Genomic DNA, 72,089 nt, shown 5'->3' with positions numbered 1-72,089 from the left:
CAATGGACATGAGTTTGAGCAAGGTCCTGGAGTTGGTGATGGACCGGGAAGCCTGGTGTGCTGCAGTGTATGAGGTTGCAAAGAGTTGGACATGACTGAGTGACTGACTGACAAATTTGTCTTATCAAGGCATCTACTGATGGCTTTTTTTGCTACTCTCTTGACATGATTGTCTTTGGAAATGGCTTCCATACAATATATGTTTCAATGCAGAAGAATTGTTAATGCTTCTTTTAGCAGATAATGATAGTGATATGGTCTGATATGGTCCATTGCTTTTGTTTTTGCCTTGGCTGTTTGGAAGTTCAGAGCTAATACAGAAGAAATACAAAAAGATTTATGTACCAGAGCAAAAGGCATTACTTTCATATATAGGTACATAAATAAGTACATAAAGATTTTCAAAATGTCATTAGAGGTAAATGAGCAGTACTCTGTCACTTAACCTGACTTTGATTCTTCTGTGGCCCTCTCAATTTCAGTCTTTCAGGAATTAACCTTATCTTGTTACCACCTCTAATGTGCATTTGACTTTAGTCAGCTTATTTCTTATTTCCAGAGCAGCTTGCCTCTGTTCAGCACTCTTCCAACTCAGAATATCTCTCTGAGAAAATAGTCTTTTTAGTTTCATGAGTTACCTAAAGGAGAAATGGGGAAAGATATCTACAGCAGGTCCAGGTCCTAAGAAAGAGTGCAGCTTTTAAGGCAACCTGTTACTAACGTTCACAAGACTATGTGCTAGTGTTTGGGTGAATTTATTTAATTAAATTCTTATAATCATAGTATTCAGAAGGGAAGATCTGAAGAGAAAGAATCTGCTTAACTGCATGCAACTGGTCAGGAATGGATCCAAGGGCCTACAGTACACCTTCAGTGAATTTTTCAAATATTTCATGAGGTTTGAAGATGGATTGTTAATATGTATACACACTGTGACACTAATAAGTTGTGTAATAATTTTTAAATGAAAGGAATAATTATACTTTGAAATTTAATTTTAATAAAACTAGTCTTTGAAAATATGCTGCAATAATGGGGAGATTATATCTAAATTTAAATCTACATTTTCATCAATATCAATTTTTTCTATTTATATACTTTAAAAGATCCCATATAATTAAGCACTATTATGTGAAGAATTTTCATTATAAAATGTTTCCTATGTCCTTGTGGATAGCAGATGATAACAATAATTTACATTATCCACTGCTTTTTATAGTTTCTCAAGTATACTCATTCAGTATTCACAAAGACCAAGTGAAATAAGAAAAAATTGGTTTTGCCATCATTTTGTAGCTTAGAAAACTGGCCAGAGGCTTCCCTGGTGGTCCTGTGGTTAAGAATCCACCTGCCAATCAATGCAGGGGATACAGGTTTCATCCTTGGTCAAGGAGCTAAGATCCTACATGCCCCAGGGCAACTAAGCCCAGGTGTCACAACTATTGAACCTGCGCTCTGGAGACCGTGTGCTGAAATGAGAGAAGCCAGCACAATGAGAAGCCCACACGCCACAACTAGAGAGTAGCCCCAGGTCACCGCAACTAGAGAAAGCTGGCTCAGCAACAAAGACCCAGTGCAACCAAAAAGAAATAAAAAATTAATTAAACAAAGACCTGTTGTTCTTTAAAAACAAGCAAGCAAAAACTGGTCATGGCCATAACCAGTGGCGATTAGAACCCAAGTCTTCTGATGTTGAATTTAATGCTCCTCTGACTAAATCAAGTCAACAAATGTTGCCTAACCACCTGTAAATGAACACGTTGTGTCACCATGCTTTTTGCCACTCCATTCATCAGACCTGGTGTATCTAAGGTGCAGGAGAATACAGTCCAAGATGAATGTGGACCCTAGAAGTACGGTTTGTATCTGGCAATATTTATTACTTACTCTTACTTCAATTATGGAGCAAGGTGTTATTCAAAATATAAAATATTTTTTTTCAGAAAGGATTTTATAAAAATTACATCAAACATTCAGATACTATATAGGACTATTTAATGACAGCAGGGTTTTAGCTTCTGTCATATCTATAAATTAGGTGAGAGGGCTCACCCCAAATTTCTTTGCATGAGGACCTAGAAGCTCCTGGGGTAACTCATCGAGGAAAAGGTGGAGTCTTGCACCATACACTTGGTTAAGTAAGAAAGCCTAGGTTTTCTGTTTGGGGGATGGAAGGAAGGATGGTTCTGAGTCCTACATGATGCCTATTCCTTGATTTGGTTCCTTACTCTAGCCCCACTAAATGAATGCATGCACCCTAGGGTATGTCCACCCTAGTGTCCACCCTCATGGCACTGTTATGCAAATTAGCACAACTAGAAAATGTGAAAGTGAAGTCGCTCAGTTGTGTCTGACTCTTTGCAACCCCATGGACTGTAGTCTACCAGGCTCTTTCGTCCATGGGATTTTCCAGGCAAGAATACTGGAGTGGGTTGCCATTTCCTTCTCCAACAACTAGAAAAAGCGTCTCCTTTTTCCAGGTGCACCAGGGCTTCCCTGATGGCTTGGACAATAAAGAAACTGCTTTCAATGCAGATGACCTGGGTTTGATCCCTGGGTCAGGAAGATTCCCTGGAGAAGTGAATGGCTCCCCACTGGGAATGGTTACCCACTCCAGTATTCTTGCTTGGAGAATTCCATGGACAGAGGAGCCTGGCAGACTACCGTCCATGGGGCTGCAAAGAGTCAGATACAACTAACACTTTCACCTTTTATTTTTTTGCAGATGCAGTCCTAGGAGCTCAGGGCTCAGTGGCCTAATAAGATGATGTAGTCTTTGTGGGAAGAAAAAGCCTTCTCCTCTAAGGAGGTGAAGCCCTTTACCAATGAATTGGCCCACAGTGCAAGAGCTAACAACTACTCAGTTCTTACATTTGGGCACAGATTGTAAAGTCAGGTAGTGCTGCATACCTGAGCAAGACCTGTGCTGTGCTAAGTCGTTTCAGTTCTGTCTGGCTCTGTGCAACTCTGTGGACCAGAGCCCTCCAGGCTTTTCTGTCCATGGGATTCTCCAGGCAAGAATACTGGGGTCGGTTGCCATTTCCTTCTTCAGGGGCTCTTCCCAACCCGAGGATCAAACCTGCGTCTCTTAACATCTCTTGCATTGGCAGGTAGGTTCTTTACCACTAGTGCCACCCAGGAAGTCTAATTTCATTTAAACTGTAAAATATTGACAATAACAGTAGTAGTGTATACGAGCTCTTTAATAGCATTTAACCTAAGGGGAGAATGGCATTGGCTCCTAATAAAAAAAAAAAAAATTAATAATTTTTGGTTGTGCTGGTTCTTCGTTGTTGCATGGGCTTTTCTCTAACTGTGGTGAGTGGGGGCTACTCCTCCCTGAGGTGCGCAGCCTTTTCACCGCAGTGGCTTCTTTTGTTGTGGAGCTCAGGCTCCAGGGTGTCCGGGCTTCAGTAGTACTGGCACATGAGTTCAGTCATTGTAACTCCCAGGTTCTAGAGCACAGGCTCAATAGTTGTGGCACATGGGCTCAATCACTCTGAGGCATGTGGGATTGTCCTGGACAAGGGATCAAATCCATGTTCCCTGCATTGGTGGATTCGTTACCACTGTGCCACCAGGGAAGCCCTGGCTCCTACTTTTTAAACTAAAACTATGTTGCACTGAAAATATAAAAGACTTCAATGACTCAATAGGGACAGGAGTTGATGGTGCTCATCTGACACGCCCAAATGCAGCAGATGCACAGTGGCAAATTGTGAGTGTCCACCAGACATGCTGGTGCCCAGGGGACACTAGTGGAAAGGGGCAAGGGACCAACAGATTTGGTAGCATCTAGCAGGTGCCCACTCCAGTAATCTTGCCTGGAAATTCCCATGGACGGAGGAGCCTGGTAGGCTGTGGTCCATGGGGCCGCTAAGAGTCGGACACGACTGAGCAACTTCACTTACAATTTTCACTTTCATGCCTTGGAGAAGAAAATGGCAACCCACTCCAGGGTTCTTGCCTGGAGAATCCCAGGGACAGGGGAGCCTGGTGGGCTGCCGTCTATGGGGTCACACAGAGTCGGACACGACTGAAGCGACTTAGCAGCAGCAGCAGCAGTAGCAGATGTCACCATGCTAAGGTGTTCAGTAAGGCAGTTATGAAGCTTGGCAGGAAGGACATGCATATGCCTCCAGAGTTCCCTGAGGACCTCCAGAACATTACTGAGGGCAGAGTGAGGGGAGTACCCTATGTAGCAGCTTGGAGGTCTTGTCTTAAGGTGATGGTGGTGGAAGAGGAGACATTAGTGAGATTTGGCTTTTTGCTGTTATTGTCTGTCCATCTGTTCCTACAATCTGGTAGAAAGCCTGGAGTAACTCAGGTTTCACAAGTAAAACATTAGCGATACACTGTATAATGAAGCCCATCCTTAATATCTTGCTTGAGGTCAAACATTAAAAAAAAATTTAGAAAAAAAATGTGACCTGGTGTTATTCCTATAGGAATGCTGTAACTTTTTTTGAGAAAGAAAACAGAGTTTTGCACTTTTGTACAAGCCACATCCAAATAATCCTACAATTAAATCTTAATGTAGGAAGAAATGATCCTCCACACCCCATAAATAGCCTTAATAAAAGTGTGCTAGCTGAACAGGTGCAAATTGACAAGGAAACTATAGGGGGGTCACTGTGTAAGTGATGAATAAATATAAATTAACTGGCTGATCAATTTCAGTGAAGAAGAAAATGACTTTTTTGGAGGTGAGAAAACCACTTAGAAAAGTTCTTTTGGTATTTGATTTAGTGATTAATTTTGCAGAAAGATGGCATGCCCCCATACAGAGGCAGTACTATAGCTGCATGGCCATCATCGTCTTTTTATCTGAAGGAGGCAGGATAACAAGGAATTATGGTCCAAAAATAACTGCTTAAAGTGGGCTGGCCTTGATGGGATGCAGGCAGGGAACAGCTTGACCCAGTCTCACCACTCTCCTTTGGAGAGTCTCTCTGTTGAATATCTTCCCTCCTGGATCAAATCTTCCATCATTTACAAAATGAAATTTCCAGTCACTCTGAGGTAGTAAAACCATTCCTATTACTTTAATGCCTATTAAAGCATTTCTTAAAAGCATATACAACATTCTTCCCCAGAAAATTTTTACTCAATATAGTTTTCTCCATCTCATTACATAAAACATGAGTAGTAGAGTTAAATAGACATGAAACTGGAAGGAAATTATGAAAAACGATCCTTTCTTTTGTTGACTTTGTCCCTTGTCTGATGGAATACGCCTTGGATTAGAGGAGTCTTCCTGACAGAGAACATCTCCAGTTATTAAGTGATTTAATGGCTGTCCTGTTCCAAAATAGCACTATTAAAGGGAACCACCAGGACATTTGCTTTACATAATTAGAGCTTGCAAGGTGAGATAATAAGGGTCAGTAATTAAGTAAATTGGGGCCTTTTTTCTTGGAGGAGCACTTTTATTCTACTTCTGGAAGCACGTAATTCCTTGTTCACTCCCCACTTCAAAGGCTTGGGTCATTGCAATGACATTCTCAGATCTGCTGCAGTCTCCTGCACATTCAGCTCTGCTTTCTTGCTGTACTACGGGGAGTCTCTAGAGACCAATTCGAATTTCTCCTTTCAGGCAGGCCATTTTTTATGACATTCGAGGTATTTGTTAAGAGGCCAATTCTTATATTTTCCTTTCTAAAATTATTTTAGACCTGTCAATAAAGTGACATGCATCTTTAGGATGACAGACAACCAAATAAAAGCTCAGGTAAAGCCATGATCATTCACTCCCTACTATCTTTTATATTGAAAGAAATTTTCAAAGAACTCACCACAAATATTTAAAGAAAAGTTAAGTGAAGAAATCAAAGATATTTGCTGTGATACACACACACACTTACACACATATATAAGAGCTTATGTTAATTATTGACAATTATTTGATATATACGTTCAGTTCTGTTAAGTTGCTCAGTTGTGTCCGACTCTTTGCGACCCTATGAACTGCAGCATGCCAGGCCTCCCTGTCCATCACCAACTCCCGGAGTTTACCCAAACTCATGTCCATTGAGTCGGTGATGCCATCTAACTATCTCATCCTCTGTCGTCCCCTTCTCCACCTGCCTTCAATCTTTCCCAACATCAGGGTCTTTTCAAATGAGTCATCTCTTCACATCAGGTGGCCAAAATATTAGGGTTTCAGCTTCAACATAAATCCTTCCAATGAACACCTAGGACTGGTTTCCTTTAGGATGGACTGGTTGGATCTCCTCGCAGTCCAAGGGACTCTCAAGAGTCTTCTCCAACACCACAGTTCAAAAGCATCAAGTTTTCAGTGCTCAGCTTTCTTTATACTCCAACTCTCACATCCATACATGACCACTGGGAAAACAGTAGCATTGACTAGATGGACGTCTGTTGACAAAGTGATGTCTCTGCTTTTTAATATGCTGTCTAGGTTGGTCATAACTTTCCTTCCAAAAAGTAGGTGTCTTTTAATTTCATGGCTGCAATCACCATCTGCAGTGATTTTGGAGCCCCCAAAGTAAAGTCAGCCATGGTTCCACTGTTTCCCCATCTATTTGCCATGAAGTGATGGGACCATATGCCATGATCTTAGTTTTCTGAATGTTGAGCTTTAAGCCAACTTTTTCACTCTCCTCTTTCACTTTCATCAAGAGGCTTTTTAGTTCCTCTTCACTTTCTTCCATAAGGGTGGTGTCATCTGCATATCTGAGGTTATTGATACTTCTCCTGGCAATCTTCATTCCAGCTTGTGCTTCTTCTAGCCCAGCGTTTCTCATGATGTACTCTGCATATAAGTTAAATAAGCAGGGTGACAATATACAGCCTTGAGGTACTCCTTTTCCTATTTGGAACCAGGCTGTTGGTCCATGTCCAGTTCTAACTGTTGTTTCCTGACCTGCATACAGGTTTCTCAAGAGGCAGGTCAGGTGGTCTGGTATTCCCTTCTCTTTCAGAATTTTCCACAGTTTATTGTGATCCATACAGTCAAAGGCTTTGTCATAGTCAATAAAGCAGAAAGAGATATTTTTCTGGAACTCTCTTGCTTTTTCAATGATCCAGCAAATGTTGGCAATTTGATTTCTGGTTCCTCTGCCTTTTCTAAAACCAGCTTGAATATCTGGAAGTTCATGATTCATGTATTGCTGAAGCCTGGCTTCGAGAATTTTGAGCATTACTTTACTAGTGTGTGAGATGAGTGCAATTGTGTGGTAGTTTGAGCATTTTTTGGCATTGCCTTTCTTCGGGATTGGAATGAAAACTGACCTTTCCCAGTGCTGTGGCCACTGCTGAGTTTTCCAAATTTGCTGGCCTATTGAGTGCAGCACTTTCACAGCATCATCTTTTAGGATTTGAAATAGCTCAACTGGAATTCCATCACCTCCACTAGCTTTGTTTGTAGTGAGGCTTCCTAAGGCCCACTTGACTTCACATTCCAGGATGTCTGGCTCTGGGCGAGTTATCCCATCATCATGATTATCTGGGTATGAAGGTCTTTTTTGTATAGTTCTCTGTGTTATTGCCACCTCTGCTTCTGTTAGGTCCATACTATTTCTTTCCTTTATTGAGCCCATCTTTGTATGAAATGTTCCCTTGGTATGTCTAATTTTCTTGAAGAGCTCTCTAGTCTTTCCTGTTCTATTGTTTTCCTCTATTTCTTTGCACTGATCACTGAGGAAGGCCTTCTTATCTCTCCTGGCTATTCTTTGGAACTCTGCATTCAAATGGGAATATCTTTCCCTTTCTCCTTTGCTTTTGGCATCTCTTCTTTTCACAGCTATTTGTAAGGCCTTCTCAGACAGGCATTTTGCTTTTTTGCATTTCTTTTTCTTTGGGATGGTGTTGATCCCTGTCTCCTGTACAATGTCATGAACCTCTGTCCATAGTTCATCAGGCATTCTGTCCATCAGATCTAGTCCCTTAAATCTATTTCTCACTTCCACTGTATAATCGTTAGGGATTTGATTTAGGTCCTACCTGAATGGTCTCATGGTTTTCCCGACTTTCTTCAATTTAAGTCTGAATTTGGCAATAAGGAGTTCATGATCTGAGCCACAGTCAACTCCTGGTCTTGTTTATGCTGACTGTATAGAGCTTCTCCATCTTTGGCCGCAAAGAATATAATCAATCTGATTTCAGTGTTGACCATCTGGTGATGTCCATGTGTAGAATCTTCTCTTGTGTTGCTGGAAGAGGGTATTTGCTATGACCAGTGTGTTCTCTTGGCAAAACTCTATTAGCCTTTGCCCTGATTCATTTTGTACTCTAAGGCCAAATTTGCCTGTTACTCCAGGAAAATATATATGTTACATAGTTAGAATAGGAAAAAGGAGTCCAAAATGGTGGTGGCTAAAAGACAAAGAAAGGGAAAAGGCCATGAAAATGGAGGAAAAGAAAATCTGTGGACTGGAGTGCAAAGTTCAGGTGAAACAATATGGCCCCTTCTTGGCTAGCCCCTTGGAAGGGAAATACTGTATAATATCCAATCCCTTTAGAGATTCAGGCCTTCATCTTCCATGTTCCCTACGACATGTGGTCAACAGCATCTCTCAGTGGACCCACTAAGGCAGAAGACAGGCACACAATGCCTGCTAGAAGTCCACCTGTTGGTGGCATCCCTTCAAGGGCAATTGGGCTTCCAGGGATAATGTTTGTTACCTTGGGAGTCAGCCCTGAAGGCTGTTTGGGCCCAAACCTTTACTACCACCCTTCTCCTAAAGTTACAAACATACTCCTGGATCAAATCTCCACTCCACTTTTATGGAACATCTGGTCTGTTGCCTCTTATCAATTTGTTCTTAAGCCACTTACTAACGCCTACAACCAGGACCATGCCCCTTGTAAGCAACATTGCTCCACCTCACTTATTATTAAAATACTCTTAATGCCCCTAACAGGACCAGATAACCCACTCCTTTGTCATTACTTCTGTTATTACCTAAAGTGGGTCTATGACAATGAAATGTTTACCATTGGAAACACCTTAAACTGCTCTTATGGAGGACAAGGGGAGGAAATCAGTGACTTATATTCCTCAGAGCAGTAGGAGGATAAGGCTTATGGCTGCTTCACCAGGTTCCCAATCTCAGGGCACAGGCTTGGATTGCTTTACATTATGATATCTATTCCCATCCATGGTGAACAGACCAGCAATGAGTTAAGATTACAACTCCTTAATCCTACCCAGCACTGGTCATGCTGGAGAACTTGGGGACTCCCAACTCCAGTATGGAGTTCCAAGGAAGTCGACCTGCCTTGACCTACCTAGGGATCTGGTCCCTGGGAAGTGGTCATGCCTCATCCTGCCTGAGGATACACAAGTTCGGGGGTCCCAGGTGGTCAACATGCCTCGACCTGCCCAGGGATTTAATCTCCAGGAGGTTGTCACACCTCAACCTTCCTGGGGATCTGCACCCTGACCCTGGGATGCAGGGCTCTCAGGCTGCAACAGTACTGGGTAGGATAATCTTCAGAGAGACTCATCCCTAAGGAAGTCCACCCATGGAAACAGGAGAAGGCCTATTAGTGGTGGGACTGTGCCTAGGCTCAGCAGTAACTCAGGAGCCCAACGAGAACCCTACTGCCTTTCTGGAAAGGCCCTCCAAAAGTTTACTAATCTGGACTTAGACTCTTATGAGGGACAGGTGATTTTAAAGGACAGATTCCTCTCCCAGTGTGCATCAGACATCAGGATAAAGTTACAACAGCTATAATATCAGGACCCTACTGCCTCTTTAGATGAGATGGTCCAGACAGCCACCAATACCTTTTATAACAGAGAATGGGAGAGGGGGGCCAAGGCCCAGGAAAGAGAGAGAAGAAAAGAGACAAGGTATGCCCAGATGCTGGTGGCCTTCCAGGGAAGCCATATGGCACAACCTAAGTCCTTGAAGGACAAGGCATGAGGCAAATGCCTAATCTGTAGACAGGCGGGACACTGAGGCAAAGAATATCCAAATCATAAGTCTCCTAAAACTGCTTGCTACAAATGCCATCAATTGGGATATTGGGCGGCAGTCTGCCCTTGGTCCCCAAGAGCCTCAAGGTCAAGCACCAAGCCTTCCCTCACGGTGGTTCAACAGGACTGAAACAGCCTGCTCCAGTCAGCCTGCCTGTCACAGATAACCATCACGGGGCTCGAGCCAAGGGTGCAGCTGGATATGGCAGGTAGGTTCGATAATTTCTTGGTTCACACAGGGGCTACCTACTCTGTCCTGACCTCCTACTCCAGAGCCTTCTCCTCCAAAACCTGTACCAGTTTGGGTGCTACAGGAAAACAATTACAAAAAGATTTACCTGAGCACTTCTTTGTTGCTGGGATGGACAAATATTTTCCCACCAGTTTCTAGTGGTCCCTGAGTGTTCTACTCCTTTATTGGAAAGACATCTCTCCCTGCCTTCAAAACCTTGCAGCTATTACGGTACTGATAGAGGATGCTTTAAAACTGTTTCTTGCAGGCAAATTTTTACCAGCCACCAAGTGAAACAACTCTTGAATCGGAGAGGCCATTTATGGAAGTCTGATCAAAGGATCCTCAGATATCAAGTAGTGTTCTCTCCCTTTTCATTCTTACCTAGAATCTTTGGATCACTGGGGAAAAAAAAAAAAAAAAAACCCTGAGACGGATTGTCAGAAGATCCTCTGACCATTCCTGAGGAAATCTGGTACACTGATGGAAGCAGCTTTGTCTTGCATGGAAAAAGAAGAGCTGGATATGCAGTAATCTCCAATCTGAGACCATAGAGGCTAAACCTTTGCCACAAGGTACTTCAACCCAATTAGTTGATCTCATAGCCCTGACTAGAGCTCTAGAGCTGGGAAAAGGAAAGAGTAGCCATTTACACTGACTCCAAGTATACCTTTCTGGTGCTACATGCACATGCTGCTACTTGGAAAGAAAGAGGTCACTTGACCACCCGAGGGTCCCCAGTCAAATAGGTGATCAAATCCTTAGGCTCTTGGAGGTAGTCCATCTGCCCACTGAGGTTTCAGCCTCCCTTTGTAAAGGGCCCCCAAAAGAGAGCAGCATTACAGAACAATGACCTAAAAGGGGTTGCCACCTTAGTTCCACAGACTAATGAGACAGAAACTTCTTCATATGCTGAAGGTGAGACTCTCAAAGTTAAGAGTGAGGGCTTTCAAGAAGATCATATGGGGTGGTTCCAAAAGGAGGGACTCCTTTTTCTGCCTGGGAACCTTCAATGGAAGTTGGTTAACTCCTTACATGCCATCACTCATTTAGGAGAGAAGGCCCTCCAAAGATTATTAGAAATGTCCTTCAGAGGAACAGGCCTCCAAATGACTATAAGGCAAGTGGTCTCCTCTTGTCCCACTTGCCAATTAAACAACCCCCAAGGAGCTCGAAGACCCCAGCTGGTTCAGACCATCCACCTGCATGGGACCTAGCCAGGAGAGGATTAGAAGATAGACTTCACTCAGATGCCTGTTTCTCAAGGGTATAAATACCTATCAGTCATGACAGATACACTCATAGGATGGATTGAAGGCTTTCCCATCCAGACTGAGAAGGCTAAGGAGGTGGTAAAAAAATTGCCCCATGAAATCATTCTAAGATTTGGTCTGCCCAGGTCATTACAAATTGGCAATGGGACATAATTTACTTCTAAGGTCACCCAAGGGGTCTCCAAAGCATTGGGTATTACTTATTACTTCCATTGTGCCTGGAGGCCTCAGGAAAAGTAGAAAGAGCCAACCAATTCTTAAAACCAGGATTTAAAAAGATAACCCAGGAGATCTCCCTTGGTTGGAAGGAGGCTTTACCAATAGCTCTCCTCTGCATCTGTATTGCCCCAAGGGACAGCTTGGTTTTAGTCCTTATGAGATGCTATATGGGAGGCCTTTTGTTTATGTCAATGACCTCTTCCTAGATGTAGAAGCTCAGACCCTCTGGTCCTATACCATGGCCATTGGGCAATTCCAACAAGAAATTGTGGGGTGTCAACCAGGACCCAAAAGATTCTAAAGAGCCAGCCACCACTATATGCCTCAGGGACTCAAGTCTTGATTAAAATCTAAAAAGCTGGGTTCCCAAAGGCTGAACTCCAGCCCACATGGAAGGGCCCCTACCCTGTAATACTTTCTACCCCCACAGCAGTCAAGGTGCCAGGACATGATTCCTGGATTCAGTATTCATGAGTCAAGCCATGAAAGAAAACAGAAGAGGACATTCAATACACCTGTGAACCCCTGGGAGATCTCAGATGCCTATTTAGGACTAGAAATGAGTGCCATTAAAAGAAACACCCCCCAAATTAAGTTTCTAGGGATAAGTTTTCTTGGGATAGCTCTAAAGATCCAACATAACTTGGCAGGGGTTGTATTCCAAAATAGATAGGAGATAGATCTCCTGATCCCTGAACAAGGAGGGTCTTGAGCCATCTTAAATGAGATGTGTTCTTTCTGGGTAAATGCCTCCTGCTAAGTTAAAGAAAGTCTCACAGTCCTCAAGATAAACATTCAGATCCTATGGAATATCAAAGAATGAGCTGGAGAACTCTCAGGGTGGCTACAATATCTTTTTTGGGGGATCCTTCCCCTGGCAAGGAGGGATTTGGAGTTGGCTAATTTCCCTACTAATCCCTGTTATCATCATATTGATGCTGCTTATGATTGCTCCACATATTATCAACTGTTTAGCCCATTTGTCTCTCCCCAGGTCAATAAGCTACAAAATGCAGTTCTAGTTCAATAAGGATGTATAAAACTTCACCCAACCACAGAAAATATTCCTCACCCTGAGATGCACACTGCTATAAGGACTCTGAGGCTTGAGACTAGCAAGAGGAGGAAGCCCAATGCCCCTCACCCTCCCAGTTCAGCAGAAAGTAGCCAGAGACACAGTGATGCCCGTACTCCCAAAGATTTGGGCCTCCCATCTCTTGAGGGGGGAATGTCAGGTAGTTAGAATAGGAAAAAGGAGTCCAAATTGGCGGTGGCTAAAAGAAAAAGAAATGGAAAAGTCTAGGAAAACAGAACAAAAGAAAATCCATGGACTGGAGTGAGAACTTCAAGTGAAACAAACACGCCCCCTTCTTGGCTAGCCCAATTTGCATAGGGCAGGCTCAAGGAGGGAGCAGACAAACATATAAAAAGAGGAAGCCAAGACAGATTGAGGCTTCTCCTTTGGGGTCATCTTGCCCTGACGCCTTGAGGGTATACTATCATTTATTTGCTAAATAAAACTGAGCTGTTAACGAGCTGTAACACTGGTCTATCATTTCAAATCTTTGCTGTGGTGAGACAGAACTGAGGAAATTACACACTTCCCCGACATACATAATTACTGACAACTATGTATTTCATGAATCAATGCAAATTGGAAGTGGTCAAACAGGAGATGGCAAGAGTGAATGTTGACATTCTAGGAATCAGTGAACTAAAATGGACTGGAATGGATGAATTTAACTCAGATGACCATTACATCTAATACTGTGGACAAGAATCCCTTAGAAGAAATGGAGTAGCCATCATAGTGAACAAAAGAGTCTGAAATACAGTACTTGGATGCAATCTCAAAAATGACGGAATGAAAAAAAAAAAAAATGACGGAATGATCTCTGTTCATTTCCAAAGGAAACCATTCAATATCACGGTAATCCAAGCCTATGCCCTAACCTGAAACACCAAAGAAGCTGAAGCTGAACAGTGCTATGAAGACCTACAAGACCTTTTAGAACTAACACCCAAAAAAGATGTCCTTTTGATTATAGGGGACTGGAATCCAAAAGTAGGAAGTCAAGAAACACCTGGAGTAACAGGCAAATTTGGCCTTGGAGTACAGAATGAAGCAGAGCAAAGGCTAATAGAGTTCTGCCAGGAGAATGCACTGGTCATAGCAAACACCCTCTTCCAACAACACAAGAGAAGACTCTACACAAGGACACCACCAGATGGTCAATACTGAAATCAGATTGATTATATTCTTTGCGGCCAAAGATAGAGAAGCTCTATACAGTCAGCAAAAACAAGACTGGGAGCTGACTGTGACTCAGATCATGAACTCCTTATTGCCAAATTCAGACTTACATTGAAGAAAGTAGGGAAAACCACTAGACTATTCAGGTATGACCTAAATCAAATCCCTTATGACTATACAGTGGAAGTGAGAAATAGATTTAAGGGACTAGATCTGATACACAGAGTGCCTGATGAAATATGGACGGAGGTTTGTGACATTGTACAGGAGACAGGGATCAAGACCATCCCCATGGAAAAGAAAGGTAAAAAGGCAAAATGGTTGTCTGAGGAGGCCTTACAAATAGCTGTGAAAAGAAGAGAAGCCAAAAGCAAAGGAGAAAAGGAAAGATATTCCCATTTGAATGCAGAGTTCCAAAGAATAGCCAGGAGAGATAAGAAAGCCTTCCTCAGTGATCAATACAAAGAAATAGAGGAAAACAACAGAATGGGAAAGACTAGAGATCTCTTCAAGAAAATTAGAGATACCAAGGGAACATTTCATGCAAAGATGGGCTGAATAAAGGAAAGAAATGGTATGGACCTAACAGAAGCAGAAAATATTAAGAATAGGTGGCAAGAATACACAGAATTGTACAAAAAAGATCTTCATGACCCAGATCATCATGATGGTGTGATTGCTCACCTAGAGCCAGACATCCTTGAATGGGAAGTCAAGTGGGCCTTGGAAAGCATCACTATGAAAAAAGCTAGTGGAGGTGATGGAATTCCAGTTGAGCTATTTCAAATCCTAAAAGATGATGCTGTGAAAGTGCTGCACTCAATAGGCCAGCAAATTTGGAAAACTCAGCAGTGGCCACAGGACTGGAAAAGGTCAGTTTTCATTCCAATCCCAAAGAAAGGCAATCCCAAAGAATGCTCAAACTACTGCACAATTGCACTCATCTCACACACTAGTAAAGTAATGCTCAAAATTCTCCAAGCCAGGCTTCAGCAATACGTGAACCATGAGCTTCCAGGTGTTCAAGCTGGATTCAGAAAAGGCAGAGGAACCAGAGATTAGATTGCCAACATCTGCTGGATCATTGAAAAAGCAAGAGAGTTCCAGAAAAACATCTATTTCTGCTTTATTGACTATGACAAAGCCTTTGACTGTGTAGATCACAATAAACTGTGGAAAATTTTGAAAGAGATGGGAATACCAGACCACCTGACCCACCTCTTGAGAAACCTGTATGCAGGTCAGGAAACAACAGTTAGAACTGGACATGGACCACCAGCCTGGTTCCAAATAGGAAAAGGAGTACCTCAAGGCTGTATATTGTCACCCTGCTTATTTAACTTATATGCAGAGTACATCATGAGAAACGCTGGGCTGGAAGAAGCACAAGCTGGAATGAAGATTGCCAGGAGAAATATCAATAACCTCAGATATGCAGATGACACCACCTTTATGGCAGAAAGTGAAGAGGTACTAAAGAGCCTCTTGATGAAAGTGAAAGAGGAGAGTGAAAATGTTGGCTTAAAGCTCAACATTCAGAAAACTAAGATCATGGCATATGGTCCCATCACTTCATGGGAAATAGATGGGGAATCAATGGAAGCAGTGTCAGACTTTATTTTTTGGGGCTCCAAAATCACTGCAGATGGTGATTGCAGCCATGAAATGAAAAGATGCTTACTCCTTGGAAGGAAGGTTATGACCAACCTAGATAGCATATTAAAAAGCAGAGACATTACGTTGCCAACAAAGGTCCGTCTGGTCATGGCTATGGTTTTTCCAGTGGTCATGTATGGATGTGAGAGTTGGACTGTAAAGAAAGCTGAGTGCCGAAATATTGATGCTTTTGAACTGTGGTGTTGGAAAAGATTCTTGAGAGTCCCTTGGACTGCAAGGCGATCCAACCAGTCCATCCTAAAGGAAATCAGTCCTGGGTATTCATTGGAAAGACTGATGCTGAAGCTGAAACTCCAATACTTTGGCCAACTCACGCAAAGAGTTGACTCATTGGAAAAGACCCTGATGCTGGGAGGGATTGGGGGCAGGGGGAGAAGAGGACGACAGAGGATGAGATGGCAGGATGGCATCACTGACTCAATGGACATGAGTTTGAGTAAACTCCGGGAATTGGTGATGGACAGGGAGGCCTGGCGTGCTGGGATTCACTGGGTCGCAAAGAGTTGGACACGACTGAGCGACTGAACTGAACTGAATTGAACTGATATAGCCTACGTTTAATAGAAAAGAATGTTGTTGATTAGAACTGGAAAAAAGTGTATGAATGTTATGGCATCTGCTGTAAGATAGGAGGGGGAAATAGTGACATGCACGCAATGAATTTGCTGCTCCTAAGAGCCTAGGGAGTTTTCTTCATCAAATGAATCTATTTCAATAACAATAAATATTATAAAGACACTATTGGACTGATCACTTTTTAAAAATCATTCATTTGGGTTCTGCTATATTTAGACACATCAGTGAACAAAATATTTTTAAAAGAAGTGTTCTTCATGGATTTATACTCTGTTGATGGAGAGAAAAAATAATGAAATATACAAGTAAATAGCATAGGAATTTAGAAAGTGATAATACTAGAAAGAAACATATATTTGGAGTAATAGAATAGGGTGCCCCAAGGGAAAGGAATGCAGGGACAGGAAAAGTAAGGAAGGCCAAAGAAAGTTGAGGAAAAAGCTGAGAGTAAGTTAACCCAGTGACTGAATGTCTTTTAATTGCAAAAAGAGTTTATTCTCTATGGTAATCTAAGTCATTCCGTTATTCCCCCTTACCAACATGAGTTCAGAGTTCATCTATAAAATTCGTTAAGTTGTAGTCCTTGAACATCACATGGCAAATAAAATCTACCAATATTAATCCAGTAAAATTAAGGCATCTCTGAAGTTGATTTTTGTCTCAATATTCCAAATTCAAGTTCCATTTGTTTTAACAAATAAAACACAACACAATACAACTTGAGAGATTCCCTGGTGGGTTAGATAGTAAAGAGTCTGCCTGCAATGAGGAAGACCTGGATTCAGGAAGATCCCCTGGAGAAGGAAATGGCAACCCACTCCAGTATTCTTGCCTGGAAAATACTATAGATGGAGGAGCCTGGCAGGCTACATACAGTTCATGGGGTTGCAAAGAGTCAGACAGGACTGAGTGACTTCACTTTTAATACAACCTTATGCTATAAAGTGTATACATATACTCAAAGAGTTGAAAAGATCCCAAGGTGTTATTCTTTTTATATCCTTTCTCTTCCTTTTTTTAAAAAAACATTTAATGGGAGGATAATTGCTTTACTATGAAATTTTCATTGTTTTCAGGTTTTCTTTATGTAGGCATTCTTGACTGCTTAGTAGGGAATATATTGCTTTTGTAATTAGCAATTAGAAACAAAATAAAAATTTCTTTTTATTTTTAAATCACATAAACATTGTAGAACTAATACCAAAATGAAGTCTCAGTAACAAAAACTTTTTTAAAAGACAATACTTTGTTTGGGAAAAAAAAAAAAAAGATCGAAAGGCAGTTTAGGATTTAAAAGAAACTGGTGTCCAAATAAAAATTAAATATTTTGTGATAATTTCCATGCCATTACCAAATAACCCAGTTTTCTATCAGTTTGTTTACAGTGAAAAAAACAATTTTCATCCATGATTTCAAAAGACAGAAATTAAACTATTTCTGCTAAGAAGTACTTTATAAGAAGGTTCAAGTTTTCATTTATTTTGGAAACTATTGCTAAGCAAGGTAGTCCTGGTTTGTTTGTTTCTTTGCTTTTTGTTAGCTTTTGCTCTCACAATATGATGCATGTACTATCTATCCAAGATGAAGATAAAGCCAAGTGTCAGACATCTTCCAAGTAAAATCATTTGATTTGACTTTTGCATTGGTGGTCAGAATAAAGCTACTGGATGTGATGGAATTCCAGTTGAGCTATTTCAAACCCTAAAAGATGATGCTGTGAAAGTGCTGCTCTCAATATGCTAGCAAATTTGGAACACTCAGCAGTGGCCACAGAACTGGAAAAGGTCAGTTTTCATTCCAGTCACAAAGAAAGGCAATGTCAAAGAATGCCCAAATGACCGCACAATTGCACTCATCTCACATGCTAGCAAAGTAATGCTCAAAATTCTCCAAGACAGGCTTCAACAGCACGTGAACTGTGAATTTCCAGATATTCAAGCTGGATTTAGAAAAGGCAGAGGAACCAGCGATCAAATTGCCAACATCCATTGGATCATTGAAAAAGCAAGAGAGTTCCAGAAAAACATCTACTCTTGCTGTATTGACTATGCCAAAGCCTTTGACTATGTGGATCACAACAAACTGTGGAAAATTTTTCAAGAGATAGGATTACCAGACCACCTGATCTGTCTCCTGAGAAATCTGTATGCAGGTCAGGAAGCAACTGTTAGAACTGGACATGGACCAACAGACTGGTTCCAAATCGTGAAAGGAGTACATCAAGGCTTTATATTGACACCCTAATTATTTAACTTATATGCAAAGTACATCATGCGAAATGCTGGGCTGGATGAAGCACAAGCTGGAATCAAGATTGCTGGGAGAAATATCAATAATCTCAGATACAGATGACACCACCCTTATGGCAGAAGGTGAAGAAAACCTTAAAGAGCCTGTTGATGAAAGTGAAAGAGGAGAGTGAAAAAGTTGGCTTAAAGTTCAATATTCAGAAAATGAAGATCATGGCATCCAGTCCCATCACTTCATGGGAAATAGATGGGGAAACACTGGAAACAGTGGCTGACTTTATTTTTCTGGGCTCCAAAATCACTGCAGATGGTGATTGCAGCCATGAAATTAAAAGACGCTTGCTCTTTGGAAGAAAAGCTATTACCAACCTAGACAGCATATTAAAAAGCAGAGACATTACTTTGCCAACAAAAGTCCATCTAGCCAAAGCTACGGTCATGTATGGATGTGGAAGTTGGACTAAAAAGAAAGTTGAGAGCTGAAGAATTGATGCTTTTGAACTGTGGTATTGGAGAAGACTCTTGAGAGCCCCTTGGACTGCAAGGAGATCCAACCAGTCCATCCTAAAGGAAATCAGCCCTGAATATTCATTGAAAGGACTGATGCTGAAGCTGAAACTCCTGATGCAAAGAACTGACTCATTGGAAAAAACCCTGATGCCGGGAAAGATTGAGGGCGGAAGGAGAAGGGGACGACAGAGGATGAGGTGGTGGGATGGCCTCGCTGAAGTGATGGACATGAGTTTGAGTAGCCGCGGCGAGCTGGTGATGGACAGGGAAGCCTGGCGTGCTGCAGTCCATGGGGTCGCAAAGAGTCGGACACGACTGAGTGACTGAACTGACTTAGTGGTCAGAAAGCTCAGAATAAGTTTAATACATTTATAACTCTCCACATATAATTATTTTTTCTGTAAATCTTTTACCTCAATTTTTACCTTTATTTTTAACTGCCCTATAGAAAGCACTTTTATTGTGAGCATATCAAGTCTGTTTGGAAACAACTGATGATATAAACTATAATAACCATATTGAGAGACTTTGTGATTTCAGCTTTCCAGATATAAACTTTATTTACTACCCATGAAAATCAACTTGCTGAATCAAATTTTTAAAAGATGATAAAATGGTTCATAAGATTTCTGGACATCAAGCATTTTCTAACAAATAATATTTCAATATTTCTGATTTATGACTAAATCAGAAAGATTTAATGCCCCTTGAAATTCACATTGTTTTAGAGTGAGTTTAACATATTATTTGCTGAGCTTGCTAAACCCAGATGAAAGGAGAATTAAAGTTTTGTAAACAATAAAAATTTTCATTTTTTTCCTGTTCCAACTGAAAAAGAAAAGATCAAAAGCGAAAAGTGACACAAGAAAATAATGTAAAGTGTGAAGACCCTCAAGGGAGTAAGAATGATAAGATAAACTCTCTTACTGTGTGCTTCCTTCCTTCAGAGATCAAACTGGCATTTGAAAGGTCTTTCATAATAACCTATATGTAACTGGAATTAAAATTAAAATCCCATGACATTTCTTTCCTTGATTGTGGCACCATCACTTCCTCATGAAGGTTGTTTTTCTTTTGAACTTCTCTAAGTTTGAATACAAACAGAAAATCTGCAGCTAACATAATCTTTATTCCAAAATCTTGGATAGGCTTAAAGGTCCGTCTTGTCACCTGATGAATTTCTGAGCTGTATGAGAATGGTTGTGGAGAACAAAATTCAATTACAGACGTTAAAGACATTTTTTCCAAATGGAAAACTCTTGGTTCTTAGAGGGAGAGAAATTAGGTATTCATGTCACATAGGTTTGCTCCTCGAACAAAAGCACTCTCCAAACCAGGAAAATTTGTCTAGGACAAAGGATATGTTTTTCCAGTTTACTGTAAGATCTGTAATGAATGTTCTTTACTCTTTGCTGTGATCTTTTAGACACAGTTGCAGCCTAACTCTAGCATCTGCCTAGGTAGGATTCTATGACATGGATGTCTGTATGAGTTTTTGAGTTTCCCCTTTTGTATGTCTTATTCTTTTGGACACTATTTAGTAACATTCTTATCACTTCTCATGTACTAAATACTGTTGTTTTTCTTTTTTTTTTGCCTCCAGTTAAATCACTGATTCCAACTCTTTTTGTGCCATTTCTTACCAGCTAACAGTTCCCCTTTGTCCAGCCAAACTATCTGGGTTTGTGCAGTGGATTGCCCCTGTCTTTCTGAAATTATTTGAATATGTATTGCATTTTGTACATATTCTATAAAAATGAATTCAAAACTGAAAGTGTTTATGATATTGATAAGAAGCATAGTTTCCATAAATCCAAAACAAATCAACAGGGATGGAAATCATTAAGTACATCAAAGCAGCAAATCAGCCTCAATTCCTTATTCATGTGTTGCTTGACTAGCTATTCAATTACAGTAAAAGAACCAAATTAAAGAACTTTTATGAAATACTGGGAATGTATAATTTAACACTGTGACTAAAAGGTAAGGAGAATTCCCCTTATTTTGTAAGTCTTTAGGTCCACACTTGCAATAGAGCTTTTCTGCATACCTTTTAGTAATTTTTTTCTCCTTTGACTTACCTATTTTTGCCTTTATTTTCTCTGTACTTTGTTTTCTCTTTTATAGCCTATTGACTTTATTGCTTTAATAAGCTTCTTCATTCTTTCTGGAATGAGGTAGAACATACAATTATAAATTAAATATTTATTGAATAAATGATGGCTTGCTTAACATTTTATAAAGTACTGAGGAAAGTTCTTTGCATTTGTTTTGCTCTTTGAGCAGACTGTTGTGATAGAAGGTTATGTGCTAAAAAGTCAGAAAAATTTAGATATGAGACTATAGGCAAGCCACTTAATCCTGCTGAATTTCTTTTCCTTTTCTTTAAAAACAGGGATTAAAAACACCTCCCCAGCTATGGTAGAGATTAGACAGTCTTTCCAGTAGGTGTCCTTGTCTGAATTTGGCATGTGTAGCAGTTATTCTCTGTATATAGGTATGGATAGATAGGGGTATATATAGATATATGAAATACATCAGTTCAGTTCAGTTCAGTCGCTCAGTCGTGTCCAACTCTTTGCGACCCAGTGAATCCCAGCACGCCAGGCCTCCCTGTCCATCACCAATTCCCGGAGTTTACTCAAACTCATATCCATCGAGTCAGTGATGCCATCCTGCCATCTCATCCTCTGTCGTCCTCTTCTCCTCCTGCCCCCAATCCCTCCCAGCATCAGGGTCTTTTCCAATGAGTCAACTCTTTGCGTGAGTTGGCCAAAGTATTGGAGTTTCAGCTTCAGCATCAGTCTTTCCAATGAACACCCAGGACTGATTTCCTTTAGGATGGACTGGTTGGATCTCCTTGCAGTCCAAGGGACTCTCAAGAGTCTTCTCCAACACCACAGTTCAAAAGCATCAATATTTCAGCACTCAGCTTTCTTCACAGTCCAACTCTCACATCCATACATGACCACTGGAAAAACCATAGCCATGACCAGACGGACCTTTGTTGGCAACGTAATGTCTCTGCTTTTTAATATGCTATCTAGGTTGGTCATAACTTTCCTTCCAAGGAGTAAGCATCTTTTCATTTCATGGCTGCAATCACCATCTGCAGTGATTTTGGAGCCCCAAAAAATAAAGTCTGACACTGCTTCCATTGTTTCCCCATCTATTTCCCATGAAGTGATGGGACCAGATGCCATGATCTTAGTTTTCTGAATGTTGAGCTTTAAGCCAACATTTTCACTCTCCTCTTTCACTTTCATCAAGAGGCTCTTTAGTACCTCTTCACTTTCTGCCATAAAGGTGGTGTCATCTGCATATCTGAGGTTATTGATATTTCTCCTGGCAATCTTGATTCCAGCTTGTGCTTCCTCCAGCCCAGCGTTTCTCATGATGTACTCTACATATATGTTAAATAAGCAGGGTGACAATATACAGCCTTGACCTACTCCTTTTCCTATTTGGAACCAGGCTGTTGGTCCATGTCCAGTTCTAACTGTTGTTTCCTGACCTGCATATAGGTTTCTCAAGAGGTGGGTCAGGTGGTCTGGTATTCCCATCTCTTTCAGAATTTTCCAGTTTATTGTGATCCACAGTCAAGGCTTTGGCATAGTCAATAAAGCAGAAATAGATGTTTTTCTGGAACTCTCTTGCTTTTTCAATGATCCAGCAGATGTTGGCAATCTGATCTCTGGTTCCTCTGCCTTTTCTGAATCCAGCTTGAACATCTGGAAGTTCATGGTTCATGTATTGCTGAAGCCTGGCTTGGAGAATTTTGAGCATTACTTTACTAGTGTGTGAGATGAGTGCAATTGTGCAGTAGTTTGAGCATTCTTTGGGATTGCCTTTCTTTGGGATTGGAATGAAAACTGACCTTTTCCAGTCCTGTGGCCACTGCTGAGTTTTCCAAATTTGCTGGCATATTGAGTGCAGCACTTTCACAGCATCATCTTTTAGGATTTGAAATAGCTCAACTGGAATTCCATCACCTCCACTAGCTTTGTTCGTAGTGATGCTTTCTAAGGACCTCCTGACTTCACATTCCAAGATGTCTGTTTCTAAGTGAGTGATCACACCATCGCGATTGTCTGGGTCGTGAAGATCTTTTTTGTACAGTTCTTCTGTGTATTCTTGCCACCTCTTCTATATATAACAGTCACTTAAAAAAAAAAAGTGTTTCAGACAAACACTACCAATTGAAAAGAGTTTGTACCCATTTGCCATTTGGTTCTGAAGGAAGAGACATACTTCAAGGTTATCTTACCTGTAACCGTGGCAGTTTTCCTTTTATTAATACATTCCTATATTTGTTAGTTTATTAACACATTTAAAATTTTTTTTTGGTTACCTATTGTTTTTTATTACTCACTTAAACATTCAGGATACAAGTGTTAATATTTATTTAGTGCCAACTACGTATTAGGGACTGTTCTAGGTCCTGAAGATACAGCTCTGCTGTGATACAAACAAATATTTTATAGAATATTATAACTATAATAGGAACAAGGTGCTATAGGCACACTGGTGAATGTTTGTGGGTAGGTGAAGTGAGGAAAAGTCAGTAGAAGAAATAAGACTTGAATAAAGTCTTGAAGGTGTAAAATGATTTCTCTGATTAAGCAATTTATAACAATTTCAAGAGGTGATAATTATAGTAAAAACCATGAGTTCGTTTACTTAGTCCTTACAATAAGTAAGCCTTACATAGGCACTTTATATGTTGTCTAATTTAATTCTTACAGCAGGGCTCCCTATTCTATTTTATATATAGTATTAATATAATCAAAGTTACCCATGTAGGATGTGACAGAACAAGTCTGTGCCACTACATCTTTACATCACTTACCCACTACATCCTTCAGCAGAAGAATAATTAAAATAGCAGGAGACAAAAACTGAAAATTTTCCTAGAAGATCTTGTGTATCTTGATAATCTTTGAACTTTATCTTTTAGGCAGTGGGGAGTTATTACAGATTTAATCCAATACTTCCTAAAACACTCAGAGGCTAGTAGTAAAGAAAAGGAGAAGGAAAATATTTGAATGCTTGCTACATGCAAAATAATTCACATTCTTAATTTATTTTAATTTACAAAACAGCCTTAGTAAATGTCATTTATATAAAACAAACTCTGAGACTCACAAAGGTCAAATAATTGCACCATAGTCACACAGTTCAAAAGTGATAGCAGTAGGATTCTAACCTAAGCCTGACTTCAAAGCACCTGCCTGCCATTTAAGGTATTCTTCCTAAGAAAGCCTAACTGATGACAGTGTAAAGTAAGGAAGAGTGAGTATATGTTTACCATTTGGCCACTTTTGCTGAATTGTATTAACAATTAAGCTTTCCCAGTTGGAATTAAATGATTTACCACTAAGTATGCTTTTATAGATGAGCTATCATTAGCAAACTTTGAAAAAGTATAAAAATATTTCCCCAAATACATTTTCACTTATCACTTTTAAGTTCATATAATTTAAAAATTGTACCACCGGGCATTATTGATTATATACTACTATTCTTAGAACAGTACATTTTTTCTCACCCTACAGGATGAGTTGATATTCTCCTTCACAGGTTGGAGAAATAAACTAGGAAAAGACGATCTTTTTTGTCTTTTCAAGGATAGGAAGAAAAGCCTAACCTATTTGTTACTTGAATTCTTCTTTGCCACTTATATGATTATTGATGAAGGTATTTAACTATTATAAATTTAACTTTTCTTTATTGAAATACAGTTGATATAACAAGATTATGTAGTTTCAGGTGTTCTACACAGTGACTTCACATTTACATCCATCATGAAATTATCATCACTATAAATCTAGTAACCATCTGTCGACATAAAAAGTTATTACAATATTATTGACCATATACCTTATGCCATATTTATTTTGTAACTGGAAATTTGTGCCTCTTAATCCCTTTACCTATTAAGGGGGGAACCCCACCCCCACCCCTCACAGCTCTGGCAACCATTTGTTTGTTCTCTGTATCTTTGAGTCTCTTTGTTACTGAACTTTCAGTGGGACCCCAACAAGGTTTCTCCTACCTGGTGTTGTGGGTATCAATACATGGAGACTGAGTTCCATTCAGAAGCAACTGGAAAGCCTTATTCTTTCATGGGAGAATGGAGAGGTGTGAGTTCATGCTCTAACAGGGGTTGGGGATCTAATGCCTGATGATCTGAGGTGGAGCTGATATAATAATAATAGAAATAAAGTGTGCAATAAATGCAATACACTTGAATCATACTGAAACCACCTCCTGCCCCCAAGGAAAAGTGTTCTTCCATGGAATTGGTCCCTGGTGCCAAAAGTTTGGGGACTGCTGCTCTAGGGCACTGGCTGTCCCCAACAGGCTGTGCGGGGGGGCGGGCGCTGCTTTTATGGGTCTCGTCAGCGGGGTCCTTACAGGGCGGGTGCAGTACTGCTTACCTTCCAGGTCACAGCGCCCCACACACTTCCCCCTCCGCCATCTTGAGTAGCAGTGTCCATGTAAGCGCGCTGAGCTGAAGTATCCAGAGCAGTGGTCCTGGGCTGGGAGCTCTAATCCAACGTGTAAGGTGCAAGGCCTCTGAACACCAACCCCTGCAAGCAAGTGAAACCCGACCAAGCACAAAACAACAGGTTAGACCTTATCATCTAGACTCCAACTTACGTTTCCCGGGAGTCATTAACGAGCTTTGGGTTGGTGTCAAAATTCCTTCTCTGCCTTTCGTCCTGATTCTTATTCTTGAGGGGCACTGAGGGCTCAGATTCGCCTTCTGTAACTCCTCACTGCCGAGTGTGGGCATGGTTATAACCCCAGGGAGACGAGCAGAGCATCTCCCTAGGTGTGTGTAGACATGTTTGCGTGTCCCCAGGTCTGAACCCTGATAGTTTCTCTCCATGAGTGATTAGAAGTTTTATAGATTCTAACCCTTTGGTTAGAATGGTGGATAGTTCTGACAAAATGTGGTCCACTGGAGAAGGGCATGGCAAACCACTTCAGTATTCCTGCCTCGAGAACCCCATGAACAGTATGAAAAGGCAGAAAGATGGGACACTGAAAGATGAACTCCCCAGGTCAGTAGGTGCCCAATATGCTACTGGAGATCACTGGAGAAATCACTCCAGAAAGAATGAAGAGATGGAACCAAAGCAAAAACAATACCAAGTTGTGGATGTGACTGGTGATGCAAGCAGGTCAGATGCTGTAGGGAGCAATATTGCATAGGAACCTGGAATGTTAGGTCCACGAATCAAGGCAAATTGGAAGTGGTCAAACAGGAGATGGCAAGAGTGAACGTTGACATTCTAGGAATTAGTGAACTAAAATGGACTGTAATGGGTGAATCTAACTCAGATGACCATTATATTTACTACTGTGGGCAAGAATCCCTTAGAAGAAAAGGAATAGCCATCATAGTAAAAAAAAAAAAAAAAAAGAGTCTGAAATGCAGTACTTGGATGCAGTCTCAAAAATGACAAAATGATCTTGTTCGTTTCCAAGGCAAACCATTCAATATCACAGTAATCCAAGGCTATGACCCAACCAGTAATGCTGAAGAAACTGAAGTTGAACCATTCTATGAGGACCTACAAGAGCTTCTAGAATTAACACCCCAAAAAGATGTCCTTTTGATTATAGGGGACTGGAATCCAAAAGTAGGAAGTCAAGAAACACCTGGAGTAACAGGCAAATTTGGCCTTGGAGTACAGAATGAAGCAGGGCAAAGGCTAACAGAGTTCTGCCAGGAGAATGCACTGGTCATAGCAAACACCCTCTTCCAACAACACAAGAGAAGACCCTACACATGGACATCACCAGATGGTCAACACTGAAATCAGATTGATTATATTCTTTGCAGTCAAAGATGGAGAAACTCTATACAGTCAGCAAAAATATGGCTGGGAGCTGACTGTGACTCAGATCATGAACTCCTTATTGCCAAATTCAGACTTAAATTGAAGTGGGGAAGACCAAGAAACCATTCAGGTATGACCTAAATCAAATTCCTAACAATTACACAGTGGAAGTGAGAAATAGATTTAAGGGACTAGACATGCTAGACAGAGTGCCTGATGAACTATGGACAGAGGTTCATGACATTGTACAGGAGACGGGGATCAAGACCATCCCCAAGGAAAAGAAATGCAAAAAAGCAAAATGGCTGTCTGAGGAGGCCTTACAAATAGCTTTGAAAAGAAGAGAAGCTAAAAGCAAAGGAGAAAAGGAAAGATATTCCCATTTGAATGCAGAGTTCCAAAGAAGAACAAGGAAAGATAAGAAAGCCTTCCTCAGTGATCAATGCAAAGAAATAGAGGAAAACAATAGAATAAGAAAGACTAGAAATCTCTTCAAGAAAATTAGAGATACCAAGGGAATATTTCATGCAAAGATGGGCTCAATAAAGGACAGAAATTATATGGACGTAATAGAAGAAAAAGATATTCAGAAGAGGTGGCAAGAATACACAGAAGAACTGTACAAAAAAGATCTTCACAACCCAGATAATCATGATGATGTGATCACTCACCTAGAGTCAGACATCCTGGAATGTGAAGTCAAGTGGGCCTTAGGAAGCATCACGATGAACAAAGCTAGTGGAGCTGATGAAATTCCCGTTGAGCTATTTCAAATCCTAAAAGATGATGCTGTGAAAGTGCTGCACTCAATAGGCCAGCAAATTTGGAAAGCTCAGCAGTGGCCACAGGACTGGAAAAGGTCAGTTTTCATTTCAATCCTTAAGAAAGGCAATATCAAAAAATGCTTAAACTACTACACAATTGCACTCATCTCACACGCTAGTAAAGTAATGATCAAAATTCTCCAATCCAGGCTTGAACAATATGTGAACCGTGAACTTCCATATGTTAAAGATGGTTTTAGAAAAGGCAGAGGAACCAGAGATCAAATTGCCAACATCCGATGGATCATTGAAAAAGCAAGAGAGTTCTAGAAAAACATTTATTTCTGCTTTATTGACTATGCCAAAGCCTTTGACTGTGTGGGTCACAATAAACTGTGGAAAATTCTTCAAGAGGTGGGAATACCAGACCACTTGACATGCCTCTTGAGAAATCTGTATGCAGGTCAGGAAGCAACAGTTAGAACTGGTCATGGAACAACAGAATGATTCCAAATTGGGAAAGAAGTACATCAGGGCTGTATATTGTCACCCTGCTTATTTAGCTTATATGCAGAGTACATCTTGAGAAACATTGGGCTGGATGAAGCACAAGCTGGAATCAAGATCACCAGGAGAAGTATCAATAACCTCAGATATGCAGATGACACCACCTTTATGGCAGAAGGTGAAGAAAAACTTAAAGAGCCTCTTGAAAGTGAAAGAGGAGAGTGAAAAAGTTGGCTTAAAGCTCAACATTCAGAAAACAAAGATCATGGCACCCAGTCCCATCACTTCATGGCAAATAGATGGGGAAACAAGGGAAACAGTGGAACCAGTGGCTGACTTTATTTTTGGGGGCTCCAACATCACTGCAGATGGTGATAGTAGCCATGAAATTAAAAGATGCTTACTCCTTGGGAGGAAAGTTATTACCAACCTAGACAGCATATTAAAAAGCAGAGTCATTACTTTGCCAGCAAAGGTCCATGTAGTCAAGGCCATGGTTTTTCCAGTGGTCATGTATGGATGTGAGAGTTGGTATAAAGAAAGCTGAGTGACAAAGAATTGATGCTTTTAAACTATGGTGTGTTGTAGAAGACTCTTGAGAGTCCCTTGGACTGCAAGGAGATCCAACCAGTCCATCCTAAAGGAGATCAGTCCTGAACATTCATTGGAAGGACTGATGTTGAAGCTGAAACTCCAATACTTTGGCCACCTGATGGGAGGAGCTGACTCATTTGAAAAGACCCTGATTCTGGGAAAGATTGAAGGTGGAGGAGAAGGGGATGACAGAAGATGAGGTGGTTGGATGGCATCACCGACTCAATGGACATGAGTTTGAGTAACCTCCGGGAGTGGTGATGGATAGGGAGGGCTGGCGTGCTGCAGTCCATGGGGTCGCAAAAAGTCACTCACAACTGAGCAACTGAACTTAACCTTTTGGAGACAAAGGACACCAGACAATATCAGGTACATGGGCCAATATACCTGTAAGAGAACAATGGTTATTAAGCAGCCCACGGAAGGTAGAAACCAAGTGACCCCAGGAAGAGCTTACATTACCCTGCTTCCTGGTTGTTCCATTGGGTTCTGGTAGTCAAATTGCATTTTTCAGAAGCCTGTCTGCATTTACTCTAATCAGGCCACTTGCTTTGAGGATAAAGCAACCTGATGTGTTTTTGGCCAGTGCACAGACCCTCCCTGGTCAGCTAACATCATTTAGGGCAAATCAATTATCTCCAAATCTCTACTGCTTGGCAAGGCATACAGTTACTTATCTTTTGCTAGTTTCTGGGAAAAGAGATTTAGATCCGAGAGATTCACAAGAATAATGGTCGAGGGGAGGGGTGTGAGGGGAGTTGTTCACTGTCTTGGATTGTCTTTCCAGGGGTTAGGGCCTGGATGCCTTCCTTACTCAAGTGTAATGTACCCATGGAGCAGTCCCCTGAAACTTCAGGGAAACATGGGTGGTTCAGTTCAGTTCAGCCACTCAGTTGTGTCTGACTCTTTGCCACCCCATGGACTGCAGCATGCCAGGCTTTCCTGCCCGTCACCAACTCCAGAACCTTGCTCAAACTCATGACCATCGAGTTGGAGATGCCAATCTCATCCTCTGTCGTCCCCTTTTCCTCTTGCCTTCAATCTTTCCCTGCATCAGGGTCTTTTCCAGTGAGTCGGCTCTTTGCATATGGTGGCCAAAGTATTGGAGTTTCAGTGTCAGCATCAGTCCTTTCAGTGGATATTCAGGGTTGTTTTCCTTTAGGATGGACTGGTTGGATCTCCTTGCAGTCCAAGGGACTCTCAAGAGTCTTCTCTAATACCACAGTTCAAAAACATCAATTCTTTGGTGCTTAAATTTCTTTATGGGTGGTTAGGATCTCCAAGTGGGGTCTGTTCCTGTTACGAGTGAGCTGATCTTGCAGGCTGTTGGTTTTCCCAGTTTTTTGGTGCACCCAGTCTCCCATATGACCTGAGAGGGGCATGGAGCTGGTGCTGGCTCGCTGGTGGGTAATGTTCAGCACATGACTGTCTACATGGCCTGGAATGTGCTGGGCTAGTGCCTACTTTCTGGTAGGGTGGGTAACCTCCTGGCACTGATTAGGCTAGAGGGAGGACTCCAAAATGGTTCTTGCCTGTGCCAGTATTACTGCTGTCCAGTGTGCTGCTCAAATTGACTGCTGCCAGCATCTCTATCCTCAGGGGGAGTCCCAAGGTTCTTCTTCTCTCTTTGGGAGGATTTTCAAGGTGAACAAATGGGTCCAACTAAGGCTCCTTTCAAACTACTGCCTGAGCACTGTAATTCAAAACGTGAAATTTTGTGCACACCCTTTGAGAGCAGTCTTTGTTTTCTGTAGCTTTCTAGTTTCTTCTGAACATAAGTCTCACTATGTTCTGGGGGCTTGTTTTCATGGTGAAGGACACTTAGGCTGGAAATCCCGATATGCAGCTTGGAGTTCCTGCCTTTTAGGGAGGACTTTACAATTGTGCATGCATGCATGCTCAGTCTTGTCCCCCATGGACTGTAGCCCACCAGTCTCCTCTGTCTGTGGGATTATCCGGGCAGGAATACTGGAGTGGGTTGCCATTTCCTGCTCCAGGGGATCTTCCTGACCTGGGGATCGAACCCGTGTCTCCTGCATTGGCAGATGGATTCTTTACCACTGAGTCAGTGATATCCCTTCTATTTGTGGGTTGCTGATTAGAGTCCCGACTATGTCATGTCTCTGCCCCTCCTATCATCTCACTGTGATTCTTTCTTTATGTATTTAGCAGTGGAAAATCTTTTCTGTTAGTTTTCAGGTTGTTTTCATAGTTGCTCTGTAGGTAGTTGTCACTTTGGTGTGTGTGAAGAGTTGAATTCAGGATCTTCCTACTCTGCCATCTTGACTGCCCTAACCTCTATTATTTTTTTAGCAGTTCAAGTGTACTAGAAGTATTTCTTGTGTTTATTGGAGTATTTATGGACAACCTAAAGATCTGCCCCCAGAAAATCTGAACTTATCTTTCCTCAGCAGGTCCACCCCTATTTTTGCAGGCCTGGGACAAGAGTTCAAATTGAGGTCCACTTCTCATAAATTTAAATAAATTTAAATTGATTAAAAGTTATCAGTCAAATTAACAAACTGTTACATAATGTATACTCTGGTGCTCCCTTGACAAATAAAGCTTCATAATAGCTTGGAAGGCCAAGTTATACTTCTTGGACTCCTTGGTGATATGGTGGCCTGCCCTCCTTCAGTTCCCACCTCCAGTTCCATTCTGCAATGCAGGGACCTTGACGTTAATTCTATCCTCACTTTAAGCAAAACAAAACAAAAACAGCTGACTTTGGCCATCTCTTGGTGTTTGTTTTGTAGTCTTCCTTTAGGAGGGTAGACCTAGGAAGAATCCCACCTATTCTTGGAAGAAAGTTTGGGGCCATTTGGGCTAGGAAGTCTGGGGTCATGGGTATGCAGAGTGTGTAGGAGTGGGGGCGTTGTTTCCAGAAGTGGCATGCTCTATTTTTGTGTAGATTCCTTGACTCTGGAGGAGAACCAGACTGTGAGGTCTACAGTGTGAGGTACAGGACATGGGCAACATTGGCCCTAACCAAAGAGTGTTTCCGCCTCTCAGTGTCGTGGTAAAAGCAGACTCTGGCCCGTCACAACGTAGGAGCTGGCAAGTGAAGGACAAAGTAGGGTAGAGCTAGTACTTTTTCCTACCATAAATTAATGAATAAATAAAAAAAATGTATCTTGATATGAAGTTTCTGGAAAAATTCTCAACAGGTGTTTTAAACCCAGCCTCCTTCCTTTTGCACTGCCTCTTCTTAGCCTGAGGCTCCCTCATCAAACTGTAAAATTGAGATCATTGCTTGAATTATTCCATTGTTTTGCTCTTCCTTGGTTTCAAGAGAGTATAACTCTTTAGTCTGGATTCCAGATCCTTGCTGTTTAATCTCTTTGTTTTTTGGACTTGGTTTGTTAACTAAATCTTTGGATTCATAATTTTTCTCTCGACTTAGAATTTAAAGGAAGATATTTTTCCTTTACTCTTTTAAGTTTCAAGGTATATTTGCCACTGTGGAAAAAAAAATGTAAATCCAGTCAGAGAAAAAGATGGCAAGAGTTATTTTGGATATAATGTTGCTTGAGAAAAATAAAATTTTATTTCCCTAATTTGACAATAATTGTTTATTTCATTCATAAAGGAGAAAAATTAAGTTCTTGTGCACTGTTTTAAATATACTTTAAGGAGAAAAATTAACACATAATATTATATTACATTAATATATGTCAGGAAGGTAACTTGAACATAGTTAAAAAACAAACTTGAAAATATTTGCTTTGCTGTGCAGGCTTTTCAACAGTTATTTTTAAAGACTGAGGAATTAAGCACCTGTCACTTTTGCCAGCTGGTGTGGATGTTAAAAATTACTGTCACTCTCTTGCCTGCTACTCTATTTTGCACCTGCTACAACTTGAGTCATGGGCATCTCACACATGGTAATTTAATAAGGCTAGGTCCCATGACAGTATATTTGATATTATCCCATGGGGAGTTAAAGCAGTTTTATAAGGTCTTGAGGGAAATATATTAAATATCAAGCTTGAGAACTAAACATTCAATGCCTTGTAGACATCACATTTTTCTAACTGAAAAATATTAAAGGAGTGTCCAAGATGAGAAATTTAGCCACATGTTCCAAAACAAAAATGAGCCTTTTAGGATTGGATTATTTGTACCAATTGACATCTCTACATGCTGACTTCTGTAATTTTTAAAAACACATTTTATTTCCTGATGTAACAACCAAATATGAGTGTGTACTGAGAGCTTATCCATTCAGTATGTATTCATGAGTCACATAGGGCTAGTTTAATTAATTAAAATGAGATACAATTAAAGATTCAGTTCTGCAGTCACACTTGCCACATTTCAAGGTCTCAGTCACCAGATGCGGCTAGCGGTTACCATACAAGACAATACAGATACAGATTTCCATTTTTACTGAAGTTTCTATGGGATAGTGCTGTGTTAAATTTCCAATTCCTGGTCTGAGGCTAGCTTGACCTTAGAGATCTTGAGACCATAGTAAATTCTCCTTAGAAAAATGATTGCAATGTGCCAACCTTATCTTGGCTACAGAAACGTAGGTCAAGTTTAAAGCTGAGGGCTACTGAAATCTGAGTGACATTTGCTAAATAAAGGAGCATGATGACCTGAAGTGCCCGACGTCAGGACAAAGCTGTTCCAGCTTCCAAAAATGTATAGGCAGGCAGGTACTTTTCAGAGATTTTAAAATCCCATATATTTTAGAGATATCTCTTTAAAGAGTGGGAGAAGTATTTATCATTTCATCTTTTCTAAATATCCAACTACTAACTTGCAAATTCTGCTTCTATTCTTAAAATAAATAAAGTGATGGGATGTGATAGGATGAATAAGTTTACACTGTGAACTTATCTATCAATTGATCTTACAATTCAGAGCATGTGTTAAAAGATGGAACCAAGATTTGGGGACACGGACATACAAAGTAGGAGAGAGGATATTAATAGATAGAGTCTTGAGTAAGAGTGTCATTCTTAGAGAGGTTTTTTTAAGTAACAGCTGAAAGGTCACTTTAAAATTTATCCTTGAAGACATTCAGTGAGATAGATCAAGAGCTTATTAGAATTTTCCAATAGGCCAGATCGTCACTAGAAGTGAAATAGTTCAAGCTATGTATACAATGATTTACACAAAGCTGAAGAAACATACTTTCACTTAAATTGCCTGGATGTTATTGTTTAGTTGCCAAGTTGTGTCTGATTCTTTTGAGACCCCATAGATTGTAGCCCACCAGGCTCCTCTGTCTGTGGGATTTGCTAGGCAAGAATACTGAAGTGAGTTGCTATTTCCTTCTCCAGGGTACCTTCCCAACCCAGGGATTGAATCCACATCTACTGCTTGCCACAGGGATTCTTTACCACTGAGCCGCCTGGGAAGGCCAAATTGCCTGTATAATTTATATTAAACTATCTTTATCTGAATTTCCTCAGTTTTCTATTTGCTTTTTCAATAATATATGATTATCATTATTATTTAGTTTGTCATTGCTCTATAGACTGTGATTATTCTCTTAAAATTTTAAAGTTCATCAACATTAAGAAAAGAACTGGGATTTTGAAAAATTAGTTTCTCTAAGTAGGAAGATAAAAATGTGATGCAACTTGAACATTCCAGACTGACCAAAATTATTTATTGATTTATTATTTTAAGGATGTTCTTTGACCCATGGTAGAAAATAAAGAGTAGGGCTTGGATCTGAGATTGTCAGTATTTCACCATTCTTGTCTAGATCAGCAGACAGTTGGTTTGTGTGGTATGAATATAATTCAGAGAGAAACATAAAATGTACAAAAATTCAGGGAGTCCTTCAGTTCAGAATAGTACAAATTGTTTTGTTTTTCTAAATGATGGCAAACAGATTTGGACAGTTAGTCATGGGTGTTCTTAAAATAAGGTTCAGCCAGTCTTCATAAACAATGCTTGATCTATAAAGGAAAAGGGAAAAAGAGTTAGATGTTGATTGCATCTTTTCAGAAAGAAAATGGGAAATAATGGGAAGGAAATAATGTAAAGTGAAAAAGAAGAAAAAAGCACAAAATGAACCATCAATTCCAAGGGATGGCATTTCCTTGCTGCACAAACCTGGTTTCAAGTGCTGCACTTTGGACTGTGATATGCTTTTCTAGAGGAGTAATTATTAAAAATGACTTTAATACAGTTTAGAGTTATTCAAAGAACCTAGGATAATGCTTTTATTATTCTTATGTTATGATTAAATCAATTAACTACTCTCTGGTTTCTTGACTCTCCACTGCATAATTATAGTACAGATGAAGATATGGTCTATTTGTTGTTGTTTAGTTTCTAAGTCGTTTCTGACTCCTTTGTGACTCCATGGATTATAACCCGCCTGGCTCCTGTGTCCATGGTATTTTCCAGGTAAGAATTCTGGAGCATGTTGTCATTTCATTTTCTACAGGATCTTCCTGACTCAGGGACTGAACCCACATCTCCTGCATTGGCAGATGGGGTATTTACCACTGAGCCACCAGGGAAGCCTTGATATGGTCTATAAATTGAAGCTAAAACCTCAAAAGTTTTTGCTTGTACACTTATACAAAAATAATCTATTTCTAAATAACCCATCTCAAGGAGTTATAATAATATAATGCATTAATATTAATATAATATCAATTATATTAAAGTGTTCTGGTTAATATGAATAATTCTTTATTCTTTCTATTAATAACTAATATGAATAACTCTTTACATTAAATACAATATTGAGAAAGCCTTATATATTAAACAGGGAACAGATAGATACCTTGAGAGCTCCGTTTAGTTAGACATGATGTGCTTGACAAAAGCTGTAGGGATAATACAGTTTAGAGTTAGAAAAGAGTCAAATTTAATAAAAGAGCAGCATGGTAAGTTAACTTAATTCTAATTATTCTAAGCTGTAACTCTAGAGTTTATTTATTTAAACTCTGTATATCCCACTCTTCTTAATACTAGATTTATGGCTTTCCCCCTGATTTTGTAAGTTTAGCTTTTTAAGTGTTACATTCGCATGGTTGAATGTTTTTCTTGAAAGTATGAAAGAGTTTATAACAAAAAATGTTCCTCACCACTGTTTCCTAGTTCCTCTTTATAGCTAAGTGGGTGCAGTTATTATGCTTGCTTAGCAAGCATACAGGAGTGGGTAGCCTTTCCTCTCTTTAGGGGGTCTTCACAACCCAGGGAATGAACCCGGGGCTCCCACATTGCGTCTAAACCACAAGGGAAGCCTCCCCCCCAATACAAATATATGTTATATAATTTTTTTTTTACACAGATGGTGGCAGTTCTACAAACCCTTTTGCTCTTATTTTTCTCACTGCATAACATACTGTCTTAGAAATACTACCATAACCATAAGTAAGGGCGTCCTTGTTCTTTTTAGAGCTGTGGGGAATTTCATTGTGTAGATGTACCAAAATCTATATGATGCATTCTATATTGTTGGACATTGTTCTTTGTTGTCGTTGTTTAATTGCTAATTGTGTCTGATTCCTTGTGACCCTATGGACAGTTGCCTGCCAGGCTCCTCTGTCCATGGAATGCTCCAGGCAAGAAAACTAGAGTGGGTTGCTATTTCCTTCTCCAGGTGACCTTCCCGCTTATGGCAGTAACTGAATGTAAAATGTTGTTTATAGGAAAAAGTAAAGTTTAACCATGATTGTCAGTGCAAGTATGCTTGGCTGAGTATTTTCTTTTTCTCCTATCCTTTCCTGTCCTCTTCTCTTCTCTCCTTTCCATTTCTTTTCTCTCCCTTCTTCTCCCCTCTGTGTTTCTTTTCTTACTTTATCCAAGTTATCAGACTTTGTAAGTCCATATTGCCATCAAAGCTATCAACATAGTTTATTGAGATGTGGTGAGATTAGTCTTTTTGGGAGGGTGGATAAGGTTCTCAGTTATATTGCAACATTTCAAATTTACAAGTTATATCATGCAGTTTTATCTTGTATCTTTATTTTAGGTGTTGCATTGCTTTTCAGACCCTCTGGGTGAAGCTGCCGTAAACTGGTGGCAGGAAATAGATAACTGGATACTATGAGATCAATTTCATTTAAGCAAAAACACTAGATAAGGAGAACTAAATTTTAGCACCAGCTTTGCTAATAATGATGTGACCTTCACTAAGTAGTTAAGCATCTTCGGCACTCAGATTCCTCATTTTTATCACTGCTTGCTGTAAAGGATGTTGTGATATCTCCAACTGTAATATTCAATAATTAATATTAACTTTAATATTAAAATTTATTCTGACACAAATGCTGCCTTACAGAGGTGTTTTGAAGCTCTAATAAGATGCCTGATTTGTGTTGATATATGGCAGAAACCAATACAATCTTGTAAAGCAATTTTCCTCCAATTAAAAATTTTTGAAAGATCTAATAAAAAAGTAAAAACACAATTTAATCTGTATAACAATGCACGAAAATGTTAAAACCCACTGAAATCAATGTATATAGTCAGATCCTTACAAGATATCTTTTTAGGGTTATTGTGTAATTGGTTGATAATAAATAATGTGTGTATATTCAATAAGAAAGTAGAGAAAAATAAGTTGTTTTAAACTCAAAAGGCATCCGCCATCAACCCAGTCAGTTCAGAGTTGCTGTAACCACCAGATCACGTGAAATGATACCTTCGTAGTTGATGCAGCCGTTGGAGTCTTCTTGACCTGCCATCAGGGCTTCCACTTCTTCTTCCTTCATCTTTTCACCTGATGAAACAAAACTCTTTGTTCAAGAAGAAAGCCAGAGAATATTCTCAAAATTCCACCCTAAGTGATAAGATTTGGACTCCTGGAGACCTCTTGTAGGATAGACACCAAGACTTTCCTGTTGCTTTGGCAGGAAGTTTGCCTATAAGTTGTTTTTGAATAAATGAATTAAATTCACATTATACCTGATCATCCACACTCTATCCTGTAAGAACTACAATGCATTATGTTACTTATTCATAACCAATAATTCAAGTTATTAAGACCATTTCTCCCAAATAAACTCACTGACATTGAGGCTAATTGAAATGGTCATTAACTTTTGACTATTCCTTTTCATTTTCCCTTTGTAGTCTTTCCCCCTACTTATTTTGGTTATAACATGATTCCCCTAAGTCATGCTCCTTCCTACATACTCTGTCCTATTAAGTCCACTGAAATGAATTTTTCTTACCTAGTGTGGCTAGAACATGACGAAGTTCAGCACCCATGACAGTGCCATTGCCTTCCTTGTCGAAGACACGCAGACCCTCAACAAAGTCTTCATAAGTGCCCTGGTCCTTGTTGTTGGAAATAGCTTGCAACATGGGCAGAAATTGTTCAAACTCAATTTTCTTGGCATTCATCTCTGAAAGAAATTGCCATTTGGAGAGTTATCAGCTATCATAAAATGCCACCACTGAGTTACAAATTGAATGTTCATTCTGGATCATCAGAAAGATCTTCATACAGCTTAAATTTCAGTTGGTAAATGGCTGCTGACAGAAAGTTTGTAATAGAGAATAGCAGGACCTCTGGAGTCCTGGTGCTTGAGCTGTTATCCTTAATTCACCATTTACAAATATGTGATTATGGGCAAGTTTCTTAACCTCTTTGTGCCTCAACTTTTTAATCTTTCAAAAGAGATTCTTTGTAGTGCTTTGTGAATACTAAATGAGGTAATAATGCACAGTCTATTACAGTACCTGGGACAAACTGAGTGCTTGATCAGTGTTAGCTGCTATTTTATTAGTATTGTTAATTAATAAATACTGATAAATACTTGGGAAGCAATATAGAAATATACTGATAACAAACCTATTGGCATATAAATATAGCAAAAGCTAGCTGAACTTTAATATGTATTCCACCATTGTTTGAGCTTTTGCAGAACTTTCAATTTCTTTAAATTTTAATTTAAAAATAAGAAGCCTATGAGAAGAATGTGTGTGTGTTAAATACTTTGTGATCTCCTGACTTTGTGGTTTTAGAAGTCTGGAGATGATGAGAATTTCTTTAGTAACCTTCTGACATGGTAAATGGTATTTATAGCAAAAGTATAAAACAGACTAATCAGATGTACACAAATGGATAAAGTTATGTACCCATAAATCAAAATTCCATTTACCAGTCTTTCCTCATAGTGTAGAAATCTGGTATATTGAGTAATATAGAGAAAATTAAATTTGAATGCTGAATAAATGAACATTTATCTAATAAGTCTATTAAATACAGAAGTTTGATAAGTTAGAAAATGACATTTAAGAATGAATTTGGCTAACTGAGCACTTACTTTACCTGATGCTCTCAGGTACTTTTTGAATGTATTATGTGGACATATTTCCAAAGGAAATAATAATTTGAGGAAAATTCCGGCAGGCTGATTTAGAGGTAGGTTTTTTTTTTTTTCCTAATCAAATATTTTTTCTTTTGTAACAAAGGAACATAGTCTTTTCTAGAAAAAAAGAGATTGCCTTTCCAGCCTTATTTTCCATATGGTAAAGATAAACTGAGATATCTACTTGAAAAAAACTTCAGTTTTGTATCTTCTGTTTTGTTCAGAGTGGTACTTTCCAACAGACTATTATACTTTGCCATGAACCATGGGATTAGAAAAAATTTCCTTGTTCTTGACTAAGGACTAGATTACTCTACCCAGCAATGACCTCTGCAGTTTTGCCACTTATATATTTCACTAGCTTTTGCCTTCGGATTTTCCTTGGGCAACTGAATGCAGGCTTTGGCTTAAGATTTTTAATTCTTTTTAGAATTTTTTATTAAGGTATCATTTATCTATTCTAAATTAAGATAGCCAAGTTTCCTTTAAGATGGTCACAGAAGCAGGGTTATATTTAGATAGCATGATGATGATGATATTAGCATTAGGTATTATTTCCTTTCATTAATATGAAATTATGCTTATGAATTCTCAAAGGAAGGTTAATTTATCTTATGGAGGAAAAAACTGAGACTAAATAGCCAAGAAATACAGTTACTGTCAGAAATAAATTAAATCCTATTCTATGGAACTTGCTTCTCAACAACTCTCTCTCTATTATACACACACCCACTCCCACACATGCACACACACACTTCCAGCTTCTTGGAAAAACATGTGGTTACCTTCATTGCTGGGGTTTCCCAGCACCTTCTTGACCTCTGCATTGGTGGGATTTGTGCCCAGAGCCCGAAGGACATCACCAACCTGGTTTAAGGTGATCTTGCATTCACCTGTTCTGTCAAACAGGAGAAACGCCTCCTTGAATTCTGCAAGAAGCAAGAAACATTTGGTTGTTTTTTTCTGCCTCAAACTTATAAAGGAACCCAAACTTCATCAAGGATCCAGTTCAAACTCTCCTCTATTTTATAACTTTTGCCAGTCTCTTCAGTTGCTATCTTTGGAATTTCCCTTTTCTGAGCTCAATGTCAACCCTCTTTTGACAGTTCTTTTTGGGACTGTTTTAAAGCAGCATTTCAAATTTTAAGTCATATGTTATTATTTATTAGATATGGAAGTTGAGAATCCTCATAATATTTGTTCATATCTCCTTCATCTACCTTGGAAACAGGACTGGGTTAAGAAATTCTGATGCCTGGCAAAATCTTAAGAATTCTTCATAAAATCCCTCATATAATTAACAAAGTTAATAAAATTTCAAGAAAACAAACATTTAACTGGGATTGTGTCATGTGAGGTTAACCCAAATTTCTCAAGTTATATAGAAAAATTTCTGTTGAGGTACAAACTCCCTAGACTCTCTTCTTAACTAATTTCCTTCAGGAGTAACTTTATTTTTCAGGGAAATTTTAGAAAGATGACACAAATCTCTAAGTTCTCTGATATCCTTTAACCACTGATGCATGACTTTAATAGGCTCCTAGTGTAACAGAGTCAGAAGGAAGCATATTTATTTGAATCTATTGCTATAGTGATTGCTTTAAACTTTATTTTTTTCAGGTACTACATATGATAACATGTTGCTATGTTAGTTTTATTATGCAGATACATATTTTAATTTAAAATTTTATGGAGATAATTGCAGATTCATGTGTCATTTTATGAAATACAAGGAGATCTCTTAAATACTCTGTCTGGGGGAAAATACTATTTCCCCAATGGTAGCATTTTTCAAAATTATAGTATATGATATATATACACTATATATATGTGTATATGATCATAACCAGAATATTCACATAACCAGAATATTCACATGGATAGAGTCCACCTATTTTACTCAGATTGCCCTAGTTTTACTTGTATTCATGTGTGTATGTAAGTACACATTTTAAAAGTGTTGTCTGTTTTTATAACAGTCTCTCTGTTGGTTGTGTGTGTGTATGCTAAGTCACTTCAGTCTTGTCCAACTCTTTGTGACCCTATGGACTATAACCCATCAGGCTCCTCTGTCCGTGGGATTCTCTAAGCAAGAATACAGGAGTGGGTTGCCTTGCCCTCCTCCAGGGGATCTTCCCCACACAGGGATCAAACCCACATCCCTTATGTCTCCTGCACTAGCAGGCGAGTTTTTTTTTTTTTCTTTTACCACTAGTGCCACCTGGGAAGCCCCACTCTATGACTTACTTGCCCTAAATTTGGTCACTTTCCTTTGATATAATTGGTTTTGCCTTTCAGGATTACATTAACCCAAAATTAAGAAGTGCACACCAAAAAGGCAGAAAGAGGTGCTACTATGGATTTAGGAGCAATTAAAGACATTTTAATTGAAACAACAAAGCTAAATTAAATCAATTTTTCTGGCAAACCTAAAAGTACTGATGGTGATCTGTTGGAGTTTAATACCAACACTCGAAAACTCATTTGTGAGTGAGCTGGTAGAGGTGAAAGCATTCTTTTTAGGCCATTAGTGGCCTCGGATCAAGAAATACTATCTAGGTAGATGACTCAGAAAAATATCTTAACTATCCCTTCATCCTCTAATCCAAGACTACTAGACATTAAATTCACAATCAACTATAGATCATGTTACCACTCTTTGCTGAAACGTCCCCCTCAAATTTTATGCAAATTGACCTCACAGATCATTTCCCTTACCTAAAAGACGTGCAGTAGGTCCTGTGGGGTCATCAGTCAAATATAATTTTTCATCTTTCTAAGGGAATTGTGAAACTGAACTGCTCTTATTACTGGCTCCAGCCTTTCAAGCAGATTGCTCAGAAGGCTCCCTATTATCCTGGTCAGATGCTGATATAGAAATAGGGTTTTATGGGCTGTAATAGAATCTCTTTGACATTAACTCTTTTGTTGATTTAAAGGCCAAGAACAGAAAGATATTGCTCTTCTTACTTCAGATTTTTAAAGCTTAGTTATTCCCTTGAAGAGTCTAAAACATGGGTTAGCCAATGACTGTCTACAGGCTGGCCACCTCTTTTTGTAAATAAAGTTTGACTGGAATATAGCCATGCCCATTCATTTATGTATTGTCCATGGCTGTTTTCATACCTCAGGGACACAACTGAGTTGTTTCCACAGAGACTGCGGTGCCAACAAAGGCTTAGGTATTTACTATTTTGCCCTCTAGGAAAAAATTTGCCAGCCCTTAGTCTAGAACAACACTGTTCTAGGATTTTTTGTGATGATTGAAAATGTTCTGCATCCAGGCTTCCCAAAAGGGTAGTAGCTACCAGCTGCCCATGGCTCTTGAGCATTAAAATATGACTAGTGGAAAGCAGAAAGTAGACTTTTAAATGCATTTATGTTTACTTAATTACAGGTTAAATTTTAAAAGCCACATGTGGCTAGCGGCAACTTTTCTGGATGGCACAGGACTTACACCTTTAGAGTACTATAATTTCCTGGTGTTCTTGTCTTTATTCTGAACTTGTGATACATTCAAATAGAGCAGCTGTGAGAAAAGCTAATCATTGAAGGAGGAAACAAACAAAGTATGCTTTTATTTATTTCTTAAAATATAAGATTTCCTTTTAATTTAAAAGTCTCTCAAAGGGTTTTTAAGTCTTCTATTGCTTGCTTCTACCATAGTTTGGCAGTCATAATGACACTGTAAGTTAGATATTTGAGAGGACTGGGATATAGGAGCAGATATTGTAGCAGCATCATTAGTTAAAATAGATTAAAAATCAAGCAAACCATAGCAGAATTGCCAACTGTTTTCAAAGAAAAACTAGTCCTTTTAGTACAATGTCAAATGATCTTGAGCTGAGTCATCAAATCATCTAATGTGTCTACATGAAGGCATTGACCATGAAATATATATATATATGTTTGTACTATAGCAAATATCCTTTGATTTTCTTTCCTTTTATGAAATATTTTAACTGATGTCCAAATGGGAGATATTTTTGACACTCAAGAAGAAGCTGAAAAATGTTGATACTTTTAGGTATAGAACGGAGTATAATTATAATTTTATACGTAAGAGTATTTTCACAATTTTTATATTATATATTATAAAATACATAATATACACATACTTATTTTTATGGCCAATATTTCTATGATATTATATAACTAAAATTTTATCATTTTATTCCATTCTTTCTATAGACGTATTTTTGTCTCAATTTATTTAAGTATGTGACTCTTTTCCATAAAACATTCTGTCCTACACTTTCCAGTAAAGAAACAAGATTCATAGGCCATGGGATCGCTTCGATCTAAAGAGCAGAAGAAGAAACAGTGAAAGTGTTAATGAAACTATTCAGATTCTTTTGAATCTCCAGAGCTTAAAGTATTGTAATTAGAAACTGTTTCTATGAAATAAATTCCTAATTAATTCAGCCAGTTATGATTTTGATGCTATCACTAATTCTTTGGATCTTTGAGTCAGTCTCAACATCTCTCTGGGTGCCTGTCCTGCATCTCTAAAGATGGACTAGGAAATGTCTAAGGTTCCTTCCACGTTTTTTTTTTTTTTTATAAATCATCTTCCTCTCTATCTCTGAATGTACTTTCCCCCTAAATCCACTTCACCTCTATTTCTCTCAGCTCACTGTGGTGCCCATTGAAATCATGTGTATTTGGTAACTGGGCAGTTTTATAATCAATTTTATTTTCTAAAGTGAACAATTTAGACCTGCCAAATTTCTATGTAGGCATTTGATTAACAAATCAGCCATCCAAAATCCATATCCTTTTTGGGGGTATGTGTATGATATTACCTACTGTATCAAATTAGTTCTATTTAGAAATCAGTGAATACAAGGAATTATTTCATGGTGTTTAGCTTTTGTTTGCTTAAACCTTTGATTACTGATTATAGACGAAGGGTTCATGTTGAGAGAATTTATGTTTAGAGGGATTGAGAGCATTTATATTTAGAGTGACAGCACCAGTGGGGATAATTAGAAAGAACTAATCTCATCTCAAGGGAGTTGGTTTTCTCACATGCCATCTTTATGAGTGTGCACATATTAACAACTACATCGTTTAAACTTACCATCCTGCTGTTGCTTAGAGAACTCGATCTGTTAGAAAGAAAGTAACCACAAAGAATATTTTAACCAAACAAAAATGTCCTGATTTTTTAAATGTATCCAAGCTCATTCCCTGAGTAATCTTCAAAGTAAGCTCAAAAAGTATGCCTACTTTTCAGAGTTCAGGCATAGCTTGGATACTCACAGTTCGAGCCACACAGTAACATGCCTTGGAGGTGAGTATTATTTCAGAAACTGAGCAGTGCTCTGCCTGCCTCTGAAGTAGAGAAGCTCATTTCACTTACCAGCAATCTGCTCAGCACTGAAGGACTGCAATGGCGAGAGAGAGGAAGAAAGAAAGAAACAACTAGTACTCTTTCAAATGCATTGACAGAAGGGAGCGCTCTCTGCTCTGAGGTTTTTAGGAAGCCATGTAGGTGTCAGAGAATAAGAAGTTTGCCTTAGGATACTTTTGAATCTAGGAAAAATAAAAAGCTATTGCAAAACATAGTTAGGGAATATCTCTCTGTATCTTAACCCATGAGTCAATAATTTAACAAATGTTAAATCAAATTCTTCCTGGAACAATATCATAATCTATGGTGCATTTAAGATATGTCTAGTATAGATACACTGTATTAAGAACTACAGACACACTGCATTAAAAAGATCACTTTAAGTCTTTCTTCTATTTAACCAGTATGTTTTACCCAATGCATCAAAAGTAGTTTATTTAATTTTAGTTATCAGCGTCATTGGACTGTTTTTTTAAGGTGCAATATTTTGCTATAATTGCAGGTTCCCCCCCTCAAATTTAGATATAATAAACCTTATGAGATATAGAAAGTTGGTGAAGCATAAAGTACTTCTTTTGCAAGTAAGATGTATTTCTCTAGCTGACATAATAGCTTGAATTAATCTCGTCTATCCTCAACACACCTCGATAAAAACCCAAAGTAGATTCTACAGACTCACACTGAGTATGTTCTCTCTTCAATTTCATTCCTATCTCCTATCATATCTGCCTATAAATTACAAATAGTTTTCTTGTAGGACCCACCATGATGGAGCTGCTGGGCTGCAGACAGTGGCGAAGCTGAAGAGTGAGTTGAGGGCCGCTCCAGTCCCTGAGTGGGTCCTCCCTTGCTGAGGCTGCCTTTTATTTCTGGAGAAGCCGTGACCTCAAAACTAGCATCAGGTTCCAAAGAGAAGTAGCCACTCCTCTTGGAGGGTTTTTTAACTTTCTTAGGGCAAAGGGAAGGAGAGATCTGTACCCTGAGGTCTATTTTTAGGAAATCAGAACCTAAGAGTGGATGGCCATGATGAGACCAATGCCTATCAGTACTTTTATGGTCGTTAACCCTGAGATAGTCTCTTGGAGTGTCTTCCTTGAAGAAGATTCTCATTTGTTCAGTGGCAGAGGGGCTCAGAATTTCTCGAAAGACTCCGGCTGATCTCTTCTCTTAGTGAATTATGGACTTTGTAAGCTTTAAGTCAGCAGTTTGGGTATAAATGGAACTTACTGGATGGGACTGGTTTGGGGTTTCAAATGGCAACTGCTATAGAAGGAAGAGCCTCTGGAGCTCTGTCCCCTTTGGTAAAGTTCAGAGGACTTGAAAGGGACACACACATGCCATGTGCTTCTTAAAGCCTTACCAAGTGAAAATCTGGTCAGTTCTTTTTTTGTGAAATCTCCAACTAAAGACCATTCTTTTGCACACTGTACTCTCAGAAGTATAGAATTCATTTAAGCCAGGGATGGTTTTAATCTCCATTTTTAGTATTCTTCCTTAGTGTTCTTACCTTAGGGGTAGGTATTAGATTCCTTCCTTGTTTCTCTTTAGGAGAAGGAAATGGCAACCCACTCCAGTATTCTTGCCTGGAAAATTCCATGGACAGAGGAGCCTGGCAGGCCACAGTCCATGGGGTCACAAAGAGTCGGACACAACTGAGTGACTGAGCATTCACTGTTCTCTTTATGGTGGCTGACTAGTCATATTTCTTGAATTTATGAAATTCTTCTAGGAGGGAAAGCTGATGGGCCATTTTGTGTTCTTTTCCCCTCTCATTCTATACATATTCTTTTAAAATTTATAAACGTTGCTTACTTTCTTACTAGAACTTGCTGTTTCCCTTTCTGTCATGTCAAATATTTTGTGACTCAGTCACCAGACTGAGAACCAAAAGAAGCCAAAGTAAAGACTGTGAAATGCAAAGTTTTAATTAGAATTTTAAAGGTGTCCATGGGATTGGTATTAAGTTTTCATGGCAGCTTATGAGAAAATAGGTAATTTTCTATTTCCTACGCTTCCTAGGACGATATTGGAAAAAGATCAGTCTAGATGTCCACTAAAGCTCGGACATGTTTGTCAGTTTTCTATATATTTAAAACAGCTCAAAGGCATGACAAATGTTAGAGATAAATTCCAATTTAAGTACTGTTTTAGAAACTATTTTTAAGAGAATGATCACGAAAAGCATAGTCTCCCTCTGCTAGACAGATGTATACTTTGCAACTTTCCTCCAAGCCATTTGGAAAGAAATCAACATTTAAGTGTATGTCTTTTTTTTTCTGTCCAAAGTCTGCAAGTAGTGAAGAAAATCTCATAGAATCTGAGTCCCAAAATGAGATTGAAAGTATAACTTAAACAGTATTAGAAGCCATACAAACATATTTTCATGAATAGATTGACATTTTGAAAGGTTGTTGGGAAATAGAAGTTAATAGAAACATTGAAATCCTTTGAATCCTTAGGGGAAAAGGAAGAGAGGGACCAAGGTGGAAATTTGTCCCCTTCGATAACTAATTTGGAGTCTCATGACTTTTGATGCACAAATTAAAGCCATTGCAGCAGACCATCTTTCTTTGCTTTAGATTTAGGTACTGTGTCATTAAATCTGAATTGCCCTATGATCAGTATTGAGAACTATCATATTCTTTAGTAAATCACCAAAGGTACCCTATATAATGCCCATCATATACCCTACATAATGCTCATTTTCTTTTTTTCAGATAGAAAAATGAGTCCTTGAATACATATAAAATACAAAGTGTGTAAAATCTGTCATGTAAACTGCAAAGGCATTTTGCTGTATAATAGCTGTATTTATGTTATAAACAAGTTATTCATGGCCACTTGCATACTATGTAAAGGTTTATTATTTATTAAAATACAATGGAGGCAGTTATCACACTACTTCACTCTAGTTTTTAGTCCATATATTTATCACATAGAGAATGAGAGTTTGATTTTTTTAATGCTTATTGAGGAAGGTAAACATTTAAAAAAGCTATTGACAATGGTGGAGAAGGCTACAGTCTAGTCTAGTCTAGTCTAGAGAATAAACTGTAGTTTAAAAGTCAAAAGACCTAGACACTGGCCTCGTACAATAAATGGAAGATGATATTTATTCTCTGGTACACTTTTACACTTTGATAAATGGTTAAAACTTTCACTTATATATCTTCCTAGGTGTTATAATGATGAAGTAATCAATCCTTTGCACAAAGGCATGATATGAATACAAAATGTCAGCTGATTTTGGACTCAGTTTGCTATGGCATCATTTTATTATGAAAGTTAGATTTAAGTCTCTTCTACCTGGAATGTTCTGTCATCTCTGCTTCTTGGAAATTAATTATCCTTCAAAACCCTTGAAAGAACCTTTTCTATTTGTCTAACTCCTTTCTCCCACTTCAGTATGTTTAACCTTCCTGATTGTAAACTTCTGGGAAGCACAGGCTGCTACTGGAGACCAGATCCCTTGGTCCATGTTGTGAACCTGACTGTGAGCCAACCTCTCCCTCCTGGAGTGCTGCCCCTGCCTTATTCTTAGATTGTGTCCCCCATAATCCTATTCAATACCTTGTCTACATTAGATACTTAACAGAATGTTCATTAAATTAAAATCTTTAGAACAGGGACTTTCCAGGTGGGGTTAGTGGTAAAGAATCTGCCTGCCAATGCAGGAGGCCTGGGTTTGATCCCTGGGTCAGGAAGACCCCTGGAGAAGGAAACAGCAACCCTCTCCAATATTCTTGCCTGGAGAATCCCAGCGACGGAGGAGCCTGGTGGGCTACAGTCCATGGAGTCACAAAGAGTCAGACAGGACTGAAGAGACTTAGCACATAACACAACAGGTGTACAGTAAGTTCCTCCTTCAAACATGTTTCCTCCTCTAGGATATTATCTTCCTGGAGGGGAGAGGCCTTGTCAGTTCCTTAAAGAGCTTACATTCTAGAGGAGGGGGCACTCATGGACTCATTCTCCTTTGGTACTGCATCTCCAGCACCTGGAACTGCCAGGCACATAGCTAGTAGGCATGCTTATTTAAAATTATTGATGTCATGTCCATGTGTGCACGCTAAATCACTTCAATCGTCTTTGACTCTTTGCAACTCTACGGACTGTAAGCCGGCCAGGCTCCTCTGTCCATAGATTCTCCGGGCAAGAATATTGGAGTGGGTTGCCATGCCCTTCTCCAGGGGATCTTCCTGACCCAGGGAATGAACCTGCATCTCCTGCGTATCCTGCACTGCAGGCAGATTCTTTCCTGCTGAGCCAAAGGGAAGCCCTTATTGATGTATATGCCTTTATATTTCTGGAACATTTCTTTAGATTTTATATAAATGTTATGATCAGGACTTCTAATTGACCATTCCCTATTTTTTTAAAGTGGTTTTTTTTTTCTTTTCATTTTAGTCTACATACTAAAATGACTGTTGGTAAGATAACTACATTCCACATTTTTATGATTCATGTAGTAAACAGTATTGGATTTAGATATGTAGTAGACAAGATACTGGTACTAAAAAAGATTTTTATTGCAATGTTTTCAGATTGTTTCTCACTTTGAGAAATATTTTTCTGATAGTAATCATGAGGTTTGGTTAACTGATTAAAGACAAGACAAAGATGCTGGTATATAGAAAGAGTTGATTTATAGGAAAAATATTAACATGCATTTACTCAAACAGGCTGTCAGACTGATGCATGTTAATCTTTAGTTTAATACAAAGAGCTATAATTAAAGATGATCTGGGAGATGTTGAGTTGCTGAGGGCTAATGCCCTAAGAAGGAACGTAGACTGCAGTTTTTAAAGAGCTTAATCATCACTGCTAGATACAAAGGAGAATGACTGGTGAGGTTAAGTAAAGACTTTACTTTAACCACTTTTCAATCTAGAAAACATTGCATGTTCATTGATTTAATGCCTGGGAGGGAGAACAAAGACCTGGATGTAAGCAAAACCTAACAAAAACTTAATTATTTTTACTCCAACCTCAGAGTTATGAGGAATTATTGTAAAAGGCAGGCAGAAGTACCATTTTGGAACTCTTCAGAGTTTTGTGCTTCAGAACAGTTCACTTAATTTAATTTATTTTATTGCACTTTTTATTTCAACAAAGGATATATTTAGCCTGGTGACTCTAATATGGTGTAAAAAGGAGAAATTAAGAGCAATGAGACTACAGTACCACCCTGAGTTGTCTAATATGAGAGAAGAGATGGCTATATTGGATAAATTGATCTGAATAGAAGGAGAAATGAGTAATTCTATGCTTAGGGTGCCTAGACTAGTCACCTGAATTCACTCACATTAGAGCAAAGTCTGGATTACTAAAACAATACATTTTAGACCTACAGGAGTTAACAGAGAAGAATTTTAATAAAAGTTTTAAAATGTGACCTAAGCCTGTACTTCTTTGGATTTCTCATCAGCTTTCTCATTGTCAATGGTTGATAAAGAAATCTAAGATTTCTTGAGTTGCTCCTGTTCTACTTTGTGCATTTGTGTTTAGTTTAATTATAAATCCAAGTTGTGTTTATGTTCTTTCCTTCCTCTTTTTATTTTTAAAATGAGAGCATTAGAGTAAAAGTCTTTGTGCTTGTATTTTAAGGAATTATAAGTATCTCCTTTTTTCTACTTTTCTGGAGTAGAGCTTCTTTTTGTGACAACAGGGATATATGAATACTGACATTATTATTTTGGAGATTTCAGGTCTTTCGATAGGGTGGAAAAAGACCTAGCTGGGGCTTGAGGTATTCAAAATTTTGTTCTGGTGCTTCTGTAATGAATCATGTCTTTTGATTATCTTCTCTTATCTGGGTTATCAGTTCAGTTCAGTCACTCAGTTGTGTCCACTCTTTGGTACCCCACGGACTGCAGCACGCCAGGCCTCCGTGTCCATCGCCAGCTCCCGGAGCCTCCTCAAACTCATGTCCATCGCATTGGTGATGCCGTCTAACCATCTCATCCTCTGTCATCCCCTTCTCCTCCTGCCTTCAATCTTTTCCAGCATCAGGGTCTTTTCCAATGAGTCAATTCTTCACATCAGGTGGCCAAAGTATTGGGGCTTCAGCTTCAGCATCAGTCCTTCCAATGAACACTCAGGACTGATCTCCTTTATGATGGACTGGCTGGATCTCCTTGCAGCCCAAGGGACTCTCAAGAGTCTTCTCCAACACCACAGTTCAAAAGCGTCAATTCTTTGGTGCTCAGCTTTCTTTATAGTCCAACTCTCACATCCATACATGACTACTAGAAAAACCGTAGCTTTGACTAGACAGACCTTTGTTGGCAAAGTAATGTTTCTGGGTTATAGCTTCCTCAAATAAGAAATCTTATTCTGCATGGTTTCTAGGATTGCTTGTGGTTCTATAATGTTTTGAGTTTTTCATCCTTTTCTCAGTAGCATCTACAGCAAGTCGCTGTAGAACTACATGGATAAAAGTTGCCTAAAAATTTGATATATTACTTTGAACCAGTTTAGATAAAGAGGAGTTGAGCAAAACAAAATTTCACAACACTGTTCTAATGAGTGTTTTATATCTTACTTATATCAGAAGATGGTATATAGTTGGGTACTTAACTAGGTACAAAGAACCATACTTGCCACAGTGAAAGAAAGAAGGTCAAGTTGAATAAGATGTAGTTTTATCTTAAGGAAAAAATTTTCTGCTCTGGCTTCAATTCACTGTTATTGATTTATGATCAAGAGGACAAGAGTTTATCATCTATATAATTCACATTTTCACCAGTATCATTGAAGCCATTACTACTTATATACTGCAACTTTTGCCTTCCAGATTCTGATTTGGGAGGAGAAACAAATTGTAGAACTTGATGGAGGAACAAATTATAGAAGATCTCCTTTTCATAAAAAAGTATTCTAGGATGAAGAGAAGAAGAAAAAAATGTGTAGTATCAGCAGACTAAATATAATCCTTGCCACAATTTCCATGAGTCAGATGGTGCTTAATGCTGGGTAATTATGGAAAGGCTTCTAAAGACAACTTGCCAGGGGGCTCATTCGCAGCACTGAAATGTCGAGAGGCTAAATTTGGCTCTGTCACTCTGTGGCCTTCTTGTCTTGCAAAAATTTCATTATCTTTAAAATTAAAAGTGCTATTCACTAATTATTGGTGAACTTTCCTATTCTTTTCCAAAACCGCCTTTACTTTGCAAAGACATAATCCAGTTAAATATTATTTAAAATATAATTTCAGACAGAGTTACAGAATGCCCTTTAATATTTTCTCACTCCACTCCACCTGCTCTCTTCTTTTACAGGGTAGCTGTTTCAAAGTGGAAACTTGATACCAATGCTTAGTGATAGTCTCAAATAATGTTTGATTGTTTCTGAAGTTATAATCATGCCCCAAATGGATGAATATTGCAACTGGTTGACATTCTAGTTGTATTAAAAGGCCAGGGTAAAATAAGACAGATTCTTAAAATTATATGAAGAAAACTTAAATAACTTACATCTTCACATATTCCTTCTAATTAGAAATTGACTATATGTCTTCTTTCCCTCTTTCTTTTCCTTAGACTAGTTACTATTTAATCATTATACATGTGGCATTATGTTTCTTTATATCACCCCAAAGAATATTTGGTTGAGATTTCTAGTTATTTGTAAACAAAACATAAACCCATACTGTTCTTAGACTATTAGTCTGATGGCAAATTTTGCATGTCAGGTTTGACATAAGTGCATGTTTAATTAAACAAAAGCAAAATTATTTTAAAATTCAATAAGTTTGCCTACTTTTAACAACATTTAAATATACTTTGGTATATTTTTTTCCAGCTTTATTGAAATATGATTGACATATAATATTGTATAAGTTTAAAGTGTACAACATGATGATTTAACACATAATGATTTTGATGACTACCACATAAGTTTAGTTGGTTAACATAACCATCATATTACATAGCTATCTTTGTGGTGAAAGCCACAAAATTTGTTCTCTTAGCAATTTTCAAGTATACAATATAATACTGTTAACCATAGCCGTTATATTGTATTTTAGATCCTCAGAACTCAGTAATCTTTTAACTGCATGTTTGTACCCTCTGATACTATTCACTCTTTTCTCCCATCCCCACCCCACCCTGGCAATTACCAGTCTACTCTCAACAACATTGTTAGTACCCATGTTCCATTTACAACTATTTACAGGAAGCTGGACCAAAGTGACTAGGGTGCCTTTCTCGGATCCTAATATCTCACCTTTCATCTGTAAATGAGAACACCCAACCTGTCAGCAACAGGTGCTTAGATAAGGGAAAGCTGAGGAAAACAGAACAGTAATGAATTGCCAAGATGAAAAGTCTTGATTGAACTAGCTCTGATGGCTGCCTGTAACCCCCTCCCTTGGCTGCAGAGGGCTGTGCTGGGCAACATGAGTCACTCTTAACACTGATCACTCTTACCCTCATCCTTAAGAGCAAAAAAGTCTCCTTTTCACTTTCTTGGAAATAGCAACTTACCCTTTATAACAGGAGGTAGTTTAGGAAGTGGTTAATACAGTTGATTCTGGATTTATCCTGGTAGGTTATATCCTAGATCTATCGCATACTTGTTATTTGAACATGGGCTTGACACTGAACCTCATTTAGGCTCTGTTTCTTGCAAAATGTAGCTAAAAACAACCTGAGTGTAATGTTTTGACTATGAAATATTATAATTAGGCATAGAATAAATTCATAATAAATATTGATTATTAAAAGAGCTTTATAATATTCAAACCTTTTCACAAGCTATGAGCTAATTTATTTTTCCAACAATTCTAAGTGGGGCTGGGTTTGTATTAGCTTTGTTAGTGAAAGTTGCTCAGTCGTGTCCGACTCTTTGCGACCCTATGGACTATAGTCCATGGAATTCTCCAGGCCAGAATACTGGAGTGGGTAGCCTTTCCCTTCTCCAGGGGATCTTCCCAACCCAGGGATTGAACCTGGGTCTCCCACATTGCAGGTGGATTCTTTACCAGCTGAGCCACAAGGGAAGTCCTAGCTTTGTTAGGGAAGAGAAAAAATAACTTATAGATTAACACCAACAATCCTATACCTGGACCAGAATAAGTCAGATGTTGCAATGAATACATAATATTTGCCTCCACTGAATACTCATCAGTAAATAGATACATTTATTGGGAATGCTATATTTCCACCTTGTCCGTTAAATTAAAAGTTTGTCTTCCCAAACACATGGTCAGTTGTTGCTGTGAGATTTGCAATTGATGAGTTTCTGTCAATGCATTCTGTACCTCTGCACCTTTTTTTTTTAATGTCGCCCGCAGTATATTGTCAGGGATGACCTGACTGAGTGAAGACTACAACAAGAATTAAAATTTAAGTAGCACAATGACACATATTCAAAGTCTCATCACCTCAGAGCAATCCCAACATACCAGCTAAGGCGTGCATCATGCAAAAAATTTGCTTAAAGTGAAGATCTTTTAAAAGTTAGGCAAATGATCATCTCATTGCTTATCTACTTCTGTTATTTCATTTGGTTGTAGTTTTGGGCAACAGGTGTTAAATATTATTTATATTTGCAGTTAAACTCATGGTGGGTTTCACTTCCTACACTTCCAATTCTGTCAGGCGATGTTCTAAAGTATCACTCTCTGAAAGCAAAGAATGCTTAGAACCACCCAGGACAATAGCTTTAATGCTCAGTTGTCAGCATAGCTGTGTGTTTGAAAAGGATACTCATAGAAAATCCATGGGGCAAGGGCATATCAGGCAAGCCATCCCTCAGAAAATATCAAAGGTTTACTGTCAGAGCAACCAAAGAAATGTCCTAAACAAATAGCCAATAAAATGGGAAATCAGGTTGGAAAACACATTTAAGAAATTGATAAAACAAATTCATATTGTTCACAGTTTATGGAGAGTCAAATATATGGCTAGTAACATAACTGGGATAGTATTGAGGGATTAAATAGTATGATTGCTATGATTATATTACACAAAGATAGTTCCACTTAAACTTCAGCCCTACTCAAAGTATAAAGAACAGCTAGATTTCTAATCTTATATGATTTATGAAAGACAGTGTAAAATCCAATTAAGTTTTTTTCCTTTATCAAGTTTTCAGAAAGTTAATGAATGCATATAATAGCTCTATTAATTTTTTTAAAGTTCATTTTCTCTGCTTGAAAAAAGTTTATAACTTATATGAGGTTATATATCTAGAAATATCATTGAATGATTAAAAGCATCATAATATGAAATGTTTTAGTGCACATCTTAATTACTCTTTTTACCTATTGGGATGAAATTATATTTTATAAATTTCTCAAGTTGTATCATATTCTTTGGCTATGTTATCATATGTATAAATATGCTCTGATTTCATATTGTTGAATACATATCATTAAAGCCATTTAAATTCTTTTACAAAAATATGTTTCAATTCTGTTTTTTTCTTTTTTCTCTTTCTATGAAGAATGAACTCTCTGAATGAAAGATAATGTTTTTTCATTTTTTCATTTAATGTCCCTTTTTGGTTTATGTCCCTTATTAAAATCCATCACCTCTCTCATTCTACAAAGAAATAGTGAAGATGGAGTATATCCTATATCCTATCCTTACAGAGACTCTCTAGGAGAATTTCTTTTCTTTTTTTTTCTGTGTACTAGCTCACAGTAGCATTAATTCAAGATACAGATGAAAAGATAAACCAGCTTTCAAGATACAGAAAAGCATCACTTCTTGGCTATGAAGAAGCAATCAGTTTAATTTTTGGATTTAAAAAGTGATTCCTTACTTGTCTTTTCTTGGAGACTTTTACCTGACAAACTAAAATTTTATTTATTTACTTATTCTTACACAGTTCCTTGGGGAAGAAAATTAGTGCCTGTTTTCATTACTGGGATACTTCATTTTCTCTTTAAGAAGGCACATTTTTTTCCTTTCCAAATGCTTGTAGTCCCAGATACAAAAGGGTGATATTGTCTTATAAATCACAATAAATATAAAGAGGAATTGCTTTGACAGTGGTTCATATCTTTAGTGTTAAAATAAAATGGAGAGTCAAAGAATAGTGTCTGTAATCTTGCTTATTGTATAATGCAGTCAGTGTGCATGTATAAGATACATTAACTAGTATTGCTAGAGATGAAAAATTTGATTTTCTCCTAATGAACTGTATGCATACAGTCCTCAAGATAGAAAAACATATACTGGAAGACATAACATTCATTTCTTCTCCTAAGTGGATATTCATTAAGAATAGTTCCTAACCAATATTAGATTCTAAGATGAACTTTTTTCAAATGTGACTTCAGTGACTTACAAACTCAAGATAAAATATCTATGATGAACTACTTCTACTTTGAAATATAAAATTTCATGTTTAACTGGACTACTGTAAAAATTTTAAATATATTTACTTAATATTTTCACATATATTTAAGGGTAATCTAATTCAATATTTATGCCAAAATATTTTAAATATCTACAATTATACTAAAGTAGTCAATGAATTATTTATTTATAGGTTAGCTTGACTGTTGCAGGTAAGCAACATATTAAATACTAACAAGGATTAAGTTAGCAAAATTCAGATTTATTAAGCATAGAGCTTTTGGCTTCAGTGAAATGATCACCTCCTAGGCACTTTCAGCTACTAGTTTTCCATATAAGGCAGGGTTCCCTTGATGAAGATTTTCAAACTGTCATTTGGACCAATCAGAGCCCAGTGAATGAAGAGACAGCGCACATTTGATAGGTCACATCACTGAGAAGTAGCAGGCATATCCATAGCATCATTTTTCCAAAAGCAGATAACCTTTCAGCAGTTGAGAACTTTGATCACAGCAAAGTGTTGACACAAAAATCAATCACATTCTCCTTAGTTCAAGATCAGTATGCAAGGAAGAGCTCAAAGACATAAGCTCAAAGCCATATAACTAACAAGTTTTACAACATTGGTGGTAGGGGGGTTAGTTTCATTTAGAAACAACTCACATTCTGCATTAAATGCTGTATATAAATAAGCAAGATGGCAGTTATAGTCACTGAAACACTTGAGTGCATAGTTGTCTGCACTGAGATCTCATTTAGTGTTGTATCAAATTTTATTAAGCAAAGCTGAAGGGGGAATTAACCCGAGTTGCAAAAATCTCTTTTTCAGATGAAATAAAGCAGCTGTCAAGCAGCTAGGACAACTGGGTCATCAGCTGTTTTTAAACTTTTGGAAACAAGTAAGGACTAAAACTTTCTTTTTAATGTAGCTTTAAGGAAGAGTTCCAGTTTCCAGAGATTTTATTTAAAAAAAGAAACCATTGGTTTAAATGTTTGTAAAACATAGACTTTGACAATTGAGGGGAAAAAAGAAACAGAAAACAGAGAGTACAGCAAATACAGGTTTCAAATATAATGCCATACTCATGATAATTTTACTGAAATTATCTGCTACAGTTTTGTTCTAAATTTTTTAAAATCAGGATTCTCCTCTATCCAGATCTATCAGTTTGCTTAGTAATTCTATTCCTCTCAATGAAAAACATGCCCCTCTTCAAGTCCCTAGTGTTCCCCACTCTTAAGAGATGTTTCAGTGACCAAACAGTTCACCCTTTTTGTTACCTTGATGGCAGAGAGGTCAATCTTTTCTTCTTTGGGTGGAGCAGGTGCAGGTGCTGGGGCAGGGGCAGGGGCCGGGGCGGGGGCAGCAGCAGCAGCAGGTTTCTTTACATCCTTCTTTGGTGCCATTTTGTTTAAAAGGATGGGTTCAAAAAAAAAGAGGGAGAAGGAGCACCTCCAAAAGAACCTGTCAAAGTGATTCTTGGATGAAGAGTGGTGGTTCGGTTGATCCACAGCCCAGTGTCTTGAAGGTGGACCCACAGTGTTAAACGGTATAAGGGCATGCATATATATTTCACTTAGTGCCTAACAGAATCTTGACACTTGGGGCTGGATTGGACAGTTCCCTAGTCCAGGGGGATGGCATTCCGGCTCAGACTATAAATGGAATCAAAAGGGTCAGGGCTTCATCAATTTTTTTTTAACTCCTCTTGCTTTCCACCCCACCCCCGCCACCTCCATATATAAAGGAGACAGAAGTATGACAAAGCCAGCCAGCTTTAGATCCTTTGGTGACAGTAAAGTAGATTGACTGATACTTTCTCTTCATAGAATTACAGTTCTGCTGAAGTTGTAAATCATTTTTTTTTTTTCCTATGCCTAAGAAACTTTAGTGAAGGATTTGGTTTCAACTTGGAATTCTGGCAGAGAGTATCACCAACTTTCACCCAGCTTCTTTGCGCATGCTCCTCCTCCCTTGCCATAGTTTGCAAGAAAATGTTTGTCAGCAAAGAGGTAGTGGTGTTTAAAAATAAAAAGAAGACGTATAAGGAAAGCCTGTTAAGTCTTAAAGTGACTTCCCTTCTAGGGAGCACACACTCTGACTCCCTTTCTCTTAAACTGTGGTGGACAGTATGCTAAAAAGAATAATTCACAGCTCCCTCTTTTTTCTATAATCAAAAACATCAAATGCGGTGGAAATAACAGGAAGATTTACCCTCTTGCCAAACACTTTTTGTAAGAGTAAAGTAACTTTCAATCACAGTAGATGCTTAATCCATTTTACTTCCTAAACCAAGGAAGCATTGGTTTAGAATTTAGAATTCCTAAACCAATTAGAACCAAGTCTAATTATTTATCATCTAATATTTTCATCCTTTCTAGGGAGATAAGATAAAATTTTAAATTTACTTAAATGACCAGAGAGATAAAGAGAGAAAAGGACTTTATCATTAAGTGGAAATTTTGGTGAGTAACTTGTAAGTTTTTCCTTTTCTGTCTTTGACTTTCTCAGTTTGCAAGATTAGACTCTCGTATTAAGAAACATGATTAGCCAATGTACCATCCTCACTCCTGTTAATCTGTGAGATATCTAATTACTGAGTAGTTATTAATTAGTCAAAAGAAATCCAGTAGCAAGTCTGAGATTTTGGAAGGCATATTTACACATTGTTGTTCTGTTGCTCAGTCACGTCAGACTCGAACTGCAGCATGCCACGCTTCCCTGTCCTTCACTATCTCGCAGAGTTTGCTCAAGCTCAGGTCCACTGAGTCAGTGATGCCATCCAACCATCTTATCCTCCGTCACCCCTTCTCTCCCTACCCTTCATCTTTCCCAGCATCAGAGTATTTTCCAATGAGTCGGCTCTTTGCATCAGGTGGCCAAAGTAATGAAGTTTTTTACACATTATATATATTTACACATTAGATACATAAGATTATATATATTCATATGTATATATATATATATACTCATATATATGCATACATATATATATATAAAACATGTAAACAGACGATATATATTCTAATTGTTGAATATAATTGTGCTTATAGATTTTGGCCATTTTCTTTTGGTCTGATTAAAAGCATTCCCCAACTTGGTCACTGGTCCTCTCCATAGCTAAGAAAGATTGAGACTCATATTAGCAATAATTCATTAAGTCATAGCTGACCCACAGTTATTCTGATTTCACATGGTGGCCGGATCCACTGGATTATATTATCCACATAGGTTCAAGAGAAGCTTTTTTATTACTCCCTCCTCCTTGCTGCCGCACATCAAGGGTTCAGTCATTATCTAAATTATGCTACTCATTTCTTACAGACAAGAGAGTCATGAGAATCTGAATATATTTTACCTAAGAATATTGCTTGTCTCAAATTAAAATGATTAGAATTCAAAAAATAATGCTATATTTATAATAGAAACTATTTTTGTAAATAGCAGAAATTTTGTCTATCAGTTTGTTTTCGTTTGGATTATCAAAGAAAGTGCTGAGTGATGGATATGTTCTTCCTTTAACTCATAGCCTGTATTAATACTTTGTTTCATGTGCAGAAATCCCTTAAAATCTGTGACAGGTAAAAGAGCTTTATGGGCTCTGAGCGAATCAATTTGAAGTTGGAATACTTTATTTCATGTTAAGGGGGAAATGGCTTGATCTCCCTATATGTCTAAATCCTTTTTTGTTATCAAATAAATATCATGGTATATGAATTCACAGAGGAAAAATATATTGGTGTAGAATTTTCTGCTTGGAAAGTGGAAATCACAAAGGTATAATGTCTTTCATATCTTATCAAGGATACATGGTGTCAAAACATGACATTACTCATGGTATTAATGTTGACTAAGAGGTTAAGATGGTGTTTGACAGGCTGTTCCTCAAAACCCATAACCTAGTCTAACCATGTGAAAAATTAAAGCCCCAATTGAGGGATACTGTACAAAATTCCTGAAGAGCACTTTAAAAAAACAGTCAAGATTATTAAAATAAAGGAAAGTCTGAGAAACTTTCACAACCTAGAGGAGACTAAGGAAACATGATGAGTAAATGTAATGTGGTATCCAAAATGGAATCCTAGAATAAAAAAGGGACATTGGGTATAAACTAAGGAAATCTGAATAAAGCAAAGACTTTAGCTAATACTAGTATATCAGAATTGGTTCATTAATTGTGACAAATGTACCATACTAAACTACAATGCTAACAATAGAGGAACCTGGGTGTGGAGCACATGGGATCTCCCCTCAACTTTTCTATAAATCTACAACTATCCTAAAATAAATACTTGATTTAAAAAATCCCAAGAATGAAAAACCCTAAAACTAATTCACCCTGAAACTTCAAAGAAAGGAATGGTAAGATCTCATTCCTACTTAATCAACAATCATTGTGTTTCACTCAGGCATATTAGAGAAATGAAGTCCAAACATGAACACAATTTACAGAACTGAGGTCTTTTCTGAAATGGTTAGTCTATTGGACATGATGTATATGTTACTTTGATAGATGTTACTAACCAGACAGAGAAAGTATCTGTGGAGAAAGAAGAGTTTAGAGCCTTCCTGCAACTATGATCTTGAGAAATTTAATATAGTAATTAAATTCAAAGTGAAATTTCTCTCTTGACTCTTCCTTTTTAGAGGCCATGTGACAAGGTTTACTTGTAAGGAGAAAGAAGGGCAACAGCTGAGGAGTCATGTTCTCAGTGACAGCTGATTTGCCTGTGAGCAGATCTCCAGGTGTTCTTCATGCTTAACTGTATCATTTGCTGTATAAGTTTTTTTGAGGCTTACCAAAGTTCAGGGGAATGGTAGAGAAGGGATAAATTCACTACTAAAGATGGATCGTCACATCTGACCTTCTAAACCCTTTGTATTTTTTTTTTTTTAACTACATGGTCAAGATTTGATACACGTCAATCTTTTTCTTATGTAATGGTGTATGTTTTTAGGTTCTTTTGGACTAAGGTAAAGTATTTGTTTTCTATTTGGAAATTTAGAGCCTGGGAAATGAGAGGAAGCAGTATTTCCCCTTCTCTGCCCTGGTCCTTATAATAGCTTAACAAGCTCACCTACTGGCCAGGCGACCACAGGGATTTATTTATCACACATACTGATCACTTATAATATGCTAGGCACTTTTATAATAGCATTCATTAGGGCTTACTGGGTGAACAAGATGGATTTGGTTCCTGTTCTCTTGGAGTTTTGCTGGAGAAGGGGGCTGTGAAAAACAGTAATCAAGTAAACGAAAGGATGGCAAATTTTCACAAGTGATGAAGAAAACCAAGTGCTGTGAAAATAATTATTTGAAGTGGAGTGGACACCCACTTTTATATCTGAGGAGATGCCGTTTTAGCTTAAAAGGAGACCATTTTCTTGTACTTGATTTATACTTTTAGATTTTCTGAAACTTAGAGCAGAAGAAGTAATGATATTATAAAATTTGCAATTATGTGGAATTTAACCACTTACAAAATGAGTCCAAAGTGTAAAATGTGTATATCCTTCAAATCTGCAATGCTAATTCTTCACAGTTAGTAATGACTCTCCACCCTGGTTGGATATTGAAATTGATTGTGGAGATTTTATTAAATTCCCATGCCTGGGTTCAAGAAATTCTTTCTTGAATTTGATCTAATGGATCTGGTGTGGGGAAGGGGCAGCAGAGCATGGGCAGCAGTATTTTTTTAAAAGCTCCACAGATGATTCTGTGTAAAGCTAGTTTTGAGAAACACTAGCCATAGTCAAATATTCATGCATATGAACCAAGATCCTGTACAAGGGTATTATTACAGCATTGTTTCTAATAGGAAAAAGATCACAACAAAAATGCCTATCAATGAATATTGGTTAAATTGACATGGTCCGTGTGGTGGTTTTCTATGCAGTTCCATGGGATAAGGAAAGATCTGTAAGAAATGAAAATAGCAAGTTGCAGAATATGATACCATATATGTAAATATATCCACAAAAATCTACATAATTACCTATGCATGTATAAATACATGTCTAGGTTGATTCATGTTCAGACAGGTGAGAAATGACTTAAAGGGACTGCAGTAATTTCAAGGGACTTCCCCAAAGGCCCAGCAGGTAAAGAATCTGCCTGCAATGCAGGAGACGCAAGGGATGCAGGCTTGATCCCTGGGTTGGGAAGACCCCCTGGAGAAGGACATGGCAACCTACTCCAGTATTCTTGCTGGGAAAATCCCATGATAGAGGAGCCTGGCTGGCTACAATCCATGGGGTTGCAAAGAGTCAGACGTGACTGAAATGACTGAGTATACACAGAGAGCTCAAGCTGAGTGCGGATGGAGGGATCGTAGAGAAAGATTAGGAAGACCACTTCCCATTACACCTCTTCTGAACACTGAAGCAGGTTATCATGATTTAGGTTATGACTTGAAAGATGATGTTCCTGTGCTTCTCAAAATGCTCATGGCTGTGTATGTTACAGAAGAAAGGTAATAGATTAGAGGGGCTTGAGATCTGCAAAGAGAAGCTACAGAGACTCACTTTTACAATCTCATTTGTTGGGATGCTCTCTTTAATGGCACTGTTCCTTCCTCTCTATGCTTTCTCATTTGTGCCTGAACTGTGGATCTCGGGGATACATACTCTACACACACACACACACCCCCCTACAAGGACACACATATACACATCCTTCTTCAGCAACCAAACATAGCCCTGAAGAATTAGATCATGCTAAGAGCTTCTTACTACTTATCAAAGGAGATGAGTTTTGAATGCTTATAATATTCTCTAGGAGTGAAAGAGAGGAAGAGACTTGGGAATTTTGAAGTACTAGAGAATGAAATGACAAAAAATTGTAATAAGAGTTGTAATGGACCTAGCTCTTGGACTTTTATTTTTTGATGTTTTGGAGAAAGAGAAATGAATAAAATGTAGAAACGATTGTTTGGGCTGGATTTCTTTAACTGACACGACTGAAGTGACTTAGCATGCATACATGCATGCATTGGAGAAGGAAATGGTAATCCACTCCAGTGTTCTTGCCTGGAGAATCCCAGGGACAGAGGAGCCTGGTGGGCTGCCGTCTATGGGGGTCGCACAGAGTCGGACACGACTGATGTGACTTAGCAGCAGCAGCAGCAGCAGCCCCAACGCTCAGTGCTGTGGCTGATTTATGTTAGATGCTTAAAATTTACAATGAATAGATAATTTTGGATAATAACATGTAATAGTTAAATTAGTTTTATTTGAAACCACAAGGAAAAACAAAGTGACTTCTATAAAATCAGTTTAGTTAAAAATGTGTCAAATAGCAAGTGAGTAAATGCAACAACCTTCAGCAGAATTTTTGGATTTCTGTTTTATATTAGAGATGGGAGCTAATTTGGTACACCTATTTCTTAGGTTTAGGTTACATTGTTGCTGAATTCAGAGTCAAATCTTTCCTTAAGCTATGGACAGAGAGTAAAGATATGCTTTATATTCCTGTTTTGATGATAATACAGTATACAGAGCCTATTATGTGTATTAGAACTGGGTTTATAGCAAGCTGTTCTTAAAGAGAAATTACTCACTTTAGACATAGAATGGGTAAAAATGGTATTACTTATGAGTCTTGAAAAACTGTGTGTGTGTTTAGTTACTGGGTCATGTCTGACTCTTTGCAACCCCATGGGCTGCATCATGCCAGGCTCCCCTGTCCTTCACTTTCTCCAGGAGTTGTAATCAAATTAGGTAAAAAATATATTCTCAGGAAATTTTATTCAACAAACATTTATTACATATTTAACATGTCTTGTGTACCATGCTGGGCACTCTGAATACAGTTGTGAGCAAAAACTTGAGGTTATAGTCTGTTGATGGAGAAAAGCACTGGTGCATCACCCACAGAAATCTAAAATTATACTGAGATGGGTATTTGAAAGAGTATATAAGCAGGGTTATGAGAACATGGAGTTGGAAAAACTTGAGGGTATCAGTGAGGTCTTCCCTAAGGAAAGGATAATTAGGTTGAGAACGGGAAGAGAGGCAGTAATACATGAAGGAAGCAGGGATGAAGATTCTAGCCAACAGAAATGGCAGTGCACAAGCCATCCTAACACGGGTTGTCATACACAACAACGAAATATCTGTATAAATAAATATTAAAGCAACTGAAAAAAGTTAAATGTGGGCTATAATTAAAAAGAAATTGAAAGTGGCCCCATCAATTGTCCTTCATAATAAATCAAAAAGACATTTGAATTTCAAAGACTTGCCTTTTTGGCTGAGTCTGTATCTGCAAAGTAACTTACAAATCCCATCTGTCCAGCCAACTGGAATAAAAGTAGGTGACAGAAAACTCAGAGAAATCTTGAGAATGCAAAGTGTGTAATGGATTTTGCCTATCTTTATTCTTGTGGAAAGGAGGTGAAGTGAAAGTCACTCAGTTGTGTCCTACTCTTTGCGACCTCATGGACTACACAGTCCATGGAATTCTCCAGGCCAGAATGCTGGAGTGGGTAGCTGGTCCCTTCTCCAGGGGATTTTCCCAATCCAGCGATCAAACCCAGGTCTTCCGCATTGCAGGTGGATTATTTACCACCTGAACCACCAGGGAGGCCCTGTGGAAAGGAGGAGAGAGGTAATATTACTCCAGCTTCATTGCAAGGACTTTGAAAAAGACACATTGACCTCATCAGCTCCCAAAACTCGATATGTTTTCATGCCTCCTACCAATTATTTCGCCCAAGTAATCAGAAAGTTTTTTTGTGTGTGTGTGTTCCCTGAAGATATAATTCCTCAAAAGTATAGATAATTATTTTATATTTCCCCACATATAGGGACCATTAAAAGTTTTAGTAAAGTCTTGTTGAATTAGAACGGAATTTGTTGTCATAACTCCCTTGTACAGTCCTGAAGAAAATTTGCTAATTAACTGAGTACAATTGGCTCTTCATATCTATGGGTTCTGAATCCTTGGATTCAATCAACTGTGGATCAAAAATATTTGAAAAAAATTCCAGAAATTTTCAAAAAGCAAAACTTGAACTTGCTGCATGACAGCAACATTTTTGGAGAAGGAAACAGCAACCCTCCCCAGTATTCTTGCTTGGTAAATCCCATGGACAGAGGTCACAGAAAATTCTGACATGACTTAGCCACTAAACAACACAGCAACAATTTACATAGCCTCTCCATTGAATTAGGTTTTATCAGTAATCTAGAGGTGATTTAAAATATATGGGAGGATGCACGTAGGTTATATGCAAACTGTTGCTGTTCAGTCATGAAGCTGTGTCCGACTCTTTGTGACTCTATGGACTGCAGCACACCAGGCTGTGGTGTATGCAAATAACACACCATTTTATAGGAGACTGAAGCATCTACAGAGTTTGCTATCTTTGGAGAAGGAGGGGTTCCTGAATCATTCTCCCTTGGAGACTGAAAGATGACTATATGTAGTAAACAATAATTGTGAAAATTTTAATTTCTTCGTATGAAATGTCTTTTTCATTTGTGATAACTATGTTTTGGTGTAACAAAGTACTGTATTAGGTTTAGAAGTTTGCCTCAATTTCCTTTGTTATGCCTCTTTAGGTAAAATAAGAATTAGCTTGAATGTGTGAAGAATTACTGTGTGTGTGTATGTGTGTGTGTGTGTGTGTGTGTGTGTGTGTGGGTAAAGAGCACAATGTTAGTAATAGTTATTTCTGAGTGATAAAAGTATGAATGAGTTTCCTTTGGCTAATGTATATTTTCTATTTTTCTTCTGTGGTTGCAGTTTGTTTATGTAATACATAAATGATAAAATAATTCAAAAAGCCAATAATAAGGATTTGATATGGGTACAATACAAAGAGTTCACATAAAAGCCTACTTGTTAAACTTTCAATTAAGATTCAGGAATTTTTCCCCTTTATGCTTATATAGCTAAGTTCATGTCTGTGTGATGACTATATGAAAACTTGCCAATGACAGGCCCTTGGAATAAGGGGGCTTCACCTAATTCCATGCCCCAACAGCTACTTATCTGAATTTTAGATGACATATCCACAAGGCAATCCATATCCAATATTTGCTTATTATAGCTCTTCTATCATCTACAATGTATTTCCTTGCTTGAGCTTTGTCTACAAATTACAATACACATTTTGTGGGTGAGAATTGTATGGAAATCATATCTTCTTATTGGCTTTTCCCACTTAACAAATTGAATAAAAAGTAGAATTCACGTTTCTGAGTCTCTCAAGCCTTCATAAGTAGTATGCATTAAATCATACACTTCTCCAATCACAATTTTCCCTAACAGGAATAAGACTGTATCTGTGATTTATTTAGGTAATGATTGTGTAGTTCATATAGTCCAACCTCAAAGCTAAAGCAAGCAGTGAATTGTTGAATTATTTCTCCATGAGAATATTAACTAGGGAAGTCTGGTTTAGTTCCAAGGAAGGAAGGAAGAAAGAAAGGAAGGAATAGAGGAAAGAAGGAAGTTACCATTGACAGTTATTTTAGTTTTAGAGAGGCTTACATGCAAAATGAGAGAAATTGATAAGGTACACTCCATTATCTCTTTTTACTGAAAAGGTCTATGAATTTTGCTTGTGAACAGCATTATAGTGGCCATCTGTTGATGGTTATTGTGTATTATCTTCATCAAAACTTGCAACAATTTTAAGGTAGAGATATATCCTACTATCCATTTTACAGACCAACAGACTCAGCAAGGTAAAGTAATGTACTAGTTACACACAATAAAAGTGTCAAAAACAGAAATAGAACCTGGTTTTGATAATTAAAAGCCTAAGCTCTTAACTATTGCTTCCTACTGACTGAGGGAAGAAAAATTACATGTGAAAAACTGTGTGGATTACACATCAGCTGTCCACTTATGTTAGAATTAATCTTGTCAATCCATTTGAATGCTGTTTCAGAAGAGAGGCTCAAAGAGGGAAAATAACTACCCGAGGGCTAGAGACGCCAATGTCTGAGAAACCTTGGGAGTACTGGAAAATGCAAAGTGGAACAGAGTATACAGCAGTGATAGGATCATATTCCTGGCATATTTTTTAATGCTTTAATGAATGGGAGTGTGCATTTTATTTTTATTTATTTATTTATCAAGTCACCATGAGTCATGTGGGATCTGAGTTTCCCCAACCAGGGATCAAACCTGTGCTCTCTGCATTGGGAGTGCAGAGTCTTAACCACTGGACCACTAGGAAAGTCATTCTCCTGGCATTTATTATCCAGAGAAAAACATTTATGTGATTTTTCAATAATGTCAGGAAGCATTTAACAAGAGGCTTCCTGTGTGCTGTTTTGGATCTGTCAGGAACCCTCTGGCCCTTATTGATTCCTGAATATTCAGGAATTAAGAGGAGAGGCACGCCTTTCCCTGGGCTGAGGAATCCAGGCATTTCTCATTACGGTGATAAGTACCCTCTTCCTTTTTATGAGTCATACGGTAAAAAGTGATTGTTTGCAACTGTCTTTTAAATAGGGATCATCTTATGTTTTATAAGTCTGGAATTTTAATCTTTATCTTTGCTGAGAATAACTACAGTATATATGCCCATGCCATGTTGATTAAAACACCTTTGCTCCATCAGAGCTTTGGTCCCCGTGTCTTTCTTTCTTTCTTTCTTTTCTCTCTCTCTCTCTTTCTGGCTAATTCCTTGGAGCGCAGAGGCCCGATGAGCTCACTTGCTTGCCCGGGCTTCTAAGACTTTGTGGAGAAGGCGCACTGTGCCTTCACCCACTCGAGAGGGCGCCCGGTGCCTACGTGCAGCCGCGCGAGCCCTAAGGACAGGGCTCTATTGGCTTTCCGTGTAAACCAGGGGATATCAGCCGCTTTCTCTTACTCTCCGGACCGCCAGGTTCTGGTGCATTAAAGGACCAACACAATAATGGAATCATGACCTATGGAACTTGCGAGATGAACTCCTAACATTGTTCAACAAAGTGTATTTGATCTAATTCCCACCTGCCTCCCTTCACTGCTTTTGTCTTTGCATGTAACACTGTAGTCATGCTGACCCTTCCACCTTAGGGGTGTGTTTTGCTGTATGTAGGCTGTTGTTGCTGTCTGTTTGCATGCAACACTTTTCCACACACCTTTTCATGCCAGTCTCCTGGGGTCACTGAGATTTCAGTCTTTAGTGTTACCTCTTTAGAAAGACATTCCTCAGTCATGTTATCATAAGGAGTCCCTGTTTCAGTCATTATCTAGGCCAGTATTTGGTTTGATTTTCCTCATAGCCTTTATAAATTTCACATTTTATAATTTATCTTCTGATATATTTTAGGAAGTGTGCTGCTCCATGAGATCAGGGATTCATCTGTCTGGTTCTACAGCAAACCTCAAGCTCTCAACTCATAGTAAGTTCAAAACAAGTATTTATTTATTGAATGAATGAATAAATAAGTGAGTGGTATGGGTTTTGGCATTGGTTAATTATAATTAAATGACCCAGGCAGTTTGGAGCTCTAATTTTTGAGAGCTTGGAAGAACTTGGATAGCTAGATTAGAAAGGCAATGAATAGAGAATTGACTATCAGAACCCATTCTGACATGATAAAGACTGGCATTATCTAGTGGAAGGAAGGGAAAACAGTGACTAAAAAACAATTTTAATTATGCAAAATGTAACAAGAGAACATTCATCAGTTCTTCTTAATATAAAACTAAGTAGGATGAGTGAAGAGACTTTCTGATAAAAATAAATAATTCACCAACTGGGGATTAAGAGATACTCCAAAAGTGTTCTGAAATGTTGTAAACTGTTTCCTTTTAAGAGCAGATAGGTATTTAAGTGCAAGCTTTTTAAGGGACTAGGAGTGGATAATAAAGATGATTTTTTTTCTTTTTGATATTTACACTCCTTTCATCACTAAGTTTTTAACCAGTGTTATTTATTTAACTCTCAGTACATCCCATCCTTGTGTAAATAGGAGCTGGAGTTTTTTTCTTCTACTGCTCTTAGAGTTACCTTGCTAGAGGTCATGCCACATCCAGGGCAAGCCGGGATCAGTGCTTAGGAATCCTGCCTTCAGAGGGAGATGGTGAGCCATGTGGAAAAGGAGTCAGCATGATTCTTTGCATGGTTAGCATGCTGCTTCCCTTGGGGGCGGGGTGTAAGGTTTCTTAAGGAAGGACATTTATAGTGATTAAAATTGCCCAGAGCTTGCTTCATTGTGTAATGCTGATACTGTAGTATGTGATTTTGGCAAGAGGGGAGTACAAAAGGGACAGAAAATCCCAGACGGTGACACAGAAGGGCACATGGTGTAGACGCTACCTCAAGTTAAGGCACTGCGGCAGCAGAAGCACATTAGCCAATTGGTCAGACTCGGGGTCAGAGATGCCGCCTGGTCATCTCCGGAGAAGGACAGCGAGAGCACAAATGCCCAAGGACAACGACTGTCTGTTAGCTCCCTGTCATTCTACAATACTTAACATCATTCCGAGAACAAACTGGCAAAACAAGCATTTGCTGTTTTTCTGGGAAATAAAGTACGCAGTAACTCCCAGGGCAAAAATGTTAAGAAGAAATATTAATTATGTGCCTACCTTAAAAACCAGTAATTCTACTGCTATAAACATGCCTTACCACAATGTCTACATGTGGGCATAAACCTTCTTAGCAACATTATTCATAGTAGCACAAAGCTGAAAACAATTCAGAAATCCATCAACAGTAGAGAGGACACATAAAGCACAGTATGTTCATATAATGATACATTACACAGCAGTAAGAAGGAACAAACTACAGGTATATATAGTAATGCGATCAATCTCATGTAGTGTTGAGTTAAAGAACGCTGATTAAAAAAACCAGTATATACAATATGATTCTATTTATATAAAATTCAAGACCAAATGAAATGAACTGATTGCATAAGAAGATAGGGTGGTGGTTAACTCGGAGAAGAGGGTGGGGTAGTGGTGGTGAGTGGAGAGATTGGTAGCTGCATGAGTATATTCACTTTGTGATTATTCATCAAGCTGTACACTTATTTTGGCACTCTCCCAAATATATAACTTAATAAAAAGCTCAGTAATGAAAAGAAGTAATACTGCCCTTCAAGGTAAAATGAGTGAGGGTAGACTGACTCAATGGACATGAATTTGAGTGAATTCCAAGAGCTGGTGAAGGACAGGGAAGCCTGGTGTGTTGCAGTCCATGGGGTTACAAAGAGTCGGCCACGACTTAGCAACTGAACCACAGATGAAGTCGGAGGGACTGAGGGCTGCTGTTTTCAAGTGTGTTTTAGGGGCTTCAGGGGGCATGAGTGTGGACGTCTCCATTTGGAGGATGGGCAGCAACTGCAGGGACAGGAATAGCCGTGGCTGACAGTGCATTTGCTACTTCTCCCAGGCAAGGTTTTCTAATTCAGGCCAGGAGAGTATCTGTGACTCCAGGAGGCCACACTGTGGCACGTTAAACATTCTCTAGGGACTGGCAGCCTTAGCCTGTGCGTTTGGAGGCATTCTAGAGGAGAGGATAGCGCAAAGAGCATGCTGGGCCCACTCCAGAATGGCACCAGGATCTAAAAGATGCCAGACACCTGTTCCCCATCATCATAAACCTCAATGTGAGATTTCTAGCTTTTAAGTTGCCTCATACATTCTTGTATATCACACAACTGTGGGCTTTTCTGACATGGAGGAAGTTAGGACCGTGAAAGCTGGGAAGAAAGCAAAATGGAACTGCAGTGGCCTCTTTCTCAGCTTGTAATGAACTATTTGCAGTCAAGACCAAGCACGCTTATTGATTCTCATCAAGTGAGATTCTTTGCAGAGTGAAAGCATCGCCTGCCCTGAGGTGAGCCCCAGGGGACTGTTCCTGCCGCACTCTTTCAAACAAACAGATTAAACTCCTCATAAGATGCTTCTTCTGACACATCCACACTGTATATATGAAAATCCCCTTGGTGTCCTTTTGGCAGTTAAGATGCTTGTAGCTTCCGTGCACCGCAGCCTGCGTACCAGCTGGCAAGGTGATTTTTTTTTTCTTCTTCCCAGGAATGTGTAAAGGAAGAATTAGATTGCTGTTTGTTGAAATAGACTGTATATCTCACAAGTCCCATTTCAATAATCTTCTGGAGGCGAGAATGAATTTTGGATTGGAAAGGGCATTACAACGTGGCTAAACAAATAGCACGGGGCCCCTCGGCACCCAGCCAGCAAGCAGAGCTACAATGTGACTTCCAGCCTTTACATTTCACAGTCTCTTTCTTCAGCAAACAGAGTCTGAAAGGTCTTACACAGAGGCAGAATTTTAAGTCTGAACACTCAGGAAACTTGGTCTTCGAACTCCAAAGCTGTCGTCCAATCCCCTGAGAAGTGTCAGAAACTTTCCAACTAAACTTTTTATGTCTTCAGTAACTGTTAAATCCAATATGCCTTAGTTTCCCCTCAGATTCAGTCTTTGAGCTACACATATATTCCTGTATATTTCTCCACCTTTAAGACTGGACTCCACCATCAGAGGCATATGAAGACCCTCGATAGGGCTGTGCATTGATACTGCAGGCCTAGAAATCCAGGATATCCTGATAGACAGAGAAAGACCTTTGTTTGGGGCTTGGAGGAGTGGTAAATCTGAGGGCTGAAGTTTGGTGTGTGGTTTGGTCCCATTTCTTTGCTGTTGATCACTCGCTAAGTTGTGTCTGACTCTTTGTGACCTCGTGGACTGCTGCATGCCAGGCTTCCCTGTCCTTCACTATCTCCCTGAGTTTGCTCAAACTCGTGACCACTGAGTCAGTGATGCCATCCAACCATCTCATCCTCTGTCTCCCCCTTCTCCTCCTGCCCTCAATCTTTCCCAGCATCAGGGTCTTTTCCAATGAGTTGGCTCTTCGCATCAGGTGGTCAAAGTATTGGATCTTCAGCTTCAGCATCAGTCCTTCCAGTGAATATTCAGGGTTGATTTCCTTTAGGATTGACTGGTTTAATCTCCTTTCTGTCCCATTTCTTTCCTCAGTTTATATTTCTTTAGGTGTGAAGGAAAGGGAGTATCTAAAGCAGGCCTTGTGTGTGAGTGGAATTATTTTTATAGTTTGCCTTCTCATAATGAACCTATTTTTCCTAGAACATTAAAGAAAAATGGATGAACTCCTACCTTATCTCCTGCTAACCTCCTCCTCACACATTGGGCTCTTGTCATTTGGCTCTTCAGCTTATTCATTATGTTTCTGTACCTCAGGACCTTTGGAAATGCTATTCTTTCCCCCTGCACTGACCTTTCCACCTTTCTTCCAGTGACTATATTTTCTTGTCCTTCAACTATTAGCTTAGATGTCATCTCCTCAGAGAAACCTTATCTCTCATACTATCCAAAGTAGGTTTTATTTCCCCTATTCCTTAGTGCAACACTTCATTTGATGGGCTCATGGCATTTATAAGAATCTGAGTTATTTATTTACTTGATTATTGTGCAGTTTTACCTATTATAACGTAAATTCTGTGATGCAGCATTCATGGCTATCTTGTTT

At 38.6% G+C, this 72,089-nt stretch overlaps 1 protein-coding gene across 3 annotated transcripts; it reads right to left on the bottom strand.

Moving 5' to 3' along the window:
- Positions 1–34,256: 34,256 nt before the first annotated feature.
- On the bottom strand, positions 34,257–57,329 carry MYL1 (myosin light chain 1). 3 transcript variants are annotated; one of them, XM_043910164.1, is made up of 7 exons: positions 56,903–57,329; positions 44,037–44,064; positions 39,739–39,882; positions 37,811–37,984; positions 37,279–37,356; positions 35,413–35,455; positions 34,257–34,573 (listed from the first exon to the last, which is right to left on the bottom strand). In XM_043910164.1, exons 1-6 carry the CDS (start codon positions 57,185–57,187, stop codon positions 35,427–35,429), a joined length of 738 nt encoding a protein of 245 aa, XP_043766099.1. In that variant the 5' UTR covers positions 57,188–57,329; the 3' UTR covers positions 34,257–34,573; positions 35,413–35,426. The 3 variants fall into 3 exon arrangements, with proteins under 3 accessions (XP_043766099.1, XP_043766100.1, XP_043766098.1); XM_043910165.1 differs by lacking the exons at positions 44,037–44,064; positions 56,903–57,329 and adding exons at positions 44,319–44,343; positions 45,074–45,199; XM_043910163.1 differs by lacking the exons at positions 44,037–44,064; positions 56,903–57,329 and adding an exon at positions 45,074–45,434.
- Positions 57,330–72,089: the final 14,760 nt, after the last annotated feature.

The sequence above is a fragment of the Cervus elaphus genome, chromosome 8, assembly GCF_910594005.1.
Source record: "Cervus elaphus chromosome 8, mCerEla1.1, whole genome shotgun sequence".
In the NCBI taxonomy this organism is placed as follows: Eukaryota; Metazoa; Chordata; class Mammalia; order Artiodactyla; family Cervidae; genus Cervus; species Cervus elaphus.
The sequence above is the reverse complement of the archived record's forward strand: the minus strand, read 5'-3'. Positions and strand labels throughout refer to the sequence as shown.

Bases quoted from the DNA above. Each gene is read 5' to 3' on its own strand.
- MYL1 (XM_043910163.1), bottom strand. From the start codon at position 45,419: ATGAGAATCTTCTTCAAGGAAGACACTCCAAGAGACTATCTCAGGGTT. The intron at 39,883-45,073 runs GTGGGTCCTACA...TGCTTCTTGCAG, and splicing joins AGCCCAGCAGCTCCATCATG to AATTCAAGGAGGCGTTTCTC. The intron at 35,456-37,278 runs GTATCATTTCAC...TTATCCCTACAG, and splicing joins CGGCTGCATCAACTACGAAG to CTTTTGTCAAGCACATCATG.